The 72,089-nt window shown below is 38.1% G+C and overlaps 1 protein-coding gene across 3 annotated transcripts; it reads left to right on the top strand.

Annotated features, from left to right (window-relative positions):
- Window positions 1-23,590: 23,590 nt before the first annotated feature.
- Window positions 23,591-70,848, top strand: LOC121294291 (sodium bicarbonate transporter-like protein 11). Of its 3 annotated transcripts, XM_041217867.1 has the most exons (21): window positions 23,591-23,815; window positions 32,022-32,072; window positions 33,975-34,097; window positions 41,070-41,113; window positions 42,123-42,348; window positions 45,971-46,052; window positions 46,440-46,563; window positions 47,699-47,905; window positions 49,210-49,294; window positions 49,886-50,011; window positions 50,945-51,058; window positions 51,169-51,301; window positions 52,936-53,009; window positions 53,738-53,945; window positions 56,640-56,746; window positions 57,846-58,011; window positions 59,107-59,280; window positions 59,717-59,912; window positions 61,202-61,371; window positions 70,072-70,142; window positions 70,472-70,848. In XM_041217867.1, exons 1-21 carry the CDS (start codon window positions 23,779-23,781, stop codon window positions 70,516-70,518), a joined length of 2,565 nt encoding a protein of 854 aa, XP_041073801.1. In that variant the 5' UTR covers window positions 23,591-23,778; the 3' UTR covers window positions 70,519-70,848. The 3 variants fall into 3 exon arrangements, with proteins under 3 accessions (XP_041073801.1, XP_041073819.1, XP_041073810.1); XM_041217885.1 differs by lacking the exon at window positions 32,022-32,072; XM_041217876.1 differs by lacking the exon at window positions 70,072-70,142.
- Window positions 70,849-72,089: the final 1,241 nt, after the last annotated feature.

The following is a 72,089-nucleotide window of genomic DNA, read 5'->3' as shown; positions in this document are numbered from 1 at the left end:
CATCTCGTTCACATTTCACCACTGATACCCTCAAAACAAGCTCTTTTAATAATAAATGATACATCTACAGGAGATAATGCTGGTAGCTAGCTTCAAATGGCATTTTAACATTGCTGTTTCAGTAAATATTGACTTACCGATATTATGACATAGCCAGATCCATATTGCGTGCACCCTCTCCAGCTCACTCTGGGCTCCCTGAGTGACATAATGGATGATTTTAGACACAGAGTACACACCCTTGGCCTTCAGCTGTGAAAACAAACAAACAAATAAGTACATGAATAAAAATATAATGAAAGACCTTCCCATAGTATTTCCTCAGGCCAGAATAGCACCCTGATACTGTCTTCTCCCTACCTTTGACCTACCACCGTACTGACGCTCAGAACATGGCTGTCCACTCTCCCGAAGATCTTGGGCTCAGAAAACAGAAAATCCCTCCTGAGCTTCCTCTTCACAGGGATGGTTCTTGTGAAGACAATTCCTTTCTCTCCCTTCTGAGATTTCAACCCATGCACCTCTGAGTAGACCTCCTTCTGGACCAAAGAGCCCGACTCCTTCTTCTTCACGGTGGATTTCTTCATCACCCTAACAGTCCGCAGGCTCTCAGGGGACAGCTACCGCTTGGTGCTCCTGTTGTTGCTGCTTTTCTCCTGTTGCTCCACAGTCCCCCAGAACTGAAACACATTCTTCCAGGAGAAGACTCCTGGAGAGTGGGAGGCAACAGAGGTGATGGTGCTTCTCTGCTCTTTGGTACTCTGGATGGTCTTGCCATTCACTGCTCTCTCATCTTTACTGACAATGGTGGTGAGCAGTTCACCCTTGGAATCCTCAAGGAAGCCGTTTGTAAAAGCTGACTTTTTCAAGTTGCTGGTTTTGGAAGGTTTCTCTGGATTCTGGTTTTCTCAGTCATGCTGAGTCCTGTTGTAGGGCTCGCCTGTTATCCCTGTGTTGTTGTTGCTGCTGTTGTTGTTACCATTGAGAGGACATTTTTCTTTCAATTCCAGAATTGTCTTTTAAACCAAGGGTTGGCATTTCCTTATTCTTTTCTTACAGTTTGTGACAACTAGCGATGGGCAACACAACAGCTTCCAGGAGATTTCAGAGGATTCAGATTTAAAGTAAACTCACAAAAAAAATCCTAAAGAAGTAAAACAGCATTTTTTTTTTCTTTTTTGGGGGGGGTGGGGTGAGGGGGCTAGAAATTGAGAAAGACTTCTAGTCGGAACATTTGTCGCTTTACTTTTACCATCGTATTTCATAACATTTCCTAACGTTTCAAACCAGCTATGACTGCTGTCATATTTCAGACAAATAATGGCCCTCTCACAGAACTTTTCTACAGTTTTTTTTTAGAAAAGTACAAGAAAACTGATAATACTGCAGGAATAGAAAGAAAGGTTCCTGCAGAAGATCTTAAATAAACACAATACATTATTTTTAGAAGTTCTGTCACAGTGGTTTTGCTTGTATAAATATTAATTAGCTAGCTAACTAAGTCTGTCCATATGTCACACTTACATTTTTTCGTATGTGTACAGTGGATGTACACTAGGTCATGGTGCTCTATGTTTTTATGTTACTGATTGCTTTCATTTTGAAATTGCATCCATCATTAAAGAGAAACTTACAGATTCAGTAAAACATGCCTCTAAAATGGTAACAACCTCCAAGATGGTCAGGGTCACTTGAATTCCCCACTGGATTAAAACTTTCAGTGAGTAGCAGCAATAGTAATGGTTCCATTTCTGCTGCATCCAGTGGGTACAAACTTAATAACTAATAGTCATTATTCATTTTACCTTAATCATTATGTTTCATAGTTGCTGCCTGCTCCTGAGCATTTTATCTACTTGGTTGAATATAGGAAGTAGACAAGTGAGCTTCACTATTACATTACTTGAAGGAGGCTGCTGTAAACCAGCAGTTGGTTACTGTGTCAGAAGCAGCTCTATTACTCACTCAATAATGAGTGCTTTATTAAAACAGGAGTACACATGGATTTTCTCTTTTTGTTAACCTCTGTTTAAAGCAGCAGGGGATAACAAGAGATTACAGATTAGATCTGAAGGTAAATCATTCTGAATCTCTAAAGTAGAATTGCTGTCTACCCTTTGAAGTGCAGTACAATATCTGTGCTGAATACTTAAGAGCAGTCTACCCTTTGAAGTGCAGTACAATATCTGTGCTAAATACCTAAGGAGTGTCCTGAAACATGTTAGTGTAATAGAAAAAAGAACCTCCATTGTGGAAAAAATTATAGACAGACTTGCTATATTTCTGTAAACTAACATCCTATTTCAAAATTATGGTTAGTATCCTGGGTTTAGAGGGCATCTTATTTGAATATTTCCAGAACACAGTAGTTAACTGCAGATGTTTGTAGTCTGAGACGTCTGTAGTCTGTTTGGATGGTGTCATTTGCATGCATTATAGCAAAAATAAACCTCAAAGAAATATTTGACAAAGTAAATGATTTCACAACTATAAGCAATCCATATCAGAAACTCATGCATTTGATTTGTTTATCATAATGTGTTTTGAACAAAATGTAAGTTAAATTATTTTGTATTTATTGTTTGCTGCTTTTTATTTAGTAACTTTATAACAGCATAATGAGTACATAAAATTTATATCCAACAGACGGCATGTGTAGATGTTGCATCTCCCAAAATAAATAGTGCTGCTCAAACTGAAAGCAACCACAGAACAATAAGTAAAACATGCATACATTGATACTGTATGTGTGAGCTGTATGTATGCATTTCTGTATGTACTGTGTACTGTATGTATACATGCATGCATGTGTTGTTGCATTTACATATGCATAGGTGTATATTAATATACCTGCAAATTATATATACATATTTGGAATATTATTTTACAAAGTTATAGCTGCATTAACGTATCATAACAATTGCACTTCATTTGCTAATTCATTTATCAGATAATGCAATTTAGTGTAATGCATGTGTAATATTTAAGAACAGCTTACCCTGCCTGACCAGCCTGTATATCTGTCTCTCTATCGCTCCAGTTCTTGCTCTATTCCAGGACATTGTGAGTGCCTCTGCTCCCCAGACTTGTTTTATAGCCTGCTGGGAGTCCTGGGATTTACCCAGCCAATATCCAAACGAGCAACTTTCCACTGCTCTGTGGGGCCGGCATGTCAAAGCCTCCCTGAGCCCTGAACCCTGAGTGGCCGTTTTTTTGTAGAGGAGCTGGAAGGGGGAGTTGTGCCAAGGTCAGTGAGCTGGAAGGGTGAGATTGCAGGGAGGACAGCATCCTCTCCTCTCCGCTCCTCTCCTCCAAGGACCAGCGCAATGCATTCATACAGAAACTTCCAAACAAGATCATATTCCCCTTTATTATCCTTGACAGCAGTGCATCATGGTGAAAGCAGGTGAAACACAGTGACAGACAAGCATGGTCCTGCAAAAAGCAATATGGTAAAGCATGCTGATATGGGAATGCATAGTAATAAACTATCAAAATGCTCATCCTAAAAAGTGATTGTAACAATTAATTTTAACAATTCAATAACATACAGAACAGCCATAGTCTGCCATACAAATCGTCAAGCATAGAGTATTGTAATCTCATCTGTATTCAAAATCATGAACAAAACTACTTTATCTTATGTGGCAATCCATAAACTATTACCATACATTATCTTGTTTTCCCAGTTCACTAAAAGGATACAGCCTAAGTCCACAAACCCATTCATTTTCCACAAGGTCATTTTACTAACTGGAAAATGTTGTCGACTGCTACTCCACGTCACTTCACATCCATAATTATGCATGTGAGCCAGGGAGCAGTGACTCGCCCCAGGCTGTCTGAATGCACATTTGCTGCAGCCACAAAAAATGCTAAATTTGCAATCTCAAAACATGGCCTGTGGAAGTGTTTGTAAACATGATTCCTTTCATATGTAATGCTGAAGAAAGCTGGCAGCAGCACTGCACACTTACAGCTACAAAAAACAGTGGAAAGATGGGTGCTTCTTGTCTTTGTAGCTAACAAAACGCTACCATGAATCTTACCTGGTGCAAACTTCCATCCGTTATATATAAGTCTGAAATGTGTAGTTTTTAAATACATTATAGCAACTTCAAAACGTTAAAAAGAGAGAGAGAGAGAGAGAAAACACTACTAGAGCTGTGAAGAATTTTCTAAGGTTAAATTCCTATGCACTGGGACGCAAGACATTTGCTGGGAAATGGGGACTGTACCGGCCATATAAGGACTGTTGGCATGCATGTGTTTTCTATGACAACAAGGCAGAAGAGCACAGCCCAACAACAATATGGGTCATCAAGGGGCTGTTTGGATGATTGAGGTCTTACTGTAAATGAATTACATGTAGGCCATTAAGAACATACAACAGTTTGTGATCAGTTCCTTTTAATCATAAGAGTAAAACTAGAAATAATGAAGCGTTCTTACCTTTGTATAAGTTAGTGATTAGCAGATGTGTCAGCCCCACAAAGAGCACAGCATGTGGTTTTCACTAACTCTACTGTGCAGAATAAATGTTCTTTTTTCTATGAGAAAACATCGGGACTTTCTTCGGGACATTTGCTAGGAAACTGGTACTATCACGACCATATACAGACTGTTGGCATATATATATATATATATATATATATATATATATATATATATATATATATATATATATATATATATATATATATATATATATTTTTGACAAGACTCGACACTACTGATGATAGTTAAGCTATCACATAGTCCTCCAAAAGTGTTTCAGGAATATTGAACATTGTTTTATTCATAAACACTGACTTAGAGAAAATAAAGAATAAACAATACTTTAAACAACTCACAAGTTAAAGTTTTGTGAATAGGGCCAATACCAAAAAAAATATATATATTCTAGGATCAAGAAAGAGGTGCAAAATTATAGTTTAAAGGGTAACACTTTACATTAAGGTGCTGCTTATTAATGTTTTATAAATATTTTATAAATATATATTGGATGCTTAATAACTGTATTAGAGAGTATTAATGAAGCAGTATAGATGGTTTATAACCATGCAATAGCCATGGATGGAATTACGATTTAAACATCCCAAAGTAGAATAGGTGGCTAAAAACTGTTTCGTTCATAAAACTGTAATTCCGTCTATGGGTATTGCATGGTTATAAACCATCTATAATGCTTTATTAACACTCTATAACATAGTTATTACACATATATTATACATTTATAAAACATTGATAAGGAGTACCTTAATATAAAGTGTTACTATTTAAAGCAAGAACAATGCAAGTATAACACAAGCATAGGAAAGAATTTCATGCATACCTTGTACAAAACTTGCATGATCCCTGCAGTCAAGTTCAATTCTTGTAAAGTCTGACCCTCAGATGTATATCACCCATGCATAACTGGTATTTGCTGCGCAAGGTATGCATGAATTATAAAAAATATATAAGTAGCATATTGGTCATCTAGGAGCTGTGGCCTTAATCCGTGGAGTTAGGTTAACTAGGATCATTGGCATTCTGGAGCAAAAATGCAAAGAGCTAAATTTTATACAGGACTTTCAGTTTGTATAACACCAGCAGGATCTGTCTGTAGGATTGAAAGGCTGGTAGGTGATGCAATCACACACAGGGACATAAGCCTTATATATGCTCCTTGCAAAGGAGACCGATCTTTTGTACAGCAATATTGGCACTATGCTTTAATGTGAGAGGTCCCAGGAAAATATACAAATTTTTTTTGTATATTTTTTTAAGTAATAATATACCATGGTGCTGATGCAGTATTGTACTGTAGTGCTGTACCATGGTACTGATGGATCGTTGTATTGTGGTGCCGTACCATGGTGTTGATGATGATTTGTACTGTGGTGCTGTACCATGGAACTGATGCTGTATTGGACTGTGATACTGTACCATGGTACTGATGCAATATTGTACTGTGGTGCTGTACCATCGTACTGGCGGATCGTTGTACTGTGGTATTATACCATTGTGCCGTTTTTGTTTTGTACTATGGTACAGTGTAGCCTTGTAGTTTACTTTTGTACTGTAATACCTTACCATTGCGTAGTGGTGCAGTGCAGTAATGTAGAAATTAATTAATTATGTTTATGAAGAGGCTTTAGTTAAATTTATTTTGCCATATCTTCCTATAAGGGGGTATTTTATGCTCCTTCGATTTCACATTTGAATCAGATGTTGTGTTTTTACAAACATTGAGTATTTTATTTTCTTGAGAAATGCATTTGATTTTCAAGGTTTCATTCTGTTAGATGGCATTGAGGAACATACATATTTTAGGTTTTGAAGTAATTCAAGCTACATAAATGTTGAACTGTTACTTATACCGTAAAGCTAAGAGTTTTAATAATTCACATAGGTTCTATGTTTTCTCTGTTCAGCCAATGTTAAGAAGCTATATCAAGTCTAAACATGTTTTGTATTTTACTGGTTAATAGCTCTTCTTTGTATAGCCTCTGAATTGAAGCTGTATGGAGTTGTCATGTTTGTATCCATATTAACTTGGGAAGTCATTCATCAAATTAAAGATACTCTACAGCCCAAACATTACTTGCTTATTTGTATTAATATATCTGGTTTATTAATGGAATTTTTAATCTCCTTTTGAGATGAAGTGCATAAGATTATGCAAAATCTGAAATAAAAATAAATAAGTGTGGCCTAAGAAATATATATCATTTGGTATACATGCAGGATTTAAAATTATAGTATAGCTTAGGACAGTGGTGCACAACTCAGGTCAGGGAGGTCCGGTGTCCCTCCTGGTTTTTATACAATTAATTGGTTAATTGTACCAATAAAGCTTCTAATAAGGTTTAATAAAGTACTTTAGAGTGCAGTTGGAATAAAAACCTGCAGGGACACTGGCCCTCCATGACCTGAGTTGTGCACCACTGGCTTAGAAGTACTACTAAATACCACTTTCGCTATGATTATAGTATTTAAGGTATGCTACAATACCTACATTGTACCATAGTACTCCACGCTGTACCATGCCATGTCTTGGAAATGTTCCATGTGTACCATGGTACTACATGGTACCAAAACTTGTACCGAAGCATATGCTATAGCATGTCCCATGGTAGCACCACAGTATACCAGGTTTACCGTAGTACATACTATGATATAACATGGTAAACTTTCATATGAGGAGTTACAGGCACCCAATGACACTCACTGTTAAGCATATTTTTTTTACAACAAATCAAACTACAGCAGGTGACTGTGTGCGTGTAAATAAGCCAGCTGTACTGTGCCCTATCTATCGGCATGCCTTTTAGATTTTTTTTATGCAAGATGGTAAAATATAATATTGTGTATAGCATAAGCTTTTATGTATTTATTTTTGCTTTATTTTATAATTACAGTACAGAAGTTGAGGATGTAACCCCAAACTCCAACATATCTGCACTCAAAAAAAGAATATCCTACTCTCCCACAGCAGCGCTCTCACATTAGAAGTGGAACACTGAAGCAGAGCCTGACAAACAAGCAGCTCAACCTAAATTTGCTCCTGCAAGATCCCTTGTCATCCAGCAGAATGCACAGAGCCGTTATACACAGCTAGTTCCAGTGTTCCAGTTTTTCTTTACAAAAGAAGCTATAAACATCCTCAGCAACAACACACACAAGCAAGGTGAAAAACAAAAGGCCAGGGGAAAGAAAGCTACCTGGAACCCTTTGGGAGTGCACTCTGGGGTCTCTCCAGAACCAATAAAGCACCTGAACAGTCCCAACAGCCACTGCTGGTACAAAACACTGTGACCTGTGCAAGCAAGCTGCAAACTCCCTGGCACTGTAAAGTGACTGATGAGCAAATATAGTGGGGCTGGGTTTATAAAACTGTCTTGGGGCTAGTTTAAAGATGGTCATTTGTTACATATGTTTTTTCTCGGTTTTTGCTACTTTTGTAAATATGTTAAAAATGTCTTTGTTTTTAGCTCAATATTTTCAAAATATTTACCCAATGTTTGATTTCATGTTGAAGTTTCATTCAGCAGTGTTTGGTTCTTTTTTTAATAACTAATAAATAACAAAATATTTTAAAAAACATTTTTTTTAAAAAAAATTTTGGTGTACCTTTTCTTTTGTTACCTATACCAAAGAGGGGGAGTCACAGATTTGTGCCCTTTCATTTGATATAAGACACTTGCATGTCATCCCTACAGTTAGGGAGTTGTATGCACAAATCTAAAAACAGTGAAAACAAGCAAAAATTGACCAGGACCTTAAAGAATTACTGTAATTGTTTGCTTCAGGCTGCAGAAAGTCACCAAGGAAGCATTTTCTTGTGGCTAAAATCTGATTGGCTGTTGGGGAGGTGCCTTTCTGTTTTGAAGTGTCTGGACCCCCTTGTTGTCACCAACACCTGTTGGAGATTCTGAGCACATCTCCACAGTAGAGTCAGGACTACAGCTGGGATTAGTGTGTGTGTGTGTGTGTCTGTGTGTGTGTGTGTGTGTGTGTGTGTGTGTGTGTGTGTGTGTGTGTGTGTGTGTGTGTGTGTGTCTGTGTGTGTGTGTGCGTGCGTGCCTCACACCTCTTGATCACAATTCTATTGTTTGTTGCCCTCTCCAAAGTAAGCAGGCTGTTTTGGCAGGTATGAAGAAGGGCATGGATGCCTCGGACAAGGCTGAAGTGACTGTTAACTGCTTTGTGGAAGGTAAGCGTGGATGATATAAAAGGGGAATGTAGTAAAAACGTAGCAAAATGTAATAAAGCGCAGTGAATGCATGATAAAGCATAGAGAATTACGGTAAAGCATATCAAAAAAAAAAAAAAAAAAACACGGCAAACTATAGTAAACTAAGGTAAATGCACTGTATAATCAGGGAACATTTACAATGACAAACTTTTATAAGGGGTAAGCTGGCTCCAGATTTCTTACTTTTTTTTGCTTTTTGGTTGGATGCCATTACGTTAGTTGTTATAGGCCACTTCTACAGATATCGGTTTCTTGGGATCCTGGGCATATAGTAGTGCAGCTGGATCAAAATGATTTGGGGAACATATTAAAACAAGCAATAACACTTCACTGCTCTCTGAAAGGACATTGCACAAAACCTTTGAAAAGGTAATAAGATTTACCTAATGAACTATGAACATGGAACAATATTTTATTGGATTGAATCCCACATCCTCTCCATGTACTGCATATTTATGTTTATTCACAGTATGTCTTTCCTCAGCTAAAAGTGTATTGAATTTGACCTTCTGCTGCCAGTGTACTGTATGCCCTGCACGCACATTACAGGTAATCACTACATAACTGCAAAAACTAGCTTCCATACTGTTTAAAATTAGCAGTGGAATAAGAATGTTTATTGTAATGTTTAGTTTTGTTATATGCAGTGTTAAGCTGCTTCTAAGGACACTTGTAAATTAAATGTAGAGAAATGAGTTATCATACTAGGTAACTATAAAGAATAACATAGAGTTTTACTTCATGTCTTCATGTTTATAAATACAGTTTTATGGCTTGGAATGTTTTATGTAATTTGTCCCAAAACACATTGACATTTAATTAATATAACTTTTGTAGTGTGCTTTTTAAAATTGTATTTAACCCTTAATCAGTGGAAATAGGTGGCAATGCACCAAAGAGTGTTTAAAATGAACATACCTCATAATTCTTTGAATATCCCGGGGTATCCTCATATGTGACTGTATCTGTATCAGTTTCATTAACATTGTGCTGGTTCCCTTGCAAACAATAAAACACTTGGCTAAAATATCTGAACTACTGTATGCAAACAACAGAGGCCCATAGTTATGGATAATGCTACTCTTAAAAAACAGCAACTTGTGCAACTGTGTTTACCTCATTCTTGCAAAGTTTAGCCTGTGTACTCAGAAAGCAGGGCATGTCGACAGGCAAGTTTCTGTACAATGTCAAAGGCAATGTTGGTCACAAGCGGCCTCTCTCTCTTTCCGAAGCCTACTTATCACTACGTCAATTTGTCAGCCAAACTGGCAAGCTCCAACTGCTTTCAGCATGGGGGGTTAAAACAACCTCGTCGAGCTGTGCAGCATTTCATACGCCACTGATTCTAGAGGTATTTTAAATATTTAACAATACATTGAACTGTTATATCCATTTATAACAGAACAGTGAGGTGATGTCATGTTTGTCTGATACAGTGGCTTGCGAAAGTATTGACCCCACCCTTGGCATTTTTTCTATTTTGTTGCCTTACAACCTGGAATTAAAATTGATTTTTGGGGGGTTTGTATCATTTGATTTACACAACATGCCTACCACTTTGAAGATGCAAAATATTTTTTATTGTGAAACAAACAAGAAATAAGACAAAAAAACAGAAAACTTGTGCGTGCATAAGTATTCACCCCCCCAAAGTCAATACTTTGTAGAGCCATCTTTTGCAGCAATTACAGCTGCAAGTCTCTTGGGGTATGTATCTATAAGCTTGGCACATCTAGCCACTGGGATTTTTGCAGATTCTTCAATGCAAAACAGCTCCAGCTCCTTCAAGTTTGAAGGAGTGTCGTGGTGTATAGCAATCTTTAAGTCATACCACAGATTCTCAATTGGATTGAGATCTGGGCTTTGACTAGGCCATTCCAAGACATTTAAATGTTTCCCTTTAAACCACTCGACTGTTGCTTTAGCAGTATGCTTAGGGTCATTGTCCTGCTGGAAGGTGAACCGCCGTCCCAGTCTCAAATCTCTGGAAGACTGAAACAGGTTTCCCTCAAGAATTTCCCTGTATTTAGTGCCATCCTTCATTCCTTCAATTCTGACCAGTTTCCCAGTCCCTGCCGATGAAAAACATCCCCATAGCATGATACTGCCACCACCATGCTTAACTGTGGGGATGGTGTTCTAGGGGTGATGAGAGGTGTTGGATTTGTGCCAGACATAGCGTTTTCCTTGATGGCCAAAAAGCTCAATTTTAGTCTCATCTGACTAGAGTACCTTCTTCCATATGTTTGGGGAGTCTCCCACATGCCTTTTGGCAAACACCAAATGTATTTGCTTATTTTTTTCTTTAAGCAATGGCTTTTTTCTGGCCACTCTTCCGTAAAGCCCAGCTCTGTGGAGTGTACGGCTTAAAGTGGTCCTATGGACAGATACTCCAATCTCCGCTGTGGAGCTTTGCAGCTCCTTCAGGGTTATCTTTGGTCTCTTTGTTGCCTCTCTGATTAATGGCCTCCTTGCCTGGTCCGTGAGTTTTGGTGGACGGCCCTCTCTTGCCGGGTTTGTTGTGGTGCCATATTCTTTCCATTTTTTAATAATGGCTTTAATGGTGCTCCGTGGGATGTTCAAAGTTTCGGATATATTTATAACCCAACCCTGATCTGTACTTCTCCACAACTTTGTCCCTGACCTGTTTGGAGAGCTCCTTGGTCTTCATGGTGCCCCTTGCTTAGTGGTGTTGCAGACTCTGGGGCCTTTCAGAACAGGTGTATATATACTGAGATCATGTGACAGATCATGTGACACTTAGATTGCACACAGGTGGACTTTATTTAACTAATTATGTGACTTCTGAAGGTAATTGGTTGCACCATATCTTATTTAGAGGCTTAATAGCAAAGGGGGTGAATACATATGCATGCACCACTTTTCCGTTATTTATTTTTTAGAATTTTTTTAAACAAGTTATTTTTTTCATTTCACTTCACCAATTTGGACTATTTTGTGTATGTCCATTACATGAAATCCAAATAAAAATCAATTTTAATTCCAGGTTGTAAGGCAACAAAATAGGAAAAATGCCAAGGGGGGGTCAATACTTTCACAAGCCACTGTATCTAGTCTAATGCAACAGTGTTACTCTATTCTTGTTTATGAGAGGCATCTTCCTGCTGTTGGCTGCTCAGTCGTCTATAGTTAGGAAAGAGGAGAGCAAATTAAAAGCAAGGAATGAGCTGCCAAGCACTGAAATGGAGGGTCATATTCACCAAGCAGTTTCAATTTTTCGCTTTCCAACAAAATGTTGCAAACTAGGCAGAGCAGTGCTGTAAATTAATTGGATTTTTTTCTTTTCACTGTACAGGTAAAACACTGACATGAGGCCGTCCTGTATAAGGGTTTACCATAGTAAATAGCACATGCTAATTTTACAGTTTTCCCATGTTTTTTCCCCAATAATTTACCATTGCTTGTCATGTTTTTTTATTGTGCTTTACCATACCTCTCTGTGCTTTACAGTACTTATCTATGGCTTATGCTTTCACTGTACTTTATTACACTTTGTCATGCTTTCACTATGTGGTGTGTGATACACTGCTGTTATGGCTTCTCCCATATTTTGCGAGATCAGATCAGGTTTAAAACTCTACGACCACAAATGTAGAGGAGTCTGGTTCCTTTGTAGAGCGGTTAAGATGCTTGTTTATGGCACGTGGGGTTGCCAGTTCGTGCCCAGCTATGAGGGCTGTTTTGAAGCAAAGGCAAAGATAAGTTATAAAACAGAGGTAACTAGAAATAAAATAGTCTTTCAGTTATTGTTTATTGATTCTTACTGTTGATATTATTGTTTTCTACAACTTTGCCATTGCTCTACAGTACTTCTAAATTGGGCCCTTGGCATCCTGTTTTTAGTCTGGCTATTTTCTACAGTAGACTCACCAGCTTGTAAATGCATTTGAAATGTGAGATTGTAGTTTTAAAAGAAGGAAACTTAAACAAAGATGGAAATTAAAAGGAGAGTGATGTTGCTTTTTTATTTGTAAACTACCCGTTACATAAAACAACGACAGTGCATATCAGATCATATCAACATGAGTTTACAGTATATTTATATAATAATATTATTACATACAGTGGCTCCAGAATTCATTTAGTAATCTGAAGTTTTTATATCAATAGTTTAAGGATGTTTTTAGGGTCTTCAATGTAACTACTGGTCTACTAACATGTTAACAAATAATTTACTAACATGATTACTGATTAGTTAATATATAGTAACCTATTTATGATCATAATACAAAAGTACACTGGATGCAGTTGGTTACGTCAACCACTTCACTTAAAATTACAGTGTTTTAATGTCTGACAGTCAGTAATATATATATATATATATATATATATATATATATCTATATATATATATATATTAATATATATTGACCGACAGGCCGTAATTTGGTTTTTGTGCCACTTAGGTTTTTTTACCTCTAGGTGCAACAACCATTACAAATGTTTTTAACCCGTGCACCTGCCTTTTAAAAATGTGACCTAGAAATAAAAACTTTTAATTTTTAATTTTTATACAAATAACTGAAACAAAAACCTAGCCCTCATTGAGCACTCCCTAAACACTAGCAGGTCCCTAATTAACAAGCAGGACATATGCTGTTTACCTGCCAAACAAAACATAACACACTTTAAACACTTTAAAAAGTTTTAAACCAAACTTAGGTTTTACCTCTATTTGCACACCATAACAATCAAGCTCTTCACCCTACAGCCACACTCTACTGAACAAACTGGCTGCACTCTTTAAATACCCTGCACCTGGTTCTAATTTACAATTACCTCCAGGTGCAGGGGATAATTAACAATGAACAAATAATACAATTAAACAAGCAAATTAAACAAAAGCAATTCAATGAAACAAAACATGCATTTTCACATATTTTTAGGCAGGGAGGAATCTGACCCTCCCCCTGCCGCCTTACAATATATACATGTAACTGTCATGGCAATCCTACTGAGTCTGGTACTTCATATTACAACCTACACACTTTATTCTAGCTCGGATACCATGCCTCTCAATGTGCAGTACTAACTCTGTGTGGTCCCCTCATTAGCTGTGTCCTTCTCATCCCTGCGTGTCTGCTCTGATCTGCTTTGTTACTGTCTGTTTTCTTCAGGTTGCTTCAGTGTTTGGTTGTTGTTTTTGCTTTAGTGGGGTAGTTATTGAAAATGTAAATTCAATTTAATGTTCTCGGATCAATGGTGATTGGTTGAACTTGTGTCTCAGACTCTGGTGCCTGTGTATTGAAACTGTTATACAGATTTTTGGAACAAAAAGTGGTTCTGTTTGGTTTTTAAATAGTTACTGCACTGCATTACGTGGCTTTAAGCTTTTCTTTTTTCTTTTGTATTTCGATACTCGTGATGGTGCTTGTAGAGCCGAGGCACAGTGTCACTGGCTAAGTAGATCACCAAAATCCTTTGAGATGGATTCTGTGCTTGATTTGGATTGTCCTGAGAGGCACTATCACCTTTGGTTTACTTCATGTTTAAACAATTTTAATTGATATAACTACTGTCAGGGCTGGGGTCAATTCCTGTTTTTCAATTCCATTTCAGATTTATTTTTAAAATCAATTCCAATTCCCTTTCAATTCCAGCACACCATTGACCAAAATTGCAATTAGCAATATTCTGTTAAAATTAGCCACTCTGGTAGCAACAAATTACTTAACCAATAAAACCAAATATGTAAAATAAGTGATCTTGAGGCAGTAAATGTCCTAGTCCTATCCTTCAGTAAACAATATGCTTTAAGTCTGAACATAGTGCTGCAGCCTGGTTACACACATAGACTGAGATACAGTACAATTACATTTTAATACAATGCAATAGTAAATGCACCTAGCAACAACTGCTGTCCCCTTACAGCAGCCATAGATGTGGGTTATTTTGGCCAGAGATTGCATTGTGTCTTGTTTGCTGTTTGACAGCAACAAGTTAGTATAGATTACTTACATAACGAGAAGATAAACGTGTTGTGATTTTTTACCCACTCATTTATGCTTTTAAACGGTTTGCTTGCGTTATGCTGTATGCTTTGATAATTAATTGAGACAATCAAAACTGTACATTCGTATGCCATACACCTAAGTATGGGGCAGTACAGTTTGGAAGAATCCTTACAGATGTGAATTGCATTATAACCTGTTAAGAATGTATATTTAATGTTTATTCAAAGAAACATGCAGTCTCATACACATTAATGTTGCAGTGCATCACGAGAAAAATAACAGACCTCTAATCAAGGGCTTCTTTGGGTACAAGATATGCTTAAACGTTTAAATCTAACATGCCTAATTCAACAATATTTTGTGAAAGTAAAATAAAACTATGAATGTTACTGTAACAGGGATAACGTACCGTTACTGGATTCTCAGGTGCATGTGTGCATCTGCAGGAGAAAGGCGCTGCTGCCTGTGTTTGTTTACTGAGAGCATCTCGCTATAAAAGGGCGCCACTGACACACCCTTGAGGCTGATGAGCCAGTGAATGTTGGCCTGTGCGACGGGAACTCCCCTAAACAGGACTGTGAGAAATACAATGAACCACCAGATCACCATGTGTGGAGCTGGGATCTTCTTGGTTTTAGGGACAAAGGATAGGAATAGTCTATGAAACTGTGGGATTTTAAATACCAGGGAAAGTACAGCAAGGGTGTGTCAGTGCAGATGTACCTGTAGCGGGACCGCCTGTCTTAGTGGGCTCAGTGCATGGGTACTGATAGGCAACTTTTGTTTCATTACTACGTTTTATTTAGCATTTTGGTGTTTATTTTAGTTTACACTCGACCTGTGTATACGTGCCTTTGCACTATACATGATATAGTGCTGATAAAGTACCATGGTTGCGAGTGACCTCTTTGACCCTGTCCTGGGAGTTACTTCTTTTCCTGTAGCTGTGGCTCCTGCATTGAGAAGTTAACCTTTGTGATGTTACTGCCTTCTGATTTGTATAAGATAGAAATGATGTTACATAAATATTAGCAATACAGATTAACTATTATTATTTCATTATATATATTATACAAATTATATGGTGCTGTGTAAGGCAAGCTGATTTTCACCCAGGCAAGGTTGGTGACTAGTAAGCCTGCTGGTAGGTATTATACACACTGCCCGCTTGCGTGTAGAACCTTTTATTTTATTTATATATTTTTTTCTATTAAAATAAAGATTTTTTTTGCATGCAAATGTTCAATTTTAAAACAGAAACAAATCATTTAATATAAATGATCATATAGACGTTACAGGAAGTGCGTTCCCTAGTACATTTCCATGTTGAAAAAACAAGTTAATTGATATTAAAATCAGATGTCCTGTAACATAAATATGGGTGGATAAAGGTGCCCAGGGTCTTCAATTATTTGTTTATTTATTTATAGTGATGCGTGCGACTTGTCCATTTAAAATTAAAATATCAATACGTCATTTGATATACATGATTCAACCCTGGTGAAGTTAGGTTGATATGGGATATTTGGGTGGATATTCGATATTCGAGCAAAACAGTAATATTTCACCCAGTGAAAGATGTCATGCTAAGGAGTAATTAATCCATGCCTCGTTAATTATTTTTTAAAGTTCCCCACAGATCTCATCTTATGCCTTAGTCTTAACACAGACCAAGACCAAACATTTTGACCTGCTTTATATACATGCCTGTCTAATTACCAGGTAGGTGTCCCTCATTAAATTATTGCCAGGTGATTCCACTGGCTCACCTCCCATCCTATGACATTCTGGAGGATGTAGTCCTGTAGGAAACTCCTGGACTACATATCCCTACTCTGCAACAGCAGTTTTGTCGTCATTATCTCATGGTTATACTTTCCAATTACCATAGTTTACTAATATGCTTTACTATGCTTTGCTGGTCTTTACAATGCTTACCTATGCTGTACAATGTTTTTGCTATGATTTTACTATTGTGAACTTCTAAGGGAAACAGTACTGTAGATTACAGATAAACACATTTTATGGACGATGTTTTACTTTGAAAATCATCCTCATATAAAACCTTAGTTAAAGGTTTCATTGTCAACCATTCATGATAGGCTATGTTTACAACAAAAAGAGAGGTAGCACGCAATGATTGTAGTGCTTCCATTCCTGACGAAAATCCACTTAACTGTGGCCTTTATTATTATAAGGTGAGTTTAAAACAAACTTCTAAGGTCTTTAAAATGACGTTCAATTGTGGGTGGAAAAGGTGGATGCAAAGATGTTTAACGGAGTTGATTACAATATAACTACAATATGTATTTCTTGAGCAAGATAATGAAACTGTTACTAATTGGGTCTCATCTCTCAGCTCTCTTAACTGGGTCTCATCTCTCAACATTGTAAACACAATCTAAAAAAGATGTCACAATAGAACCTCTGTAATTGACATTGTTGCAGAGGTAAAATCAATGTATACAGGTAATGGATACTTGACTTTCTGCCCACAGTACTTTTCTCAGTGGAGTTTGAAAAGAGTTGTAACTGAATTTGAACTGCCATGAATGCAACATTGCATAATTGCTGTTTCCGGTTCCCTCGGCATTGCTGACCTGCCTGTACACCAACAGGGGGCAGTGCAACACATCACAAGACATCACTTGACTGCTGATGGTGTTTAATTAAGATATATACATACCTTTTTTATTATTATTGTTTCCCCTTAGAGCAAGCGAGACAGCGAGCAAGTGGGGGATTGTAGCTCTAAAAATAAACAGCTTCTTTTTTTTTTTTTTTTTACTAGTAAGGGTTATCATTCAAATAATGAGTTGGTCTGTCACACTTTACATAGCCCAATCTTAACCAAACGTCAACAGCCTCTATTATACACTCCTGAACTCCGGTGTATGCTTTGGGTTGCATTTGGCTATAATCTGATAAAATCGTGATTTTTATACTAATATGTTAAACCCTGCAATAAGTCAGGGCACTTGCTCAACTTGCTTTGAAGTGCATTATTCTAAAAGCAGTACCCTATAATCAAGACTGCTGTACTTCCTTTGGGTGGTGTGGGATTTGGACGGACTCAAGGTGTTGGGGTCTTAGACAGCTTGGGGAGAGAATTATAAAGAAGGGGCACTGTATTTTCTGTAGTGGGAATAACAAGTGGATGGTTGTTTCAAGGGCTGAGTAATGAAACAAAAGCTCTGGGTTGGTTGTTCTCCTGATAAATTGCCCTTACAGAGACTGTAATAAAAGATTAGGCCCATGTCAACAACATGTTATAGAGATGCACCATGCAAATATTTTGCTTAATTTTCTATTTCCAGTAGTCTCAAGGTTAGGTTCAGAGCTCACTGTCTCCTTCACAACCAAATATTTACCTAAGAGTTTTGCATAAAAAGACAGATTGGAGCTTTTGTTTTTTTTAACATATCTCACTTGTGTTTTCCAAAAGTGTATGCATGGCCAGGATTACCTTTGTCTAACAATGGAGGGTCAAAGGTTGCTCTTCACTCCCTTGCAGTAAACAATAGGACCCTGACAGTGCGTTTCTCTTTGAGAACTCCTAACAGTTTCCTGCCGCAGCCCACCTTCCTTACCCCCTCCTCCTGGCAGAGAGACCCATCTCCAGTTTGGACTTGTGAAACACTCTCACTCTGGCTTAGATAAGGGTGCAGATGAGTGATATTAATATCTATATATATATTATATATATATATATATATATATATATATATATATATATATATATATATATATATATATATATATATATATATATATATAAGAAAGTTTACAAACGAGAGGAAGCCATTCAGCCCATCTTGGTTGTTAGTAGCTTATTGATCCCAAAATCCCATCAAGCAGCTTCTTGAAGGATTCCAGGGTGTCAGCTTCAACAACATTACTGGGGAGTTGGTTCCAAACCCTCACTATTCCCTGTAAAAAAGTGCCACCTATTTTCTTTTCTGAATGCCCCTTTGTCTAATATATTTGTCTAATATATATTGTAAGGTGGTAGGGGGAGGGTCAGATTCCTCCCTGCCTGCAAACATGTGAAAATGCATGTTTTGTTTAATTTAATTGCTTTGATTAATTTAATTGTACTATTTGTTCATTGTTAATTATCCCCCTGCACCTGGAGGTAATTGTAAATTAGAACCAGGTGCAGGGTATTTAAAGAGTGCAGCCAGGCTGTTCTGTGCTGTGGCTGTAGGGTGAAGAGCTCAATTGTTGGTGTGTTGGTAAAACCTATGTTTGGTTTAAAAGCTTTCTGTTAAAAGTGTAGTATGTTTTGTTTGGCAGGTAAACAGTATAGCTGTCCTGCGTGTTAGTCAGGGACTTGCCAGTGTTTAGTGGGTGCTCAATGAGAGCTAGGTTTTTGCTTGATTTATTTGTATTGTGAATAAAAGTGCGCGTAAGAGCTAAAAATCAAAGTTTTTATTTCTGGGTCACATTTTTAAAGGGGCACGAACCCAAATTATGGCAAGCCTGGTCACATTTGGTATCAGAACCCTGGAACTCCCCTGTTGACCCTGTTGAAAGAAAAAAAAATGCATTGCAAACCTGCATTGCAAAATAATTGCCTGGCCGCTAGGCAATTTGAATTTTGCCTATCCTTACATCAGCCCCATAAAGTGTACAGTTTTTGCATGATATAACCCTAACTCTAAACCTAATTCTAAACTAAATCCCCTAATCCTAACTCTAAACCTAACCCTAAGCCCAGCCATTTTCTGATACAATTGTGTACTTACATATATCATGCAAAAAGATATATACACTGTATATTAAGTACAGTACATTATAACTATGCATAACATAATTTTATGTATGTACACATGCATTTTCTAAGTATTACACATATTAATTAGAGACATTTAATGTAAAGTGTTACCCAAAAATATATACAGAAGAAATTCACAAGATGTAGTGATTGATCATCCACATTAACAAACAGTATAAACCCATTCATGCATATGGTGTACAGTATGTGGAACAGTATGTGCACAATAGGAGAAAACAAGTCCAGTTCAGTTTAAATCAGGGATGCAGGAACTATAAGTCATACAGGGGTTAAACAGGTAACTGAACTCAGAAATTGAAACTGAAATTAAAAAGGGGATATCCTTTCTAGTTCTGAAAAACTGACAATAAATGAAACTGTTCCAAATATTTTCAACATGGGCCTATCAGACCCTATACAAACCGCAGAAGAGCAGAAGAGCAGAACCTAAGGCTCACACACACATAGAAGCCCACCCTTCAGGGTGCTTAATTAAGTAATGCTAGGAACATGTTACATTTGTGTTTTAAATAATAAAGGAGTCAAATCAGGTTATAAATAAACAGCTTGAGAAGGTTCTCAAAAATCAAAACAAAAAGTTATTGTCAAAACCCAAGAACAAACCTTTAAAAGTTGTGAATATAGGGGTGGCACAAGTGGCTAATAGGCTAACTCAGGTGGCTCACCCCTCTTCTAAAATACTATATGTAAAAAATAAACACCCCCTTTATACCTTTTTTAAAAACCTCTTTACTAGGGGCACCCCTCAGAAAGTCAGCACCTCTAGTTCTATTGTGCCCTACCAGTTACAAAATAGAGTTGGCCAACACTTGTTTTGAATCTTTTTGAGATTTTTGTGCTAGACAAAATATCTTCTATTAACTGGTGCCAGTGCAAGCCATAATGTCTCAAGACCAGACTGTCAGTAGTGTAGCACATTCTGGAAAGTATTTGTACTTTAGACAAAATGTGTGATAAGCCAGAATGCTGGAATTCAGGAGTCGGTACTGGAAAGAAATCTTTACCCTGACTACCTTTGACTTTGTTGCACACCTGTGGTACCAACGAATAATTAAGACTCAGCTGTGGCCATTAACTATATGCTGTCTAAGAAACTGATGAAATCAGACCAATGCACCACAATCCAAATTTGAACCACACCCCCTTGAGCGTTTATCCCATGGCATGCCACTCTTAATGTTATGATGGTTTGCTGTAAGGGTGTACAGTAGGATTTGTGTAATCTATATTTTTAAAACTGCTGCAGTAGCTGGTATGAAGATAATGTTTTCAGTTTTTTTTTCTGTTTTTTACTGGAATAAATCTGTCTGTAGGGTTTGTTTCTAAAATTGCAATATAAATCAGGGAAAAAACAAAACAGGTATACAATATTTGGGTGGTAGCTTAGTTTAGTTCAGTTTATTCACTTAGTGCCCACAGGGCCAGAACAGGTATATCTCAATAGTGAAAGTACTAATGAAAAGGGTGACCTAAATAGTCCGTACTCAATACATTAAAATAACAATGCAACAATAAAATAATTATATGGATATTGAGGTGGTAGCATGTACAACAATGAGCTTGAAAACAGATACAATCCTTAACTCTTGTCATCATGAGGAACCAGAAACTGGATCTGCTACTCCATCACAGCACAAAGAGACATATATAGAGAGAATACACAGCATACAAAAAAGAAGCTTTTATGACTGTATTGACTTTAAAGTGTAAATAATATTCACAGGTTAAAACAGGAAACACATCAACCAATAGAACCTTATATTAATTTATTTGGCAGATGCTTTACTCCAATTTCATGTGGGTATATCCAGTGATATACAAGTTATTAAAGTATACATGTATACTGCACATGTCAGAACCCATAATAACAATAACATCCCCTTGAATTACTGTAGCATGATTGCTTAAATGTCAGTCAGTTCCCTTCATAAAATGTATCATGTTTTTTTTTTATGGTTATACTATGCCATACTATTTACTATAGTTTACTATGGTCTGGCATGTTTCACTGATGCTTTAGTATACTTTGTTATGATTTTACTATGGTAACGGGTACACGGTAAAGGGTATTGCCTAACTATAAATGTTGGCAGCCTAACAAGCTTATTATAGGCAAGAATTCAAGCATTTCTCTGGGGGAGAATGACCTTTGTTTCAGCTGATACAGTAACTTTACTGTAAAAAGCTCCTAGAGGGGTGATTATTATTTTTTTTTTTGTAATTTAAAACTCTTCAAGGAGTTTCTTATAGGAGGGGATTAATAATGAAAACTAGAGGCCTTGTGGAGGCCACAGCGGATGAGTATTGTTCTCAAAGCAAGTGTTAGTTGACCTCAGTTGAGTTATTATTTAGTGGAGATTGCCACACATTATACTTGTTGAAACATTAATAGATGGCCTCTTAGACACTATTCAGTCTGATAAAATTCAGCTTGTCCTTGAGGTGTCAGCAGTGCTTCCTGGAGAGTTATTAAATTTGTTATTAGATGAATAGAAGTACTGTAGCTATTATCAAAGTCGACTGTTTGTGTTCATCAGTACACAATCCACACAGCAGTGGAACTTGCCTGGGCCTCTGTACTGTAGTACTCTTGTGTTCATCAGTACACCGTGTGTACAGCAGTGGAACCTGCCTGGACCTCTGTACTGTAATACTCTTGTGTTCATCAGTACATCAATTTTACACAAACGCACATAAACCAAACATTGATTTAACCTTCACACAGTATCTTTTTCAAGGAATACGACACCCAGTCAGGCTCTTCACACAGCAGCAGCCTTGAGAAGACTGCTGCTCTCCTTTTATACCTGCTATACCGTTATTTGCAAAACTAGGACAACTGCCAAAACAACAACAATTAACAAATAATTAAATAAAATAATAATACATTAAATCAATTAAACAATTAAATTAAATTAAACAAGCAGGGATGCTTTTCACCCTGTCCTGCCACAAAACAAACATTTTTACACTTGCAAGGCCCCTGCCCTGCTACAACCTGTTTCAGAGAGGTAAAAAAGCTTCTGAAAGCCATTAGATCTTTAGGGTTATACTGCTGTCAGTTGATGGCAGTTTAATATTTTCTAGGCAGGTGCGCAGCCAAACTTTTATCATGGGCTGCATATCCAGAAAACTCATTTAACCCAATGTTTATATTATGCCACACATTACTATAGAATAATCAGAATGTATTGCCTTAACTTGCAATAAACACAGGCTTGTTTCAAAATGTCTGCTCTAGTGCACTGGGATTTGAGATATGTCTTCTAAATCACTGCAGGAAGAACGATTAAAAAAAAAACGAACCAAACATGACAAGTTATTTTCTGTTCTGTACCACATCATGGATCATTATTGCTGTGTTACCTGTTTGACAATGTGAGCAATAATCCTTAGACTGTCAAAAATGCTTTGAAACAGCCTTTAAAGTTATAAGTGTAAACAGTTGTCAGGATGTTAACAATGAAAAGAAAAATTACAGAGGCACTATTTAAACAGTTGTAGCAACACGTGGGGGCATGTAACACTATGTTTTTTGGCACCCCGATACTTTTTAATGTCTTTAATAAAGCATATGTCATTGAAAGGTTTTATTGCTATTGTTCATTTTGTAGCATGCTGCACTGCATGCTTTAATAATATGGGGGAAAGCTGTTTCAGGGTACTGTAAGACACAATGCACAGTAAGAGTGCTTGGGAAACCCTCTATAACTTCTGGGCAAGAATTTAAAAAAAAATAAAACTATGGAAATTATCCTCTATTCTCGAAAGTCATCACCTTGTCATAGTAATTTCAGATGTTCCCAAATTTAGAACAAAACTTATTTTGTGTCCCATGCATTCTCTAATAGAAATAGCTTCAATTAGAAATGCTGTATAATAAACAATAATTGAGATTCCATATGGGCAGAAGGGAAACAACAGCAACAACAATTGAAAGCAGACTTGCCTAGCTTCTGCTTACCCAGATCTGAAGCTGTGCAGGCACTGGGACCCAGAGGAGCATCTTCTCTACCCCTCCCTCCCCTGCTCCTTCCCTGCCTGACTGGCTCACTTTGCATTGAGTTACAAAGGCAGACAGTTTCATTTTGGCACTTAGAGAGATCTTACAGTGACAGGGAGTGATGGAAGTGCAGGTGGCAACGTTGCTTTGAATGAGGAAGATAAGAATGATGATGATGATGATGATGATAATGATGATAATGATGATGATGATGATGATGATGATGATGGGTTGACTGAGAGGTCCCCACATCTGCACCATGGAATCCACTACAGTTCTTCACTTTGAGCCTTCTGGTAAGAATATGACATTGTATTGTAAAACGTCAGAGCTCTATCACAATACAGCCTGTAAAATGTGTGCCAGTGGATCTCCTACTTAACCCGAGCCACATGCACAGCACACACTTAGCTTTTGACATACGCCTCATGTTAAAAAGAGGGGAAGTAGACCAGATGTATCACTTGCCTATGAAAATAGTTCTCGTCTTCAGTGGCAGAAAGCAGATGTGGGATATTTGTTTGCTGCCAAATGATTTTAAATGATTTGAACAAAATTGTAGGAATACTTATTGTAAAGCATTTATTTATCATTCTGCATTGGGACTTTGGTTCAGGCTGTCTTGTTTCACCTACTGTAGTTTATTTTGGTAGCATCATTTTCCGCCAACCAACAACAAAGTCCATCGGATTAATAATAGGAAGCGTAACTGCTCATCTCTTTTAATATTGCTTTTAATAGCTGGTAAATGCAAGCTGTTCTGAAAAGGTTTCATGCTTCGCAAAAAGTGGGTCATCACAGATCCTCTAGAGCCATCATGCTGTTGATCAACCAACCCATACAAAGACAACAGAGAGGCACAGAGGTTTCTTTTTATACTGGGTTATTAAAGACAACCAACTCTTTATTCAATTATTACATGCTTTGGGATTTAGGGTATTACTAATTTGAAACTAATGTATATGCTGTATAAGTACAGATAGAAACTAAAGTATTTTTATTATGCACATAACTTAACGAGATCCCTGGGTTGAATCTTTGCTACCAGTTCATAAAGCAGTGTTGTCATTTTGTGCATTGATAGTTGCTGAAGTCAAAGTTCCCATTTCTTTTGTTTAAAAAGGTTATTTTTTTCACATTGTGAATGTTTTGTAGATAAATGATGGTTTAAGAGTAGTATGACAAAAACTGGGGCTTTGAATACATTCTCATTGATTGTTCCAGATTGTTTAGTAAGATTTTAAAAACAAAAGGGAATTAAATGATCTGGGTGTTATCTTTGTGTGGAGGTGTGTGTGTGTGTGTGTGTGTGTGTGTGTGTGTGTGTGTGTGTGTGTGTGTGTGTGTGTGTGTGTGTGTGTGTCAAGAAATTAGAAAGTCCAAAATTAAAAATGGATTTAGGACTATAACATATAAGTATCATTTTCGCAGAGAGAAAAAAGAGGAAGTTACACTGGAGGCATAATCCTCTGATTTAAACTAGAAGACACAGGGGTGCCTAAAATACCCTGTATACTGCAATGCACATGCTTTTATAGCTTGCTTCTAGTGCCACATACAGTACCTTAATGTAGGATATATTTTTAAACCATATTTTTCAGAAATATAAGAGACTACTTTGTCCTCAGAGATTGCTACTTGTTAACCTACAGTATCATTCTCACTTCTCTTCTGCTTATCCACAAAAATCCGTAATATCTCTTCAAGAGGCTTTCATTTCACATCCTGCTTCTTGCTTCTATGTTTTTCAGTACTACAGTGCCTTATAGCTCATCTCTACACTTATCTACAATGCAATGATCAGTTACACTGTAGATCTGTGACACAAAGTCCTTTTATGAATTTGCTTTTCTGTAAAAGAACTGAGGAAAATGTGCTCACATTTGATTTACAGTAGAAAATCTCTGGGTTATAACAAAATGCCCTCTGTTTTTATGCATAATCTGTTGTTACACTAAACGTTTGCACACAATATGAAACAGTAATTGCTAAAGAAAGTTCACATAGGAAATGGCTGAAAATGATCAAAGCACTGTGCGTCATATAGCATGCTAAGCTGAAATTTAGCATCTCATGTTGCAAAGCATCTTTGCTACAATTGCTAAACAATGCTTCAAACTCCATTTTCTAATTAGCTTTAATTATGGTGAGAATCTTTTATTTCTTCTCTTTTTTTTCTACATTTTTTTGTCCATAGTAAAAGCATAGTAAAGTGTAATGAAGAGCAGCGAAAGCATGGTGTGCATAGATTTGCATTGTAAGGCACAGAGAGGTAAGGTAAAGCAAATTAATAACATGGCAAACCAGGATAAATGCATAGTATAACCACGGGAAAACACGGTAAAGGCATAAAAATACCATCGTAAACTTTTATATGGATAGGTATAACACATGATGTGACTAGGTTAGTTTAAGTGATTAAGCAGCAACACTTTTTTTTTAATCTAACGGATTGACTTTGAAATATGTGCATGTTCTAAATTAATGCAAACAAAGGAACGAAAGATCTTCAGCAGAAGAAAGGGATCCAGTGATAATATGTGTAGTGTTAATAAGAGGAATGTAAAGGGGCTAGGACCCCTTTAAAATGTATTGGCAAAGTGGTTTCTTACTCGGTTACAGTAAGCAGCTTATAAAGTACTGGTAAGGTGTCCCGATTTCAGTGCTCATCATCAGAGAGAACTTGAATTCCATTTCAGCTGCGGCCGGCAGCTGACCTTGTGTACATACTGTACAATACTAAACATTTCCTGAAAAACTGATAAGGCTTGATAACAAAACAGGGCTGCATCTGCAGTTTATTATTACAGTGAGAAACAAAATATGCAGGGTTAGCTTAACTTTTAGTTGCAATATTGTTTTTCTATAAATAGCTACAATGCTGGTGGCAGATGTTTTGATTACTACCATAGACTTTGATAAGCGAATAAGCAATAAATGGTGTAAATACTAAAATAGGTACAACTAATTTACTGCTTATTTACTGAATGTACACTACTGCCACTCAATCAAAGAAAGAGAGTAAAAGTATACAGTGCATAGTACTGTAGTTCCCAGCAGTGGACTACAGCATATTTTATATACTGTAAATACATCATCCGTAGCTTCAAGTTTACCTCTGTAATTCCACATCTAAAACTCTCTTTACATTCTTTGTAAGTTCCCTTCCTTTACCACCTCTCCTCACCCTTTCACACCTGGACCTGCAGCTAGTGATACTGAGGTGGGGCGTTTAACCTAATTCTCACAGGGAGGGGCCAGGAAAGAGACTACAGGATTATTTCTGAATTCTGAAGCTGTTTTTTGTTGAAATACAATTCGCCAATATTAAATCATAACTCCATTTAATTCCATGCAATTGCAACTTCACTGGAGCAAGTCATTCAAGAAAACTTTTTTAAATCAAATTATTGTTCTATATTAGACTGGAACATACTTTCCAGATCTCTTAAGTGAACATTATGTCATTCCCCCATTGGAGCCAATTAGCAGCAATTACTGTACACTTAATACAGCAGAAAGTACAGTATGCATAAGAATCTAAAATTCAAAACATTCCAAATTATTTAAAACCACAGCAGGTGCTATAAACATGTAATATGTTAATATCATCTTTTTATATATTTGTTTTATGTAGATTTAAAGACTTGTAATATGGTTATAAGTGTTTGGTGGCTACCTTTAATTACGTTGAGTGATCGTTTTCTCTTGCACTGTTTGCAAAGAGTGCACAAGAAATACACAGTTAACTTGATTAGAGTAGCCACCACACATTTATAAACAGACACTCAGTTGTTTATTGTATTTGGAACACCAGGGGGAAAAAATACATCTCCTGGAGGTGACATCATTGACTTGTTCATTATTTCAATTCTTTAAAAATCTATATTGCCAAGCAACTGGTAGGCTTTCAGACCAAACCAAAACATTACAGAAAAACAACTGGGCATATTTTACAAACATTTATTCCAGTCTATAATTCACCCCGATTTCATTTTCAGAGAGTGGTTAACCCTTTAAGATAAACAGACATTTGTGTTCCACAAATTAATTGATGATTTCTTATTTTTGCATTGAGGTCCACGAAACAGGGTTTAAAGCTTACTGACAGGTTGGTCTTCCAAATGGCTAGTTTCTTTGTGATACTTGAGTCACTTTTGTTTGATCCTGGGGTGTCATTTGGGGGAAGGCCCCCCCCCCACCCCCCCAAGCTTGCCCCCCCCCCCCCCCCCCCCCCCCCCCCCCCCCCAAATGGCAGTTTCTGTGAGAAGTTAAAAGACTTAAGGTGCTTCAGGGCATAGAGATTGCAGAGACTAGTAATGTAACATTTTTTGAAAGAAACATTCTCTTTTTTTTCTTGCCAAAAGCTGCAGTGCTGCAAACTGTTCTACCTAAAAAAACACCATAGCAACAACCTCTCCCAAGGTATTGTGATAATTTGCATCTGTTGAAATTCAAACTGTATGATAGCAGCTCTTGTGTACATTGCGTTAGAAAAAGCGAAAGAGAAAGGTACGTTTTACTAGTAATTCTGTTCAAGTTGTCAGTAAAAGTGCTTAGCTTATAACATCTATCACGTCACAGCAACCAAGCAAATAGCAAAATACTAGCCAGGGCTGGCATCAGCACCCGGGCAACCCGGGCAAGCACCTGGGCCCCAATGACAGTGGGGGGCCCAAACATACACACATAAATAAAATTTGAAATACATTATGAGTAAATGTACTATTTTTGTATCAGCTATCCTACTCCAGCAGCCTGTAGGACTAGAAACGTTTTGTTTCACTCAACTAAACTGTATACGTGCAGTGCAGTGACGCGTTTCAGATCTCCACTTTTTCTTTTCTTTTTTTCAGCTTGCAGGAATGTGTAAACTGCAGCAGCATGATTTGTTTTGTGTTACTGGTAAGCTAAAGTAAAAAGAGAGTGCGCTACAGATATTCATTCGCTTTGTGTGTAGGCCTACTGTACAGATTTATTATTATTATTATTATTATTATTATTATTATTATTATTATTATTATTATTTTAAATCAGACAAATCATGCCTCCAGACATGGTTTATATGGTCTGGTTTATATTTTTGATTTGGGGGTGAAACTGGAGACCCATTGCCCGGGGCCCACAAAAACCTAGCGTCAGCCTATAACGAATAAAGAAGTTAATGAGAGGGGAACGAAATCCTAAACTCGCATCACTCACCAGTAGTTTTTATTCTCTTTTTCAGCTGGTACAATTCTAAAAGTAGACTTGCTATTACTTATACATATATATTCAAAATCATCAAGGTAGTCATCACTCTTCCAGTAACCACTACAACAATGAGAGTCGATTTTCTGTTTTGAGTTTTGTTTAAACCTGTTTGCAAACTTCCATGACCAATCCTCGGTATCCGCTGCTTAATTAGGTTTATTCATGCAATGCCAGAGGCTTGTTTTATTTAAAAAGTTTGTTTGTTTGTTTGTTTTATTATTGTGGAAAAGGGGCCCCTAAATGCATTCCTTGCCCCGTCCGTTCGTCTTTTGTGAAGTGAGGCCCCTGGTTTGAAAAAATGCTCAATTCCTTGTGAAACATAAATGGTTACGACTGTGAAAAATAAAGCCCATTTTCAGAAGAATATAATTATTTTAGTGATTTTAAAATAAACAATGACTCTGAACAGTAATTGAACTGCTTGCTTCTTTCGTTACGAGATTTTCCATGCTAGTTTTATACTGTTACAAGTCTAAATAGGGCCTCTTGAATTTACTTAATTGTTTGGTTTTAATTTAGGTCAATTAACAGGTGTTTATTCTCTGTTAAAATAATTGCTTTAAATAACATAGTCACATGTTCCCTTACAATCATTGCAACTGTTTCTTATTGATTGCATAACAGTAGACCTAAGTAATACATTAGAGGTTGATTCTGTAAGCATAACCTGCTCTTTACACATTTGTTTACTCCAATTGATATATTTTTATGGATTTTATGGACTATTAATATAATATAATTTTATGAATAATAAACATGCAGGAGTCAGTATTAATGATCTAGTCAGAGCAGATCTAAACTTATCTGCTCTTTAACTCAATATGAATCCTGCTATTAGCTCTCCATGTGAGTGATGTAAATTAAGTAAACACAACACAAATAGACCCCTAACATACTTTAAAAGGTCTCTTGTAATAAATCAATTACTGTAACACAAAATGTGGATTGTAAAATTTCTATCCCTTTTTTAAGCTTATTTAGTCTTATTTCAAACTGGATCTGTCTTTGGGTCCTCAACATTCTGCATCAAATGCCCTGCTAAACGCAACAAAGAGTATTCTGTAAGCCATGGATTAAGGTTAATTGGAGCACTACACTGTGTATTGATTGACTAAACAAAATCCTTTGATTTATTTGATCACAAGATTTTCCAAGTGCTACGAAAGCTTCATAAAATATGGTACAGCCCCAATTCTCGCTCTAGTTAAAGAACAGTACATAATATTCACTCTCAGACTCTGCTGGGACCCCTTTGGAAATGAGATGTACAAGGCAAGGGTTCTATCCTATTTAAATAAATACATTTGTAATTTGTAACGGAGTACTGCAGCATTAAAACATTGATTTTATATAAGCTAAGTGCTAATGTTTCAAGGCTACTGTACATTTGTCTGCACAAGACACAACAGGCGTATTGTTTTGAGTAGATGTCCTGCCTTTATCTCCCAGCAGCCAGGCTGGTGAGGGGTGTGTATATGTCTATGTCTGTTACCAGAACCTTGGAGTACTCAGATAGAAGAGATTGCATGGTCTCTATGATCTTGATCCCATGGAAACAATAAGCGAAGTGGCTGGGGTGTCTGGTTTGTGTGGTTCAGCTGTTTCTGTCACCAGAGTAGTTTCAGGTTGGTCAGGTAGAGTAGAAGGGGGGACTCATCAATATGGCTTCAGGTAATACTGTTTTGATATTTAAAAGTTGTGATTAACCAATGCTACAAATTAATTACAATTTATAGCTTACAATGTATAGAAAACAAATCCAGTATCATGTGAATTGCTTGCTGCCTGGCAGGATTGTTATGGTAGACAGTTCAAAGTTCATATGAAAATGTACAACCCAGAGACTCATCAGTGATTGTCAGGTTCCTTGTAGCTGGTTATTCTTCAGCATTAAATTCAGCATCAACAACATGGCTAGATAAACCATTCCATACAGTCCCCTTGAACCCCAGACTAGAGCTATCATTTTGAAACCAGCTGCTGCAGTAGTACAAATAGTTGCAACTAATTTTGGAGTATGTGGTGCTAGCGTATATTATGTTGTGTACAGTGCAATTAAAGCATTGCGGTAACCTGGAATGAAGCAAATTGTAAGACCCTTTTGAAGTATTGTAAAGCTAGCTGGAATGGAAGGCTACTAGAATGGTGGCCACAGCAATCCAACAAACACTACCAGGAGAGCAAATCCAATCAGAGAACAGCCCTGATCATGAGAACATTCGGCCCACCCGGTTCCTAGTAGCCGTTTGATCTCAAAACTTTGTCAAGTTTGGTCTTAAATTATCGGTAGCCCATTCCATACCCTCACTGTACTTTGTGTGAAGAAGGGTCTCCTCCCCCCTGCCCTAAGTCTACATCCACTTCATTTCCCACTGTGCCCTCTGGTCCTGATCTTTGCTCTTTCTACTTCAACTACTTGACCTGGGAGTTCTGAAAAAAAAAATAAAAATAGGCACAAAAGACCATCATGTAACAAAGTGTACTATAGCCTCTGGAAATGTTTGAAAAACCTTTACAAACATGTTTGACATGTTTTAAAGAATGTGAATTAATTGTTAATTTTATTTTAATCCTAAGGTATTAACTAATGACATTGCATTTAAGGATCTTAAACTCGTTAGTAATCTGTTCCGAAATGGACTCATTGATATGACCACCCCCAGGGCGTGTCTCTTCATTCCGTAATAAATGCCTGCTAAATTCAAGTGTGAGTACTGTACAGAGTAACTAATCACTGGAGGGTATATAGCAGTTGGGTCCGCTAGCTGCAGTTTTGTGGTTTTAGAGATAAAACAGAACAAAACATTATTGCAGATTATTGTCTACAAGTCTTGGCATTACAACACTGGACAGAAAATCTTGGAATGTGCTGGATGGTGATTCAAGATATACAGAGGTATTTTTAAACTCGTTTACCTGGTAGCTGGTTGCCAGAGCTCTATTTTAGTCCCAGTAGCCACTTTGGTTTTGGCCAGAAATCTGACAAAACTAAAACAGTATTTCATTACGGTTTGGAACGGGGCGTGGGAGCCATGAGTGAAATCCCACAATAAACATCTTTTGTCCATTAGTGCCGGCAATTGTTTATTTAATGTATTTTCATTGTTCTATAAAATGAATGCGTGTGTCATTCAGTGAGCAGTGCACTGTAAATGTGCCAAGTTTATAAAGCAGATGCTATCTACTAAGTTGCTTGGTCAGATTTTTGTCTAATTTGTTTTCTTGTTTTATTTATTTATTTTATTTTAGAAGTTCCTCCTTCAGGTATGTCCAAGAATGGATACCTTTTCCAAGAGATGGGTCAGTAAACTTTTAATAAATTTAGTCTTTATAGCCTTCTACAGTATTGGCATTAACAATACACTGGGGCATTGAGATTCTTCAACATATTGATATTTTGAATTAGAAATATTCAGAAATCATTCTAAATCATAACAAATAGAAAGATCAGATTTCACAGTTTCAATTTATATTTAAAAAAAAAAAAAAAAAAAAAAAAAACATTCCTATCGGCCACAACTTTATGTGAGCCCTAAGGGTACGAAGATGTTCCCTGCCAAATATTTGAAAAAAAAACCAAACAAACATACTGGTATGTATAATAAAGTTTAGCTCAGATAGTCAACTTAACATGGTTATACATGTACTGTAAGGGACCACAGGGGATATTTTGGATGTGACAGGTGAATACACTTTAATATGATCATCTTGTGTTATGTACATTTTTAATACACAAATAATTTGGTGTCTCTTATTACATGTGTACTTACACATAATTACAATGTTATTATGCACAGCCACAACTTTTGCACGATATATGTAAGTACACGGTTGTACACAAGGGTTTGGGTGAGGGTTATAAAATGCAAAAGAAATTACACATTAAGTACGTTGTAACTTACTAACATTGTGGCGATGTGTAAGTACACATATATTTACTAAGTAACTACCATGTAAATACAGAGTAATTAGAGACTCAAAGTAAAGCGTTACTAATAATACTGCACAAATAAATAACACTATGTAACACAATTTTTGTTCCTGGGTAGTAAGTGTTATTTCCTAATTGCTTATGACTTATGACAAAAATGACTACAAAAGATTTAGAAGTGAGTAGTTTTTCGAGATTTACGATTATACTGTATTTACAGTATAATCGTAAATCTCGAAAAACTACTCACTTCTAAATCTTTTGTAGTCATTTTTGTATTACTTTAGTATAAATACATGTTGATTTGGATTCATATGTTGTTTTTTTGTGACTTTATGTGAATGAAAAGACACACATTTGCTCGTTTTCCCATTGGAAATAGTGATATTTTGAAATATCACTGTCCTGGTCACAAAAGCAAAGTTTGTGGGGAATAATAGCCATTTTCTATACTTTTGAGGCATAAGCAATTAGGAAATAGCACTTACTACCCAGGAACAAAAAAAAAAAAAAAAAAAAAAAATTTACACGGTGTAATCTCTGTTGCTTTTGTAGTTTTATAGAATTAATTCTATGTTGCATATGGTGCAACCAGCCATAGCGCTAAAAATGTGTAAAAATCTGTGCACAAAAAGAAGTAGAAGGATGTTTAGGGTTACAGCAGAGCAAGGCTGCTCCTCAATGAAACACCTGAGATAGATGGTGGTAATGGATGTCAGGTGTTGACATATTTGATTGTTTATAATCTTGTATTTTTTGCAGTTTACATAATTGTCAAGATCTGTATTGTTAAATGGCAGCCTTTAAACAAATCTGCTGGATATATGTAACTATTTGCAAAGCCTGTTTGCATTTCTTTTTTTATGAACCTATAAAAGAAGTTTGCAGGCTTTAAATGTGAAAAAACATGTATCTACAGATTACTATGTGTTAGAAGGCGTCAAGCAGACACACGTTACTGCTAGTGCCTTCTTCAGTTTGCAATAATGTTTTTGAAAAGTTTTCCCTGAAAAAAGCAAAAGCTGAAATATTTGTCTGCTTGACTTATGGCTGGTTTCACTCATCTTGGACTACCTTACCAAAGTTAACATTGTGCTAATCGGGGGCTATGAAACCAGCTGTTAGTTTGTAATAGTTGATTTCGCTTTTGAAGTTATGCATGATGTTCTGTGTGTTAATGTTGCATTCGAGGTTAAGGCCATATATGTAGCTGTTTGTGTGCCTTATGTCTGTGTCTCTCATCACTGCATGGTTACTGCGGTTCTTTACAGCGTTACAGGAGGGCGACCCAGACCACGTCTGTGAGAGCCGAGAGGAGGGTCCAGAAACACCCATTGCCACGGAGGACAACGTTCGCTTCTTCATCAACGTCGAAGCCAAACAAGGGGGCCCTGGTGAGTGAACAAGCATGTGTGTGTGTGCTTGTGGGTGTATATAGTATAGCTCTTACGTTGTACAAACCAATTGGTCCAAACAAAGATGGTACCTACTGAAAAATACATGCAGACCAGAGAAAATGATTAAATCAGAAATATTTAGTTCAGTTCCAACTTTCATGATACTGAGAGTCATTGAGGGAGTTTCCAAGTGTGTTCTAATTTTTCTCAAGACATTGTGCTCAAGCCAAATCAAAAATGACCCTATACATTTTGGGTTCCCATTAGCTCAGTTTATTTTACTGGAGAAGACCCTCTTATCACCTGAAAGGGAAAGGAGGAGATCAATATGCAAATTAGGCATGCGTAGGGTTCATGTGCTGTTTTCACAGACAGCTCTGGAAAATGTGGTTTCCATGCACAGAGAACAGGTACAGGAGAAAATCTCACCTGGAAATCCATGGTTGTCAGTTGACATCTTGTCTGAGTGAAGCTTTAAAGCACAATGTTAAGCTTGTGTAATAAAGCTGTGATTTGTAAATGCCTCGTCCCTGGTTGTTTAATAATGTGTTTTACTGCTCTTGCCCAAATGTCCTTTGGTGGGGTGGCATATTGTTAGTAATGAATAATATTTTATCTAATTTATCACAAGACTTATTAATAGAATAAAATAATTAACCCGAGGTATATAATGAAACTGTCTAACTCAGCTATTTCTGATCACCATGGCTGAAAACCAGTGGAGACATAGGATTATTGAGATCTGTGCAAGATGTCTTCCACATATGCTCCCAAGGCTGTCTGGATTGGGAGCAGTGGACTTTTCACATGAAATACGGGTTTCTCCAATGTTTCCATGTGAAAATGGATGTGGGTTTCCTGTGTTTTATATCATGCTCACCAGTAAATTAGATTTACCCTATCCCTCTCTGTGGCCATTATTTTCTCGAGCTGTTCTTCACATGTAAATAACCAAACTCCCCCAGTGTCAGAATACTTGAAAAAGCAGACTATGGATTCTATTCAGTTGATCTAAACAGTGACAGATCTGAATACCTCCACCTTTTCAATATTAAATTGAGAACCATAGTTTAACTTACTTTTAAAGACGGAATTACACAACTCTTTAAGGTACAAGGATCATATGTGTCCCACAAAAATAACATGATGCTAACTTTATTATTTTTGCAATGAGGTGCACGAAACAAGGTTTAAAATATATTGCCAGGTTAGATCTGGTCATCCAAATGGTCAGTTTCCTCGTGATATTTCAGACACTCTCAGATGTTTTAAAGAAGAAACCATTTGAACAACCGTTCTAACACACACTGTTTTAGATATGCTAGTTTCTCAAAGTCCTGTTCTTTAAATGATTTAAACAATGGCGCTATTTAGATCAGCCACTATTCAGATCAATTGAATATATTGATATATATATATATATATATATATATATATATATATATATATATATATATATATATATTTATATATATTATATATATAATATATCTATCTATATATTGATATTGAATTATATAAATATATTCTTGCCTATGTGTGAATGTGGGGTTGTTTAATAGTCAGAATTGGAAATACTGAGACATCTACTTTTTTTGGAAAGTAACGTTATAATTATAATTATGACTGCAGGTATTATGAAAACCCTTATGGACTGCCAGTTTCAGGATGTTGACATTCCAGTTACAGTTATGTGTGGGTGTACATGTACAGTAATTGATTAAATAAATAAATAAATAAGGTTCCAGATGATTAGTCCTTCCGTTTTGCTGACTACATTGAGCAAAGATAGAAAACAACTTCAAAAAAAGTGCCAAATCAGTATATAATCATGCTCCCTGCTCTATGCACTCTGGGAACTTTTTACAGATATACTGATATCTTTAGTTCATTTCCTTTATGTTGTTCCCTAGATCAGTGGTTCCCAACCTTTTTTGGGTACTGTACCCCCAAAACACTTTCAACTACCTAAAGTACCCCCTTAAGTGTGTGTGACCGGTGTGATTCCTAGATTAGGTGTAAATTTGACTAAATTAGGTTTAATATCAATATTATTTGTCTGTCTGTCATTTACCTGTGAATAATGATAATGTATTAATATAATAATACTCGTACTTTTATCAGTTTAATATTTGTATGACTTTTTCACATCTTCAAGAGTCCAGACCAGTTATAAAAAAACAAAGATCAAATTTTATACACATAGTAGCAGCCTACTCTCAGTATCACCCATATGTATAGACTTGCGTATGACACATGAGGACTCATCAATCAATGAGAAACTTGACTCTGTCTCTCACTCATAAGCTTCGTCAGTCTTGGGGACAGTGTGGCAACAGCAGTTATCAGGGTTTTCTCCAAGTTGAGTCTTTTCCTGTGCTTGGTCTTGATTATGGTCATAGATGAAAATGCCACTTCACATAAATATGTAGATTCAAATGGCAGCAGTTTCCCCAAATCAGGATATTCCTTCTCCACATCACACCAGAACTGTCACAGTGTTGTCTCTGAGTACCTCATCTTCAAGCCACGGTCTGAGAACACATCCAGCAGAGTTTCCTGCAGTCTGGTAGGAATGTTGTTGTTCGTACTTTCAGTCATGAAAGGATTATGCACCCAGTCAAGTTTGGCAGACTTGTTTTCAATGTCAGGGAAGTAGGAGTTGAACTCACTGTTGAGTATGGATAAATGTGTGCTTACTTGTTGCACCATAGGAGCTCTGTCAACAGCACCTGTAGAAAGGTAGGTGCCAAACTGCTGGAAACAACTTATGTCCCCATCTTCACATTTCCTCTCCCAGAGTTTGATCTTCTTCATGAATCCACACACTTTGTCATACATGTTTAGAATGTGTGTGTCTTTTCCTTGCAGAGTTAGATTCAGGTTGTTCAGTTTGCTGAACACATCAGCAAGATAGGCAAGGCGGGCTACCCAGTCTGTGTCCTCGAACACAGCCACAAGGGGGTGTGAGTGCTCTAACAGAAAAGCACTTACTTCGTCGCACAGCTCAAAAAGCCTCTGTAGTGTTTTCCCTCTCGATAGTCAATGTACGTCGGTGTGAAGCAGTAGCTGCTGGTGCTCAGTCCCACTGTCATGACAGAGCCTTTCAAACAAACAGTCTGTGATTCAGAGGCCTGGACTCGATAAAGTTAATCACTTTCACTGTGCCATTCAAAACATCATGTAACTCAGGACTCATTCTCTTGCTGGCCAGTGCCTCCCTGTGAATGACACAGTGATTCCACTCAACGTCGCGGTTGACCTTCTTTATTTGGGCAAGTAATCCTTTCACCCTCCCAGTCATTGATGCCCCACCATCCGTGCACAAATGAGTACAGAATTTCCAATCCAGATTGTGCTCTGAGAAAAAGCTGGCAATAATGTGAAACACATCCTCACCTGTAGTGCTCCCCGTTAGCTTCTTGCAGAACAGAATGTGCTCATTAATTTCCAAAATGTCTCTGTATCGCACAAACGCAATCAACTGGGCTTCCCCGCTGACATCGGTCGATTCAACCAACTGCAGAGCAAATGAACCGGAATGTTTTAACTTTTCCACCACTTGATCAACAATATCAATGCCATCGATCCTGCGGCACACTGTGTTATTTGACAATGGTACAGTCTTCAATGCATCAGCTGCTTTCTTATCAATCATTGTTTCTGCGAGAATAACAGCAGCAGGCAAAATTAGCTCCTCAGCTATAGTAAATGGCTTTTTGGACTTAGCCACAAGTAGCAACACAGCGTATGAGGCTTCCAATGCTTTGGTTGATACTGCAGTTGCTTTCTTTAGTTTCACTTGACTTCCCTTAAATTCCGACAGCTTTCTATGGAAAAACTCTACTGTCTTACCCACACAGGAAAGATGCTTGGTATTGAGGTGCCGTTGTAAATGGGCTGGTTTCATGCTATTATTTGAGAGCACATCGCTGCAGAGGAAACACAGTGGCTGAGGCAGCTCCATAGATGTGGATGTGAAACTGAAGAGGACATAGCTAGTGTCTTTCTTCTACTCAAAGCTAGCTGCCTGTTACCTGAAATCGTGAGTGACTCTGGCGCACGGCCGCGGAGGAGCGAGCCGAGGGTCAACTGGCGGGAAGTGGCCATGGTGAATAAAAAATGCACACTGAAACTAAAGTAAAAAATTGTCCTATAAATACAAAATAAACGAGGGATTTCACACCAGTGACCTCAGTAAATGTTTTCCTGCCTATCAAGATTGAAATAACTTGAACATATGAATTGTTTGGAAATATTTTTCCCAATATTTTTTTTTTGTTTGCACATTTTTGAAAATCTTCCCACGTTACCCCTGGGGACTGCCCACATACCCCTAGGGGTACGCATACCCCCGGTTGGGAAACACTGTCCTAGATCATTAATCTTGAAATAATATCACAATTATTACTGCTTACATAATATACCAATAATAATTACACTATACAAACTAGTAATGTAGTTATATATTTAATATACAGTATGCACATTCATCCTGCACGTATGCACATCACCTGCAAGTTAAAATGAGCACATAAATATTCCAGTTGAGCACTTGACTGAATACTTCATTTTCAGCTCTTCAGCACTGTCGTTACCCTGCACCTTAATAATAATGAGCAGTCTATACATTCCATTTTCTCAACATAGTGCTTTGAGTTTTAGTGAGAGAAATGGCATTAAGGGGCAAATGGGAGCCACCACTGTCAGAAAAGTAGTTGTCTTCTAAAGGAGAAACATTGTCATTGGTGTCATTCTCAATCAATACAATACAAGCATTCTCTGGGAGTGTCATCATACAATATTGCACCTTCATAATGAAAAACAAAAACACTCAATTTTATGGCTCTCCAGCACTTTCTCCTGCAGTATTTAAAAGCAAAAGGCACACTATTTTGGGCTGTCCGGCTGTGCTGTGCCAGAACTATGTGAGGGGGTTGAGCGTTGCTGGATCTGTGGGCTCCCAGTGTGAATCCAGCAACACGTGGTCCCAGGGGTGGAATGGGGATCAGTCGCCACACAATGGGGCTCGGCTTCCTCACGTCAACACTGCCTTTCTTCTAAATGTCTGCTGACTCAACACTGATCCTCACTCAACATCCGACAGCCACTGATTCTAGTGTTTTGGGTTTCAGCTCGCGGGACCATACTTTTCAAAGGGTTTCCTCTGCTGCAAGGACAAGCAGGCGGGCCGATTGTGTTCTAGAGAGTTAATAACAGGGAGGATTAGAGGTATAAGGGATTTCCTGGATACAGAGCTTTGGTAATAAATTTTTATATTGTTAGCAGTAGTATTTCAAGAATCCTTTCTCCCATATCAGTTTATCTAGGGTTATTAGCATTTACTTTCATGATAAAAGGGAAAGCGCAGTGAGTGTTAATTAAAAACAATGTATATTTTTCAGTGCTGTAACTGCTTTGCAGTGCTGTCCTTTAAAATACTATTTTCAGGAGCCATAGTTACCAGACCGTGCTATTTGTGTTCCACCTAATAAAGAGAATGAGAGAAGTGGAATGGCATTGTGGGGCAAAGGTGAGCCACTACCGGCCAGTTAAAGGGTTAAACTGTAATTTTGATAAATTACATTATAATCTCCTAATCTCCTAAACTTCAGTTGCATTTCCTGCAGCTGAATATGCGTGAGGTTTTCGAGGTGACTTGCAAACCACACAGTTTTTATAATCCCTTTCCATGTGCTGAGGTTCACTGCTTTGGACCCACCTATTACCAGGACCTTGAAAAAATTGTGAGTGAATGTCAATGTCACTGTGACGAAGTGCCCACCCCGTGTATATTTTCTGTTATGTTACATGTTGTGTGTTTAAAGTTGGTGTATAGTCATTGGTACACAGGATATAAATGGGTCTGTGTAACACAAGTGTTTAAAATGTATATTTGTATTTAGGCACAAGGATTGCACAGCACTTCACGTGCAAGTAAAAAGTAATAATATGTGAGCACGGGGAATTGCACTTTATTAATTCACGTGCAGTTGTACCGAGACTCCAATTGAATGATTGATTAGCAGTCGAGTCTTGGTACAGCTGCATAAAAGCAACATGTTTTCACCCACTCACGGTTCGGTGTTCGGTGAGTGGAGAACGGGAGAGAGAGGAGGAGAAACCAAATAGAGTTACAATTTCAATTGCTATTGCATGCTGGTGGGACCAGCACGATATTTGTTTATTTCTCACCGTGTTTGTTAGTCTGTCTATCTGCTCACCGTTTTTTGTTAAGTATTAGTCCGTTTTTGTTTGTCCGTTTTATTTTGGATACCAGTGCCGTGTCCTGTTTCTGTTTGTTTGTTCAACCCATTTATTTTACAATAAACCGGCGCAAGCAAGCGCCATCATCATTTCATTTGATTCGTCCCTTCTTTCTGTGTATTTCCTTCCTGGTTCCGACACTGCCCACTTTGGCCGTCTCTGTGACAGTCACTCACATTCAATACAACACAATCCTTCTCAATTCACGCATGCTGTGGGGATTGTCGGAAACCACAGAAGTTTTTTATGTGTGGCAGTTTTCTTGAAAGGCAGAATGAAATACTTCATGTAGTACTGTTATGTGATACACTGCCATTATGGATTCTTTCCAGACCTCTGTCGATGGGATGAGATGAGATTAAAAGCTCTAACCCACAAATGCAGATGAGCCCTGTTCTTTTGTATAGTGGTTAAGATGCTCGCTTGCTGTGCACAAAGTCTCTGGGTTACATTTGCATAGGTTGATGTGCTTATTTCTAACTTTTTTTTTATGTTTTTCAGTTCATCCCTTATCAGTTTAAAAAAAAAAGCGTACAGCTGACATTTATATTCTACTTACGTTTTTTAGCATTAGCAAAGTCAGGTCTAATCAGAGCTTGTATCCACCTTAGTGTAGAACTTGCTTAAAATCCCACAAACTGATTGTGTATAGCGTTAGTGAAACTGTATCATTGTGTCTCTGTTTTGTTTTTTTTCCAACAGATACTGATGATGCAGGTTGCGTGTTACTGCATACATCAAAAAAGGTAACTGCTTTATCATTTTGAAGATGTTCTCTAGCGCGTCAATAGTGCTTTCTTTTACAGCTTGCTGTTGTAGATATTACATAAACTGGAAGAAAATCTTTACAATTTGACAGCAAGTCTTTCCACCCTCCCTCTATTCTCATCCATCAGTTCACAGCATCCTTGTAATGAACTACTTGAAAGGTACACAGGTAGCGACTAAGGCCATTCTCAATGTACTGTTCCTAAAGTTTCATCTCTAGTTTAATTCCTGTTTATCTGTTCTACAGACCAGTACCAACACTTTTCATCTCAGTATATATGGCATCTAACTTATAATTACAATATTTCCAGATATTCAATTTGTGGATATTGTACTCCTTATAAAGTACATGCAAAATCCATTGCTAATTATGTTATAAAAGCAGACACCAATTCAATTCAATTTGTGCTTTCACAACTTTATAAGCCATCAGTTTCGATAACTCAGTTAAGTCGTGTGACTTTATATTCTACATGCAAAATCAATCTTAAAGCTCAAGCAGACACACGTTTTGGATACTGCCTTTAAACATGGAATTATTGACTTTAAGGGAAATCTCAGAAGAAACAAGTAAAGCAGACTATTGTTTGAGTTGAAACAATAAGACACTCGCTGATATGTTTCTTTAAGATGATCTGTTAGTGAATGTTTTTGAAGTAATGAAGAAAATCTCCATGCCACATGCTTGGGTTATTCTGTCAATCCACAGCCTTCCTGATCTTGACTCTGACAGTGCTATATATTCTATATGCTATATATAGGTCTTACAAAGTTCCACTACGCAAACTTGCATTCGTCAAGGTTGTCTTGTTCATTTTATAGTTTTCTAAATGCACACGTGTGCCTTTTCTGTGTTAATTGTAACTTGACTACTGTCAGAGCTTGTTACTTGGAATGATTGCAAACATCACAAAAAGGTAAGGAGAGAAAAAAAATAAGAAAATGTAATTTGAAGCTGATTTCCTGCCTCGTGTCTCCCCTGTACAGTATGTGAAGCTCATGAACTTCGAGGAGGAGATCCGTGCTCATCGCGACCTAGACGGCTTCCTGGCCCGCGCCAGTATCCTCCTGGATGAGACGGCCGCCTCGCTGGATGATATGCTCAGGGAGATGCTGCAGCACGTGGCCCAGGACAGCAACGAACCCGACTGTAACTTCGACAGCGTCATGAGCATGCTGTTCACAGACTCAGGGAGGCCACAGGAGGGCAATGGTGAGCCTTCAGGAATTGTGGGCAATTCCATCTTCTGTGTGAAAAGTTGCCCTGACAATAAAAAGCATAGATGCATTATAAAGTATAACAGAGATAGAACATATTTTAGTTATTAATGCAGTGACCAAAGGCGGCATTATCCAGATGATTTCATTTTTTTAAAGCAACTCCCTAATAATAATCTTTCTAAAGAGAAGTGAAGCAGTTGTACAGTTTTTTTCATTAATTGCAGTAGCTACTGCATGCCATTTTAAGGATAGTTAGGTTTGTGAATAATATATATTGGAACAGGAACACACAGAAGCACAGCAAATATTGAGTATGGAGTTAGTTTGTTGATTCAGAAACTGAATGCCTATGTAATGTTTTACCTTGACTGACTTTTTCATACTGTATGACAAAATGCCTTAAAACAGCCCTAATTTCAGCTATTTTATGGAAGTAGTCCAGACTAAGCAAAGTATCACAAAGTACATTGCCAAATCATATGCAAAAACTTTTAACCTTAAAATATATGAATAAATACAAGTAAAAAATGCAGTTCTTTTTATTAAATTATGCAATAATTTTTCATTATGAAGAGAAAAATCATATTTATATATAAACATTATAGAATTCAATATATGAATAGCAAATTAAAAAAAAGAAAAAAAAAGTCTATAGAAAAACTAACTATAACAACAACAAAAATGTACATGTATATATAGAAAAACGAACCATAAATGGCGACAAATCAATAAACCTAACCTTATTGGGATACTGCAATAAATGTGGCCACCACTGTAAAGCAAATAAATGGTTTTCATTTTGGCAGTATATTTCCTGGCTTTCAATAATTTAATAATTTTAATATAACCACAAATACCAACTCAAAAATAAAAAAAAGGTCTATAGAAAACAAGCTATTAATCATAATCGTAAAGATAATGGGGTGATGCAATAAATGTGGCCATCACTGTAAGCAAGCAAACAAACAAACAAATGAATAACAATGATGTGTACGTACTGTCCAGTACAAGCCTTCTCTCCATCTTGTCCTCTCCACTTTAAAATATGCGCTGGTAGATGAGTTTCCTGGGTTTACCCTTTTTAAGTGCTTGTTTTACAGCATGAATGGGGTTAAAATTCCCCATCCAGCTAAACCCGTGCAGAATGTGACCGTCTCCAGATTGATTACTTTATTACTAATCTGGAGATGGTAACATGTAAAAAAACCTGCAGCTTTGGCTGAACAAGGTTGGGTGTGTTTATAGTGTCAGAACATTGGATAACAGCGCCACCCATAGACTTAGGTCAGGAGAAGAGCTGTGAGTGTGTTTAATGAAATGGAGAAAATGAAGGTTGTGGAGTACATAGAGCGGTGGCATGACTACTAGTGGCAGCTGAAAGCCGAAGGGGCTCTGTGGTGCCTTGCTTGTTTGGAGTATGGGCACCTCCCAGATGTGTGCCCCTATGAGGACCCCCTTTTCATAAAGGTCTTTGACCGAGGTCAGGTGGAGACCATGGAGGAGTGGATCCACCTGAAGCCTCCCTATCGCCGCAGTTGGACCAGGACACCTGCCTCACCTGCCAAAGAGGGGAAGAGCCGTGCTTCGCCTGTGCCGAATCCTGCCAATCCACCATGTGCAGCATTGTGCATGTGTCCCTTATGCCACTGGAACCGAAGAAGGAAGCGAGGAGTGGGCATCCCCAGAAGCAGGGGAAAAAGCCGGTGCAAGGTCTTGTGTTCATGGGGGGGCTGTGGATATGGAAGGGGCCTCGCCATCTCCAGTCCCATCGGGAGGAGCCACGCATACTCCAGTGATACACTAGGGTGGCAGCTGGGACACCCATGTTCAAGCTGTCTGGGCAAATGGGGGCCTCGTCGATGAGCTTCCAAGAAGGGAGAACCACACCAGTCCCCAGCCGAAAAGGGAGCGCCGCACCAGTTCACCACCGCCTGTGGAGGCCAGTACACCATCACCCATGGATGTCAGTTCGCCATCGCCTGGGGATGACTGTTCGCCATCGTCTGGAGATTCCTGTTCACCATAACCTGGGGATGCCTGCACGTCACTGCCTGGGGATGCCTGCACAACACTGCCTGGGGATACCTGCTTAACACTGTCTGGAGATGCATGCTTGTCATCACCCAGGGCTTTCTTGTGTCCGGCAGCAGTAGTTGCACTGCCGGAAATTCTGGGGTGAAGCGCACGAGAAGGGAGCCTCTGGCTACAAAGAAGGGAAGAGAGATGAGGAGAGAGAGGAGGAGTGTGCAGCGACACTGCCACTGCCAGAGTGTCCTTCACTGAGGGCATCATTACCGCTGCCAGCACCACCGCCACGTCTAGAGTGGCCAGCACCTATGCCACTGCCGGAGAGTCCAGAACTGTCTTTACTGGGAGATACAGTCTTGGCACTGTCAGCATTGCAGCTGCTAACATTGTCACTGGCAGCATTTCCGCTGCCAGAAATGCCTATGCTGTAGGAGCCAGCCTTGGTGTTGTCAGCATTTCCGCTGACAGCATTGCACCAGCTGGAGGAGCCAGTCTGTGCTTTACACTAGCATGCTACATGGTGTTTATTTTACCTTTGTTTTGGCCATCATGCCTTTTATTTTGTGAGAAGTATTTTGTTTTGTTTACTCTTTTAATTGACAATAAATCTGCGCAGCAGCGCTTCTTACAGTACTGTGTCCTGTCTCTTCCTGGTCTGACGTCACCCATCAGCCATCTTTACTACAAGGGATAAAAATGTTTTTGTTCCTAGTGTCTAGCTTTATTCAATGACAAGGTTCAGAAGGACTGATTTAATTGCCCCACGGCTTGTTATCGCTGTGAGACATCCCAGAAGAGATTGTGTCATCGACCCTAGGCACCTAAATTGGTGATCCGGCATGTGGGGGTTAAGGGGATATTTTCAGTGGTTTGATTTCATTCAGGGATTTCATCCAGAAAACAGCAACCTTTTGAAAAGGCATAAGCTTTTATGGGTTTTCATACTGCAATTCATACATTAACCTAAGGACGGTGACAAATCAAGGTCTCACTTTTCCACTTTTTTTACATTGTTAAAAATCATACATGAGATTGAGCTACAGGTACTTCTAATAAGTAATTATTGATGACCATTGGATTGACCAAATACAGCATTGACAGATTTGTGTAATAAAGGCGCCAGTTATAGCTGAGGGAGACATGGGTGAAAAAACTGGAACTGGATACCCCGGCTACTCTTTTGGGTAATTCCAAGCTCCCATCTGGTAGCCAAGCATTTAAATAATACCCATGGATACTTGTTATTCATTTTGATACTTTTTCAGCCCTGCTTGGAAATTTTAATCAGTGCTATAGAAGACATTTACTACATTTCCATTGATCAAATTGACAACCCCAGGTTAATTACTGTGTGATAATGGTACTGAAAATGGCCCATTATTACAGACAGGCTCAATGCGCTGCCTATGGACTAATTTCTGCTATTTTTGCCTCTGGTTTATTTTTTTGTTGTATGCTTAAAAGCCAGATTTGGTTATTAAAATACATTCTGAAACATCTCCCAATCTACAGGTTGCTGACCCCTGGTTTACCCTAACAGTGAGCTGACTTGACTTTATTTCTGAATCTGTTTCTTTTTCCAATAGTTCACCTCCTGTCGGAAACCATTCAAGGCGTGACAGCTACAGCCACAGGGATTCAGTACCAGCAGTCCTGGCTCTGCATCATGTAAGTAAAATCTCAGCTGAGTAGAGTGTCGATTGCCCAACTGGGGATGTATCTTCAGAAACACTTATTTTTTATCACTGCACTGAAACCGGAGCTATTTATCAAGGTATTTTTCTTTCACAAAAACGGGTGCAAATTGCATTTTGGTAAAATAAAGACAGAGATAACAGGGATCATGATAATTCAGGCCCATGGTGTTCAATCCACTAATCTTGATGTGTTTCCAATATATGCAAGCTATTTTATTTTGTTGAACAGCTTTAAAACCTGAGTTGGGTCAGCAATCTATCAATTTGAATGTTTGCTGAATATAGCAGACTCAGCTCATTGGCCAGTTTAGTCCTGTCCACTGTAGTGACTACTGCTTTCTATCGCTCCACTCCACAGCTGCAACGCCAAGAACCTTGCGAGGCGACACGTCTGCATCTCCCGGCTTGAGAGGCCTCAGAACTGGGGGGAGAACTGCTGTGAAGTTAGATACGTCATACTGGTCCTGGCGCCACACAAAATGGTAACAGTATGCCCACACTCATAAGAGGCTTTACAACAGACAGGGCCATTGAACACCTGTGATATGTGCAATAATAATGTAATGTATAGGCATGTTAAATGAATATTTGTACAATAACTGCATTAGTTAGGTTCAGATAACGAGACAGATACGGGATGCAAAGATTTCAGGTTAGTTGGTTGAGAGAAATCATAGGCAGTTGTATTGATGAAGTTGGCAAATAATAAATGGTGTATTCTTTTGTATTCTGATACAGAAACAAGGCAGCATTTTGTTACAGTGCTAGTCTTTGTGTGAAAATGATTAAGTCCCAGTGATATACAGATAAGTGCCAGCTTTATCTAAGGTATGGATACACTTTTTGTCAAAACATTTGTTTTACAAATCTTGTTTATTTTATGATTGAGTTATGATCTGGTAAATTGGCAGGCAATGTCCACCATTGCCTGCTGCTATGTCTGCCAATGGCTCAGGTGTCTCTGATTGAAATATAACTAGAAAATTGAAGCATTAGACAGACAAGGAGAAGGCTAATACAAACACCCTAGACAAGATAGAACATTTTCATGTAAAAAATCACTTAAATAAACTCCAACTCATGATACAGTCATCACTTTATTAATTCTTTATCTTCACTTAATGTAAAGTGTGAACAGAAATGAAGAATACTGTAATCTCTTCTGTGATTAAAGTGTAATTCAACTTAGAAGTACTTGATGCTTTCAAACAAGGGAACAGACTCAAAACCAGAAAAGATTAAATAAGACATGTCTGACTAGTTTTTAGAGCATAGCTCTGTTATGGCATTTTAAATATCTTAAATAGAATGGGCAAACAAACTTCAACTGATTTTGATGTAGCTTTAAATATAATAGTATGAACCTGGAGGCTTCATGTTATTACTGTTACAGGGTATTACATTATAAGGGAAATGTTATGTCCATAGACCTGTATTTACATACAAAGGAAACGTCTTTTTGCTGTTTTTTTTTTTTTTTTTATCCTAAAAATAACCTTTAGAAGCTCTATATGTGAGATAAAGTCCATTGAAAAGTTTCGTTAAGGGTATCATGAGGCCACATTGTAACTTCTGTTCTCTTGTTTAACCGCACCCTCAAACCTCTCTCTATTTCAGAAAAGCACCAAGACTGCCATAGAGCTCGCCCGCACGTTCGCCACCATGTTCTCTGACATCACCTTCCGGCAGAAACTGCTGGAGACCAAAACTGATGAGGAATTCAAAGAGGCTCTGGTCAACAAGAGGCACCAGCTCACAGCCACTCACCAGGATCCTGCCACCAAGACCGAGGGCACAGACCCACACAGTGACAAGCCCCTCAGGGTAGAAGCTTAGGCACAGATCACACAGCTGCTAGCACTCATAGGGCACAAAACCACAGTAGGGTCATCTTTTTTGGAAAGCCCTTGAAATGTGTGTTAAAAAGTGAAACTAACGTTATATGACTACAGACCAACATGGATGAGACCAAATGTCAATAGAATGACATTCGTGCAAATTTCAGACACAATCTTATGAGCATGAGTTACACAGTCCCTCTTTTAAATGCACACAACACCTACCTTACTGTGGAACACTTTTCTCCAACACTTGTGGTAAATGTATCAATATCATCCACAGGTGGAGCTGGAGTGACCTAATTTACTTTATATACTAGGGTTGAACATGATATGTTGCTATTTCATTTATAACAGCTGGATAGCACAGTGGACCTATTGTAGGATATTGGTCTTGACTTTTAGAACTGGGTTAGAATCTATCCAGGGGACCAAGTAAATTGATTTCAGGTGACATGAGTGAAAAAAACTAAAATTGTGATAAAACAAGTGCAGTTTTTCATTGCACCAGACCACCATCTGTGCTGTAGGAATTGGTACTGGCTAGTGGGTTTCCAACAAATACAGCGTTACACATTCCCACGTGTTGCTACAACTGTTTAAATAATGTGCCTGGAATTTTGTTAACATCCTGACTCATAAGTCTGTTTCAAAGCTCTTTTCAAAATGTCTGCTCTAGTGCACTGATAGTGTAAGGATTATGGCCCCCATTGTCAAACAGGTAACACAGCAATAATGATCCATGAATGTGGTACGGAACAAAAAGACCAGAGCACTAGAGAGGACATTTTGAAAAGAGCTTTGAAACAGATTTTAAAGTTATAAGTGTAAAATATTGTCAATATGTTAACAATGAAAAGAAAAATTACAAGTACATTATTTAAACAGTTGCAGCAACATGTGGGGATGTATAACGTTACATTTTTCGGAACCCTGCTACTTACTCTTTAAGACAAAGCATTATACAGCAGTTGCACCACTTTGGTGTTTTGGATTAGTCCAGCTACCCTGTCAAATGAAACATAAGCAATCTCTTCACAAATCCCTACTGATTGGCACATATCAGCCTCGGAAACAAGATCTGTGAACCTGTGCGAACGTTGCTATTCAGTGGAAATTAAAAGATTCGCGTAAGTTATTGGTATGCAAAAGAAAGCTTGGCATCAATATTTTGAAATACTAGCAATTTATTGTGAGACACACATTCTCCCCCCATTTCAGGATCTTGCAAGTAGAATGCAAAGGAAGTATTGTCTAATTTTTTTATGGATTGATAAAATCTTTTTTTAGTGCCAAGACTTCCTAAGGGCTGGGAGAGGGATTTACGATGATCTTTGTCGCCGACTGCCTCTTTACCCTTCAGATTTCACAGACGGTGGGTGAAACCAGTTTCCTTAATCCTTAAAACTGAACATGGACACTTTACTAGGAACAAGAAAGTATTTATCATAGTTTAAAGGGCCACTGAACTTCAGCAAGCTTCCATTATGTTTCCTTCTGGGATAAAGAAGGGAGATGGATTCTGTTAAACGTTTCACATAGTAAAAGCATAGCGACGTGTAATAAAATGCAGTGAAAGTATGGTAAAGTATAGGTAAGTATTGTAAAGCCCAGAGAGGAATAGCAAAACATATAAAAAAGTGGCAAACTATGGAAAATTTAAATTATAACCATAAGAATGGGAAAACTTACACTGCTAATGCTGGGTGCTAGATTGCACCAATATCAGCCTGTTGTCAAGCCTAAGACTTTAAGATAATTAATCAAACCTCTGTTTAATAGGATAGCCCAACCACCACAAAAACCATGGGCTTGTATTGTATTGATTGTTACTGATTATCAGTGTGGCAAACGTACCATTCATGGAATGGCCCATCTACAGGAAAAGCAAGACATTTTGCTTCATTTAAAGTGTCCAGTAATGGAGTTCCATCTTATCAGTGATCTTGAATGTTGTGTCCATTAGGAATTATTGGGAACAACAAGACAATCGTGAAGTACATCACAACAGCCATCTTCCTCTACATTGCCATCCTTCTTCCAGCAATAGCCTTCGGTTCACTGAACGACGAGAGCACACGGGGAGAAATTGGTGAGCATCTCCTGCTGCACCTCCCTCTACTCTGCATTAAATTGCATTTCACTCACAAAACAAACTGTGGAGCTGTTAACTCTGTAACTCTGTTCACTCACAAAACAAACTGTGGAACTGTTAACTCTGTGAACATTCTGTACAAACCTCGATTTAATTCTAACTTCCTTTTCAGAAGGACCTGAATGAATATAAAAACAAACTTTAACAACAATGTTGCTGTGTGGTTTTTATAACTAAAAATGTTGAACTAATTGCCTTATATAGCACCCCTTGTACCTCCTTTCTTTATTCATGCAATGCTTTTCATTATCCAGTATTTTTTAAAGTGGAGAGAATCTAGTGTTATATAATTTTGGCAGGAGAACAAAAGTGCACATTGTATAAAGTTTATTAATTAAAGTGATCGTGTTTATTTTTATAGTTTTACAAATATGTAACACACACACATCTCTCTCTCTCTCTCTCTCTCTCTCTCTCTCTCTATATATATATATATATATAAAATCGTCATTAGGAATCATTAACAACAATTATGTTAAACCTCATACAACTCATATAATTCTGCAGTATGTGGCCTTTGACTTGGGGCAGTGAGATCAGAAGGCAATCAGAATGTCTGCAGCTCAGTTATTAAAACTACATTTTAAAGCCAGTGAGAAGCTGTTTCTTTGATCTGTTTTTAAAGTTTGGGTGATTTATTTGCTAATTCAGCAATCTAATTAATTTGTGATGCCTTGTGATGTAACAACATAGTGGTGCAAATATTTAATGGGTTTGATCACATATTATTGAATGACTTCGTTTTGGCTCAAAAAGCCTTTAGCATTACTGTAGCTTTACTATCCCCATTCCCCCCACCCCACCCCTCATGCCGTTTAAAAATCATGTGAGGGTTCACTAAATGATGTTTTGTTTTTATTTTCTTTACAGACGTGCAGAAGACAATCATTGGGCAAGGCATTGGTGGAATTATCTACTCCCTATTTGCTGGCTCACCATTGGTTATTCCCTTAACGACAGCTCCTCTAGCTCTGTTTATCACTGGTAATTTTCATTTGTGTGTGTGTGTGCATGTGTGCGGCTTTTACACAGGCACATGATCAGGAAACAAGCAATGGTCAATGGAGACTGTAAACCACTGTGTTCCCTTTCAGTGATCCGAGGAATCTGTGATGACTACGATATAAACTTCCCAGCTTTCTATGCTTGCATCGGTCTGTGGAACAGTTTCTTTCTTATTCTTGGGGCTGTTTTCAATGTGAGCCTGGTGATGAAGCTCTTCAAACGGTCAGTCATGCTACATATAAACTGTACTTACACAGCAAGCGTTGAGCTCTACCTGCATTTTTTTTAACCAGATCTCATTTTGAAATCTATTGTATCTTGAAATTATTCAAATCCAAGAACAGTGACCCTGTGAATCTCACTGTTCCAAATCATACCACGTTGCTAAGCAGATGCAGAGCTTGATTAGGAAAGTCATTCTACAAATTCAGCCGTTAATTTAGGCTTTAAACACACTAACCTGATTCAGGATCTAGGAAAGTGTTGAATCTCTGTGACGTACCTGTTGCTTCCCTATTAGATCATTTGGTTCTGAATTACAGCATTCATCTGGCTTTAAAGTACACATAATTTAGAAAGTTTGGCTATCGGCTTTTATTTGTTTACATTGGTTGTGACACAGTCATGAATGGGCTATGACACAGTAAAGAAAGCACACACTTTGACTGGATTAGTGTTAAGCATAGAGCATATAAAGGTATATGTCAGCTCTGTATGAAACTTTGTGTGCAGCACCTAACCACTATGAATGACTGGGCTTCAGCACCCTAGACAGCACCCAATTGAATTGCTGCAAAGACTGATTAAACTTGTTGCATGGCTGCCAGAAACAGGACACTTTCTACAGACCTCACAAAACTTGGTCAGCTTTGCTCTGATGAGATATTAATAAATACACCACATGTGCTTTAGCACTGGCCTTGAATGGTAAGGTTAATGCAGACATTCGATAGATGCAACCAGAGTCTTCTAGTCCCAGAAACTAACCATGGTCAGCACCATTCAAATTCCTGTTTGCCTTTGGAAAGTAAGGAAGCATTTTGGTCTTTGTGTCCATCCAAGGCTGGTGCAACATGTGCCCAGTTGTAGAGACTATAGCTAAGATATAACACCTAGAGCAGATTTGAACCCACCCCTTTACCCTTCACAGTTGGTCCACCAACTATAATCTTTCAAGTTTACAAACCCCTGCAAATGAGATATGCAGCTTGCTGCTTTAAATAACTCTTTATAGAGACAAGCGAGAAATAGGTCTGGACTTTCCACATCTCCTTATTAAGTTGTGTTGTAAATGCTCCTTCATTTAAGTTATATAACCCAGTTTAACGAACATGCAATATGAAAACAATCATAATTTAAAGCAGTAAAAGAAAAATAGTTGTAGTTACATACAGTGTGATTGTAGCATCATGTTTAACCGTGAGGTCCAAATAATTTATGCCCCTTTATTACAGCACAGTGAAAAATAGAACCTGTTGTCATACCAAACTCACCTCATGCCTGTGTTTACCTCTATAGGTCCCTACACTATATATGCTTTGTAATAACATATCGAAAACCTACAGTCAGTGGATCATAATAGCATACATATATATATATATATATATATATATATATATATATATATATATATATATATATATATATATATATATATATATATATATATATATATATATATATATCTAATATATAATATGTGATATATAATATTCTTACTATCCTGTCTGTAAAGAACTCCACCACTGAGCTATTTGTTAGAAACCCAAAAGACAGACACTTGAAGCTTGTGTTGGAACTGCTGCTTTTTTATCTCCTTTTTTATTTACAGATTGCTATTTTTTTTTTCTTTTCAGGTCCACAGAAGAAGTAATTGCACTTTTTATTTCCATTGCATTCGTGAGGGATGCAGTCAAAGGGACTGTTAAAAGTAAGACTGCTTTCTGCTTTTTAATTATAGGTTCCAGATGGGGAGAGAACATGATTAGCTAAATACAATCAAACAGCAAAATTCTGTCAAAACTTCAGCCCAGACACAGTTGCATGTCTCATGTTCATGGTTCATGCTTGAACGTGGTTGTATTAAACTGAACTTTTTATCTTCCATGTAGTGGTTAAAAACAAACCAAACAGTTCAATTTACTTAACTTTTTGGGACATCACCATAAATGAGTTAGAACATATGGATCATATTTGAAATTTAGAAATGAGACACCCACTAAAGAAAATTGGTTTAGGCATAATTTGCATACAACAGTTCTTATAACATTTGCATTTTATGCTGGCCTGTTCAAAACAGAAGAACATATAAAACAGCCTTCTGGTTTCATAAATTCTGATAATTACTAATCTTGGATAACCTCACCTAAAATAACATCTCCTAGTTCATGGTTAGTGCTAATCTAGATCTGTGACACCAGTCATAAAATAAATTAAGCAAACAAATAGGCCTCGATGCAGGCTGGAAAAGCAACTAACCTGGTGGGAGGCAGGGGAGATGGAGGTCTGATCTGAAAACAATGGCATCTAAGACAAATTGGGGGTATTTAAAAGTTCATTCCACAACCTTAATTTCCTAAGAACATTTAACAACAAAAACATACCTATATTCTGATATTCGTGCATTTGTAATATTTTTCAATGGTTTTTTTTTTTCAGTTTTCCACAAGTATTACCACAATCCGCAGTTTGAGAATGGCACCGGGGATCACATAACAAAAGTGACACGCTTCTCTGGGTACAGCGGTAATACCTCTTCTGGGATCCTGGACACAGCCCTGTGCGGACGGGAGAGCGCTGTCCTCAGTCTGCTGCTCATGCTGGGGACCTTGTGGCTTGGATACACACTCTACCAATTCAAGAGAAGGTGAAGCAACACTAACACGTAATACTAGAGAGCATTTTAGCTCTAGGCTAGTCAGAAGAGGGGCTGTGCATTTCAAGTTAAGATCAATTCTACGGTAACCTAATATCATAAGTTAATTTGTACAGGTGACTCTTATGTGCCATTAAAAGCGTGTCTTCTTGCGAGAACTTTGGCCCACTTTTCCACAATCGGAGAAAGGGTCAGCTGAACATATTAACTTAAATCATGTTTTAAACCTTTATGGTACAAAGGACAAATGTATTCCACAAAAAAAGCTAACTTTCTTATTTTTTAAAATGTACTGACAGGTTGGCCCTGGTCATCCAAATAGCCAGTTCCCTCACGATACTCTCATGATACTTGAATCAGAAGAAACATTTGAATAACCGCCCTTGTGTACCTTAAGGAGATAACACAATATGTGTCAATGGCATTATCCGTGTCTTCTGAATTTTAGAGAAAGGTGACACCATGGCCATTCCATTCCAGAGTCTGTTGAATTCCAACACAGGCACACCTCATTCTACTGAATGAGGTACTGATTAGGGGATCACCTGAAGCAAATCTTATTTAACGAGGAAAAGTATGAAAACCACTCCTGTGGTCATCACTATCTTCTTGCAATAGGACTAGCTGGATGGCAAAACAGTGCTAGTAGTACCTCAAAAGTAATTAGAATCAAAAAAATAACTATTGACCATCCCAAAGAATTGAGAAGGAAAGTTTTGAGTGAGAAAAAGAAGGGTTCAATTCTGGCTTTACTGGCAGAGGGATACAGTGAGCGTCGGGTTGCTTCCATCCTTAAAATTTCAAAGACGGCAGTTCATAAGAACAAGGTCAAGCAGCACACATTGGGGACAACAAAGCTACAGACCGGCAGAGGGCGAAAACGACTCTCCACTGACCGGGCTGAGGTTTGCAAAAGACCATCAGGATTGGACCGTAGAGGACTGGAGTAAGGTCATCTTCTCTGATGAGTCCAATTTTCAGCTTTGCCCAACACCTGGTCGTCTAATGGTAAGACGGAGACCTGGAGAGGCCTACAAGCCACAGTGTCTTGCACCCACTGTGAAATGTGGTGGAGAATCGGTGACGATCTGGGGGTGCCTCAGCAAGGCTGGAATCGGGCAGATTTGTCTTTGTGAAGGACGCATGAATCAAGCCAAGTACAAGGTTGTCCTGGAAGAAAACTTGCTTCCTTCTGCTCTGACAATGTTCCAATGGTTGGTTTTTCCAGCAGGACAATGCTCCATGGCACACAGCCAGGTCAATCAAGGTGTGGATGGAGGACCACCAGATCAAGACCCTGTCATGGCCAGCCCAATCTCCAGACCTGAACCCCATTGAAAACCTCTGGAATGTGATCAAGAGGAAGATGGATGGTCACAAGCCATCAAACAAAGCCGAGCTGCTTGAATTTTTTGCGCCAGGAGTGGCATAAAGTCACCCAACATCAATGTGAAAGACTGGTGGAGAGCATGCCAAGACGCATGAAAGTTGTGATTGAAAATATGGGTTATTCCACTAAATATTGATTTCTGAACTCTTCCTAAGTTAAAACATTAGTATTGTGTTGTTTAAAAATGAATGCTCTAAATGACAATATTTTTATTTGGAATTTGGGAGAAATGTTGTCAGTAGTTTATAGAATAAAACAAAACTGTTCATTTTACCCAAACACATACCTACAAATAGTAAAACCAGAGAAACTGATAATTTTGCAGTGGTCTCTTAATTTTTTCCAGAGCTGTATATATATATATATATATATATATATTTTAATATATATATACTACACATCCCCATGCGTTGCTGCCAATTTTTTTACACATCCCCATGCGTTGCTGCAACTGTTTAAATAACGTGCCTATAATTAATCCTTACACTATTACTGCATTAGAGAGCACATTTTGAAAAGCTTTGAATCAGACTTTAAAATTCTAAGTTTAAAAAAATGACAGGATGTTAACAATGAAAAGCACACATTGTCAAACAGGTAGCACAACAATCCATAATGTTGCACGAACAGAAAAGCCAGAGCACTTGTTATGTTTTTTTTTTTTTTTTTTTTTTTTTTTTTTTTTTTTTTTAAACGCTCGGATTCCGCAGTGATTTAGAGATTTTAGAGGACAAATCTCAAACCCCAGTCCACTAGAGCTGACATAACGTCTGTAACGTCCAGTGGGAAGAAAAAGGAGTCGGACGTCTGCAGCAAGATCACACTCTTTATTCATGAGGTCAGGACACCACAACAAAGCCTGCAAGCTGTGAATTTATACCCCAACCCCCCCCACCTCCACCTCCACCTCCACCTCCACATCTGCACTAGCTCACATGCTGGACAGACAAGGCATGGAACAGCTACACAAAATGATACAACACATAAAAAGAAAAGACAGATCGCTACAATACTTGCAGGTTATAAGTGATGTTAACAATGAAAAGAAAAATTACAGGTACATTATTTAAACAGTTGTAGTCACACCTGGGGACATATAACGCTATATTTTTCAGAATCCGTTACTTAATCTTTAACATCTTATGGCAGCAGTTTCGAAAATCCTTCTGGCAACCGCTCAGCCTGAAAGAGTTTAATTTGTGATTACATTCCATGTGTGACGGACCTGCATTGTTTAATGGTTCAGTCTCAGTGGAATGTATTGAATAAGAACTTCCCTTGCCCTTGCATTTCAGCCCCTTCCTCCACGCCAAAGTGCGAGAAATCCTGTCAGACTGTGCTCTGCCCATCTCCGTCCTGATGTGCTCTTTCGTGGGATCCTACCTGTTCTTAGATATACACCGTGAGTATGGCACCTTGAGCTCAAGCAAATACCAGCCTCTCTTCTAGTATGGAGTGCTTCACCTTGCATAGTGGAGTCGCTTGTATGAATGTGCATACATGTGCTTTAAAGTACATGCATAGTCTTTGAAGTCCATGTAACATCTTGCAAATTTTTCTGGCAACTTTTCATGCAACTTGTTGTATAGGAAACATCCAAACGATGTTAAGTATCTAAAATCAAGATTGTTCAGGTATGTTAAAACAGGTGTTAAACTATTTAAATGGCAAAAACTGCTTAAAAATGTTACCTGCAACAAGTAGCTGGTGTTACACAGAATCTGTATGTTGAAACTGCTCATATATTTGTGATAGAATTGGGTTTGGGCATTGCTTAGCACAATCTCTTGAAGAAATCATAATCTAAGTCAAATGTGGGAATGGTTGGGCTAATTTAAGCTTGGGAGATGCTTGAAGGAATTTAATTTTGCATTTTGCATCATGGACATTTTTGAATGTGATAAAGGTTTGACTAATTTTAACACACCACCTTAAAATGCCTTACTGATCCTCAAGAACACTGATAAAAACAAAGAGGGGCAGTGCCTACCTGTACAATCCTGCTCTTATATCAAGTGAACCAGCTCTTAGCACTGTTTGTGGACTAGTCCGTACATTGATGTCTGCTGTACTTGTGCCAGAGATTTACTGACCATTGACTGTGTATTACGATGGTTTTATAACCCCAGTCCCGGGCTCCCCGTGTTCCAACTGAGCTCTCGATTACTTAACTAGAGCCTTAATTGAACCACTTATTAGCTTAGTTATGTCTTTTAATAGTTTTCAGTTCTTAAACAGTTGGGGATTTCAACTTAACTATAAAGTGTTATAAATACTTTGAAATCTAGTTGAGAACTATTAAAAATTATTAGTTCAATTAAGGGCTTAGTTAAGTAGTTGAGAGCTCAGTTGGAATGAAATCCAGAAGACACAGGGGTCCCCGAGAAGCAGGGTCGAAAACCACTGTGGTACTATACCAAGTGTTGTCATGTTTTAGAAAACAATTTAAACCTAAATAAAAAAACAGCCCCTGAATAAAGCTTGCCTGCCTCGTCCTGCAGTTCCAATCTTCACTTTCCATACGGGTAGTATGTTCAGCGTGGCTCCGTTCCGCCTGCTCTCCCCAATGAACGTTGTGAGTGCCATGGGACTGGGATTCCTGCTGGCGGTGCTCATCTTCATTGACCAGAACATCGTGATGTCACTCACCAATGCGCCAGAGAACAGGTATGGACCAACAGATTAGGGACACCGCTGAAGAGACTGCTACTGCACTACGCTACTCAGCCACAGAATCGTATCATGAATCTGCAATCTGTTTTGGTAGAAATTGAGGTGAAGAAATAGCTTTGAGAATCAATTTGGACCAATTGTGTCTTTGTTTATTATTTGCTATCCAAGAAATGTGAACTGAGCTTTCATTACGGCAAGTCAAAATTAAAAAGCCGGCATTTGCGCGTTTGATTTAAAATCGGATTCATAATTGCTGCTGTGATGGTCCAGCGGGTATCTGCTGTCTTATGGAAGCCCGCAAGAGCTGGAAGCTAATTGGCTGAAGGTACTGAATCAATTTCTTATTTTTGAGAGTGTTTAAAGTGCTGGATAAACGCTTATTTGCGATTGTAACGTCTTTGACTGGATTTTGAACTAATCACATGCCACCTGGTGGCTGAATGGTATTGATTATTTCACAAGGATTTTAATCCAACTAAAACAAAAGCTGTCATGACAAAGCACCTGCAGAAAATAATACTACAGTACATGAAAAAAATGGTTGAATCTGTCTGTGCATGCCTTATAAAAAAGTGAAAGCATGGCAAAGTGCAATAAACGCATGGCAAAATGTAATAAAAGCATAGTGAAAGCATGGCAAAGTGTAATAAAAGCATAGTGAAAGCATGGCAAAGTGCAATAAAAGCACAGTGAAAGCGTGGATAAAAGCACAATGAAAGCATGGTAAACCATAGGTGTGCATTTTAGTCTGGAGAGGCATGGTAAACTGTGATAAACACATTGTATAAACACATTGTATAACCACAGGAAAAGCATGGGAAAACTACAAAATTACTGTGGAAATTTGTGGTAAAACTTTAATGGATATGCTATCAACCTTTCTCAAATGCAGTTTGCTATCAACACTACCCAAACCAGATCACTGCTTTTATGTCAAACAACAGTATAAATACTTCTATTTTTTTGTGCCTCCATACTACCATACAGCAGTAGAAGTAGTAGGAGGAGGAGGCAGAGGAGTATTGGTTGTAGTACTACTGTAGAACATAACCCTATTTTGACTCGGTTTGAAATGGTTCTCTACTGCAGGCTGCTGAAGGGCACGGCCTATCACTGGGATCTGATGTTGTCAGGGCTCATCAATGTTCTGATGTCAGTCTTGGGGTTGCCATGGATGCACGCCGCCTTCCCACACTCCACTCTGCACGTGCGCCAGCTGGCTTTCGTGGAACAGCGAGTGGAGAATGGACACCTGTATGAGACGTAAGTGTTCCTCTGCATTTATTAAAGTGTACTTTATTCAAAGATTAGCATTCAAAGAGTGTTAGAAATACAGAAATAAAGTTATTGCAATTATACCTCTAGATGTGGCATAGTGGTCATCTATCTTACAGCACAGTTACAGTGTAGGTGAACGATAGCTTTGAAATAGAACTTAAAACACCCATGTGCTATTAATATAATATATATGTGAAGCATGAAAATGGAATATTAATAGTTAACACACTACACTCCATTCTGTAAAATTCCTTTATTTGACCCTGTCAGTTCTGAAATCAAGCCTCTTTTCTGTGCTGCCCGTGTCGAACAACACAATCCTAGCAATCGTCCTGGATAAGTTCTCAATTCTTTGTATGAGAGCAGCACTTCTAACCTCAGCCTAACCTCTGCTCTGCTCCCCTCACCATCACACTGCCAGGATCGTCAGTGTGAAGGAGACCCGACTGACCTCACTGGCTGCCAACATCCTGCTGGGCGTGTCTGTGTTCCTGCTCCCTGTGCCCCTGCAGTGGATTCCCAAACCTGTCCTGTATGGCCTCTTTCTCTACATCGCCCTCACCTCCATCGACGGCAACCAGCTTTGCGACCGGATGGCGCTTCTCCTCAAAGAGCAGGTGAGGACACGTCTATAAAGTTTGATACTCATGAAACTTTCCTAGACTGTTGTCACCAACATGAACCATGAAAGATACAATATTGGATGCATAGATAGGGTTTTTCACTGTTTTGCCCCCAATGCTCTGGAGTAGAGGTCTGTTTGGGCCTAAATTTACAACCTGATCCAAACCCGACCCAAGCCTGAGATCTTTGAAATGTTTGCATACCCTACCCGACCCAACCAGACCAGACCATCTCCACAAATATAATCCAACCATACACTATTGAAACTAAGTACCTTTCATGTAGATTATTCCTGATTTCCAGTTAAAACTTAAATAAAGAAAAAAAAATACTCTTAATTAATCATATCTCGTTTACTTCCTTTCCTGACAATCCAATACTGCATGATTAAAAAAAAAAAAAAAAAAAACGACAACAGGCTTCTTCAAAACTTTGTTACCATAAATTGCCAGATATTAAAATTCTCTTGCAAATTTGCATAATCATTTTGGACAAAGGAAGTTATGTAAGACTGACTTGGCCCAGGTACAGGATGAATACATCCCTTTTCAGTGTGCCACCGCAGAGATGAATTTCCCATCTTTTTGATGTTGTATTTTAGTAATATTTTGCAAGATTTGCATTATACAAAGCCACACGAACTTCTGTTATTGCTGAATACCACAATGTTGTAATTTTTCCTAACAGTGGATTTAGACTTACCATTTCCAGCAACTGAATATTCCACTACTACACATTCTCCTGTTTATAGTTTTTCTTTATTCCATCAGCCTCAGTATTTTTTATGTAAAAAACCTCTCCTTCGTAAACATTTTTGGTTAACTGAACTGAACTAAAAGTCTTTACCACTCACGGCAGGCTTCACTTTCATGAGATATTTTTAGACAGACAAAAAGGGAAGCAGAAGTGAGTTTTAGGAAGCTCTTGCACAAAGAAAAAAATGCTCACTTAAAATTAAAAACACCATAATCCACTCACTGATAACACACTGACCTGACCCTACCTGAGCCAGAACTAGTAAGTCCACAGCCAGAAACAGTCAACTTTAGTCAACAAACTCATTTTGGGCAATTTGGGTTAAAAAGAAAATAGTCATGTAAAACCATGGACTAAATATGGTGGTGGTCCTAATACAGGCAGATTTTCTGATCAGATCTGAATTAAAAGGGGTTGAATGGTGAGCTGTTATTTCTAAAACTCTGGTCAAGGATGTGTACAGTACTGTAAACAAAATTAATTTGTTTCAACACAAACTGATCTCTCTACCCTTCTTTCTCTCCAGACCTCCTACCCCCCTACCCACTATATTCGGAAAGTGCCCCAGAGAAAGATTCACTATTTCACCGGGCTTCAGATGCTGCAGCTGCTCGTCCTGTGCACCTTCGGGATGTACCCCCTGCCCTACATGAAGATGATTTTCCCTCTCACCATGATCATACTGATTCCAGTCAGGTAAGAAGGCACTGGCAGTGTGGGAGCATGGGAACAAGTGGTATCCTGCTCCAGTATATAGAGTAATTAGATTTCCTAGAATATATACACAGATATTTTAATCATTGGTAATATAATAATTTATATATATATATTTATATATATATATATATAGATATATCTATATATATATATTATATATATATATATATATTATATATATTATATATATTATATTTACCTTCTTTTCAAAGTGTTTGTTTACTAAATCTCACAAGAACCTTTGTATTCCCATTGTTGGATAACAACGTTAAAAACAAGAAATATAGTTATAAGGAGTATGACTTTCTCTATGTTTTGTTACAAAGTTTGAATTCTATTTTTCCAAGTGAAAGGATTTTCAAGCACTTTCCATGAGCACACACATTATAATTTCCAGGACAAAAAAGTAATGTGATGCTACAATGCACAAGCGTTTTACAGGCAAAACTGCAACTGCAGTTACCCAGCTATATCACAATAACTAAAACTATAATGGTGGTGACAAAAAATATATCATCCAAGAAACAACAACACATTGACACACAGGCAAATTTTTGAAAAATTTGTGTTATTGTGTCAAACTCGTGGTATAGTAATGAGAGCTTTAGTAGCAAACGATTTTCAAACGAAATGTGTTAATTAAATCCATCCGTTAATGCTGAAATTGAGTCAATGAGGTCTTGATGAACGCATTCCACGTTAAAAAGCCTAATTGTCGCAGGTCACATACATCACCTCTCTCAAAGACTAAATAATGGGAACTCGTTAATCAAAATGCATGTTATCGAGATCAAGAAAAATGAATGAGAGCACAATTCGCTGTTGTGGAAACCAGTACTCTCCCACCAGCAAGCAGCAGCCACATGGAAATAAAAAATAATGTGAATATCTATTTTGTGTATAATTTGTAAACTTAGTTTAATATTGTGAATTTTGTCAAGCAGAATGTACATTTATTTAGAACACTTCACATATAAAATGCCTGTTTATGATTTTCTGGTGCGTTGGTAAAAATTGGACAACATGGATTTAAAAAAAAAAAAAAAAAAAATGAAGCCCCATTAGTTATTTACCATCATTTTGGGGGGGGGTTAGAAAGAAAAAAATACTGTAAGCCAGCTATGTATCTCGGCTGGAATGTATTTTCTTATGATAACGTCTACTAGTGTATGTATTTTAGTATGTACCATTGTAGCCTATAAAACATGTTTCAAGTGTCATTGGTGTTTGGAGTTGTTATTTTTTATACATGTACATCATGTATGTAACACTTCATTATATATTTATTAAGCTTTTAAAATTACCATAGAACTCCCTAACCCAATACACAATTTGTTTATAATGAATTGTTTGGTGAATTACTATAATCATGCATTTTCTCTGTTACTCTTTGCTAGCCTCTGCGATAAATAAACTCAACATGATTAGAAGTAGCCACCGAACACTTGCAGTATTATATTCATACAGAAGTGTGAAGGTGAAAGTGTATATTGTACATAAAGTGTGTTGTGTGTGTGTGTGTGTGTGGGGGGGGGGGGGGGGGGGGGGTTGGGTCTGACCACCTTACAAATACGTTTTGGCAAAATCCACTTCAATGATCTCAATCACATTCCTAGTGTATCTCTGTGTGTCCTTAACACCTGTTCTTCATTCTCGTGTCAATAAGACACAGGTGTTAAAAGCCAAGGATTTATATATTGTAGTATCTAATATGCCGCCTTCTTTACCAGGATTTCAGTTGTAAAATTCAAATAAAATCTACAGTGGATGTTAGCTGTCATACAATGTACGAATGCAGAATTCAAATAGGCTACCATTGCATCAGTAATGTCTTGGTAGTAACATTACACTGGGTACAAATCACAGTAAATCATTTTAGCAATACAACAAACGTTCCATTAGGTTACAAATGGTTAAAACAAGTGAATACAACTCATTGATAACCACAAGTATGGAAAAGGCTAAAATATTTTCAAAACTACAAATAGTGAATTATTAGTCTATAAGAAATTAACTCTGGTCCTGTACATGCTCTCTCTGTATCTTCAGTGTCACAGACGTGGTCTGTTGAATATCTGTTTCTAAGGGAGTTATGCCTCTTTCTTTAATTAAAACCATCTTTTTCCAAGTGCAAATTAACTCCTGATAAATTATGACAATTAACACGGCTTTGCTTTTACATTCCCACGCAAACAAAATAAATAGTTGCAAGAAGCACTGCTCGTTTAGATATTCACATTATTTTGTAAATCAACAGAATCTCGTAAATCACATTAGGACGATGATTTAGTAACGAAATACCTACAATGACCACTTAAAAATGCCAAAACCAATGCTACATACTGATTTCTTGATTAACACTGGAGTTACTGTTTAGGAACTTTTGAAAATCCTACCCAAAAAGTAATCACAAAACTGCCAAAACAACCATTTCGGATCGTATTAAATTACTCATATCTATTCCTGAGTGTCCGTTTTTTAATTGTAGATGCGGTTAACAAATACAACAAAAATTCTTAAACTGGGGCAGGTATGCTAAAGGCCTCTCAGTATAAAATGATATTTTATTTTGTTTAACACCCTCTCTAATTTACAAAACATCTGAAAGTAGACATGATTTATGAATACAACTCCTATTCTATTATTTCAGTACTATAATTAAAAGCGCAGACTTGGTATATTCGATTAAAAACATATTAACTGACAATCTTACCTGGCTGTTTACTTGGCATTTTTTAATGTTTGGAGAAGTTCAATTTTATCTTGAAAGGAGCTGAGGTCGCACTTTTTCTTTAGCAGTTCTCCTCATGCTCTTGAATTTATTAATCCTCGTTAAGTGTCCTGCTGATTGTGCTTGTTCTGCAAATTCATCAGCCGATTTTATTAGACTGGCAATGTCTGTTTCCAGTCTCCTTTTCATTTTTCTGAGATCCTCTCCCGCATCCATTGCCGATTTTCCTTTCTGACATGGCTGCTCCTTTTTTTCTTTTCTTCTTCTTCGAAATGTGCTATACACTTTATTAGCACCTGACGCAAAGTGCAAACGCAGTTTTGTGATTTGCACATTTAGTATTGCACCGTCTGAATGTGATCAATGATAATACGTTGCAGTACTAATGATTCCTAGTGCAGGTTTTCAGCTTCAAGCTCCTTATTCACCGAAAACGCTCACTCGGCACTTGCCTGGCCGTACGAAAGAAGCAGCTTTTGAATTTTCCATAATTCTGTAAAAGATGAATGATTGGCCATGTGTTCATACAGAAGGACATTAACTCGGTCATTCATTTCATCTTTGCATCTTGCGGGTGAGTAGTGGTTTTTAAATTAAGTTTAATGCTCATATTATTATTTCAAACTTGAAGCAAATCGGTTTTGGGTATAAAAGACTTCACTGTACCAGAGGCATTCAAACTACTAGAAGGCCTACTACGACTACCTGAAGATGTAGCTACACGCGGCGATTTAACTGATGCGACAAAGTCATCGTTCATTTTCTTTGCACAACCTTCTTTGCTGAATTCTAAATCACAATGTTTTTACCCTCGCACGTGGCTTTTTGGCGCCGACTCGCCCGTGTTGCTGATGTCGGTGCTTCTCATTAAACGCGGACACCGTGCTTTATATCGATCGCTTTTGTCTTCCTACAGCGTCACTGTAGGTCTTATTTTCATATCGATTGCTTTCGTCTTCCTGCATTGTCACTGTAGGTCTTGCTTTCAACCCATCCGTCTTTGAAATGGCACTTGCCTGGCATTTTTGAGTGAATTTAAAGCGTTTTGACGACTGCACTCAAGAACTAAACACATAGCTAACTTAACCGTTATTAAGCAGCAACCACAATCTCTACCAGCTCTGGCAAGCACAGAACACGAGAATACACTTGACTGACAAGCACCGAACAGTGCGCCAAACCCAGTTAGGTCATATCCGAATGGTTGTTTGAAATATTTTTGTGGGGCTTAAATGTGGAATGCATCAAGTAAATTAAAAAAAAAAAAAAAAAAAAAAAATTAATTTCTTATGACCCTATAATGAAATGCCATTTTTCCAAATTTTTAAAAATTCCACGACTGGATTTTGTTAAAGCAATTTCCCAGGTTTTCAAGCACCCGTACCAACCCCGTGGTTATTGTTTTATAAGCTAGTTTAACTTTTAGTTCCCTTTCAAGTACGAAATGTAACCATTACTTAATGGGTGTTTCCTCCTTAAGACCCCAAAACCTGAATATTCTATACCAAAGCTGCTTGGACGAGCCTATGACTCAATCATGGCGCACCTCCGAGGACATAAGGGATTGCACACACAGATCTCATCACCTAGAACTGAACCTGACAGGAGAGCCTATCAGATAAGTACTTGTTGCTCATTACCGTATAAAAAACACACACATTTTTATGTATTGAACTTATTTAAGGCAATATTTAATTGATGTTGTATTAGTTTTATTAATTATGCGTGTATTGCGCACACAGCTTGTTGCTTGTTATGAAGTCAGCGGCTTGAGTCTCCCCTTCCCAGGGACCAAGCAAAATAGGTCAGCTGACTTGTGCTCTCCTCATAGGCTAGGTAGCTCCGGCTGGAGTTAAATAAAAAAAAATGTGTTTTAAGTAACGCTATTATTTTCTGAACTGTAATTGGTTGATTACTGTTTTTTCTGAGAAAATATTTTCCTTTTGTGTATTTTCTTTTTCATTTTTACAGAAATACGCACACAGCTTCTCGGTTCAGGAGCTTTGCATTGGACCGGGCTTCGGTTGAGATTGTTTACAGTTTCCACAGTATTTCGCTACTGTTTTGACTTCTTTTGCATCACCATTACAAAGGCTGTTAGTTTTTACAAACAAGCAGGCTTCCCTTAGTCTTGTGAGGGTACTGACTGGTTTTGCCAGTAGCTTGCACAGATGGGCATTTCTGTACATTGCTACCTACAGACCCGCTCTGTTCCCAACCTGGTACCATACCGTACCAAACCGGGCCTGAGGTTATCGCACTGGTACCGTACCGTACTGACCTAGTGTTGAGTTACCGAACTGATAACAAACTGAACCGACTGGTGCTTACATCCCTGGTCCGGTTCCAACCACTTTTGTTCGGATCTTGACCCGACCTGTTACCGTCTATAAGCAGACTGAAGCAGCACCTGTACATTTACTGTACACTGCATTGCTACTTGTTTTTGCAGAAGCAAAAACCTCAGGCAAAGCCACAAGCCCAGCAGCAGCCCTAGGTGCTTGCTGCCACAGACCCAGAGCTCCTTTTCAAGGAGCCATCTGGAGTATTGGCGTTGGTGCACCATGGATATCTGGGTGCTTACGACCCGGAAGATGTCGTGGTGGCATCTTAGGGAGTAGCAGCTCTGCAGCAGTAGCAGTGCTTCCTTGTGCCCAAGCTTGATGGTGGCCTCAGACCAATCCTGACCTCAGACAGGTCAGCCTGTATGTGAGCTGAAGGAGGTTCAAAATGTTAACCATGCAACAGCTGTTGCACTCAATCAGGCCAGGTGACTGGTTCACCACAGTGGACCTCAAAGACTCCTATTTCCACATCCCCATAAGACCAGCGCACAGGAGGTACCTGCTTTTGCCTTTCAGGGAACAGCGTACAGGTTTCGTGTCCTGTTATTTGGCCTCTCTCTAGCTCCCTTTGTCTTTTCCAAGTGCACAGAAGCTATCCTGGCTCTAGGTTTCCACATCTACATCTACAGATCTCCATCGTGTGGTCCCTCAAGCTTTTTCACTGGGCACACAAGAACCTCCTCTCACTACGGGCAGTACATCTGCCCAGGGTGACGAACTGGGCGGCAGACCTCATCTCAAGGGGAGTTCCCAGCACCTCAGAATGGAGGCTTCACCCTGAGGTGGTGAGCCTCATTTGGGAGAGATTTCAGGAGAGCAGAGAGATCTCTTTGCCTCCGAGAAATCGACCCATTGTCCCCTCTGGTTCTCCATCGAGCCTGCAGCTCTGGGTCTGGCTCCAGAACAGCTGCATTTGAGCTATCTGGTGCTTTCTAATAGTGTCACTGTCACCCTGCAGAATACCAGAGCACCGTCCATGTGTTCTCAGTACAGGTACAAGTGAGGTGTTTTTCAGTCGTAGTGTCTGCCTCCTGGGTTATACTGCAGTTTTTACAGGACCTCTTTGATGAGGGAAAATCCCCCTCTACATTAAAGGTCTATCTGGCAGCTATTTTAGCTTACCATGAGCTTGCCAGCTTACTTCCTGCTGGGGCAATTTTTGAAAGGAGCTTGGTGGCTTTGATCACCTATGAAAGATATTGTTCCTTGCAGGAGGTTAAACATGGTGCCCAATGCACTCATGAAGCTTCCATTTGAGCCCTTGCGTTCAGCTGAGCTGAAATTTTTATCGCTCAAAGGGGCTTTCTTGCTTGCAATCACCTCTGCAAAATGGGTGTGTGAGATGCAGGCATTCTTATTTGTGAAAGCCTGCTTAATTTTTGCAGAAGCCAGGACAACGCTTACACTCCATACTAATTCTGCTTTTTTTCCAAAAACTATTTCAAGTCAAACAGTCTGTGGAATTTGAGACTTTCCTTGTGCCTCCTTTCCAGTGTGACAGAGAGCGGCAGCTTCATATGCTCTGCCCTGTGCGGCCACAAGTGTATTATGTTGACAGGATGAAAAGTTGGACGCAGTCCAAACAGTTTTTTGTCTGCAATGGGGTAAATTCCCATGGTCAAGCCCTGTCTAAACAGAGGCTGTCCAAATTGATAGCAGATACAGTCAAGACTGCCTGTGAAAAGCTCATTGTTCATTCCACCAGGGGCATGGCAACTTCGTTGGCTTTATTCAAGGACACTTGAAATACAGTGGTGTGGGCTATTCCACATACCTTTTCTAGGCTCTACAGACTGAATGTTCTGGATCCTCAAAACCCTGGCTTTGAAACTGGAGTGTTAAGGGCAGCTTCCAAGTCAACCCTTACATATATATACCCTCAACCCTCAATTTTTTAGCCCTAGCTACATGTTACTGGGGTTCCTAATGGTACATGCAAGGCAGCCTCTTGGTTTAGCCTTGTAGCATTCTACTCGTTCTGCAATATTGCCCTTGCGACAGCTTTGGTACACTCACCCATTAGGTAATGGTTACATTTTGCACTTGAAAGGGAACGTTAAGTTATTATCATAACCCTGGTTCACTGAAATAAAAATGTAACCATTAATTAACCTTAAAGGTCCTGGTGTCCATGATTGCAGCAGGCTTGAAGAAAAAATTTGATCTGTGTGTGCAGTCCTTTATGTCCTCAGGGGCATGCCATGACTGCATCACAGGCTCATCCAAGCAGCTTTGGTATACAATATTCAGGTTTTGGGGTCTTAAGGATGAAACATCCAGTAGGTAATGGTTACATTTCTAGTTCAGGGAACCAGGGTTATGATGATAACCTAACGTTATGCCTCATTTCCAGTGCCTTTCTCCAGGTATAGCTGAGTGGGACAGTGTGGGCGAGGTGTAGTTAAAGATGTCTGTCTGAGTTCCAGTGTAATTGTCAGGTATAGCTGACCGAGGAAGTAGTAATGTGGCAGTAAAGATCATGTTGTATTGTGGGATTGATTGAATATATGAAAACAAGCAAAGATAGATAAAGTTAAACAAACAATTGTGGCTGTTTTTTTTTTTGTTTGTTTTTTTTTCTCGATTTTGCAAAGCTGTTAGTAGTCTTATTAATGAGGTTTTGTCACGCAATCCATAAAAAATGTAATGTTGTCAGGTGTTGCCAATTTATCGAATTTCTCACTAAATCTAGTGACTTTAAGGGTTGAGTTGGCAGATTTGTTGTCAAAAGCTAGCTACAATTCTACCGATTTCCAGGACATTCATCAGAGAATTTCAGAGATATACAATCGGTAAAATGTTTTGATTATCTCGTATTAGCAACGTCCTTTTATAAGAATCATTGTCAGGGTAATTAAATGAAATCCAATAATGCCCCGCCCCATTTGAATGCGCAAAGAACTTCAATGCATTCTTTACTTAGCAACAGGCTCAACAACCAGGAAACTGTTCCCAGGGGAGGCCAAATTTCGCGTGACATCGCACCAGCATGATAACCCTGATCGTTCCCGTACTTCCGCATTTAGCACGACATCACTGCTTGGTTCCGGTACATCAGCAATAAGTTTTGCAGAACAAAAAACAGTGATCGAAGATGTTCAACATTTTACGATTAAAGAAATGTGCAGTATAAAATGTAATTATGTACCTTTTTTGCCACCCCTTCAATTTGCCTGTTCTGCCTATATGGTTATGCCGGCCCTGCCAGTAGGTCCTCCAGCATGTATTCAGTATTTCTTTCAGTATTATTCTGTCTGTACGGATCAAGGCTTATTGGGTAGTAGCTGATGTCCAGCTGGGTATTAAAGGATCCCAATGATACATATAACAGAGTAATTTTAAATACGCTTATTATTTCACTTTATTTCTGGCTGTTATTATTTCCTTGCAGAACACTTGCTTTAATGGAGAGCTCTGATTTCTCACTCCCTTCGTTGTCGCTCAGACATGTTCACAAAAAACAGCATTCATTCATCGATCCTTTTGTGTCGCCTGGTGTGTGGAAGGTTCTGTTCAAACACAAGTGCTGTTGTTTTTGTTGCATTGCAGTAAATTGCAGCACAATTCTTTATATCCTCTTCAGTTGTGTTTTCTTATTTCAAGGTTGTGTGGACTCTATGGAGTTCATGAAGTTGCCCTGCCAAAACATATATGGATTATAAATAGGTACACAGGTAGGAATATTAACATGGTACAATTATACATGCAGTGACTGAAGGGGATATAGTAAGTAAAACCTTCACGTGAAATGATTCATTTTATATTTTCAGGATTTTAAATGGCCCTCTTTGTTCTTTTTTATGGAGCGGACAGTTTGCCTTCAAGTTTCCCAGAGTGCTAAAAATACTCTTGGCAACTTGAAGGCAAAATGCTTGGGGAACATGCCATATACAATTAAGATGCTTCTTGTTCTGTTCCCCCCAAGATTATTGAAGCCAAGTTCAGCCAAGATGTGGGACTAACTTCAGTTATATAACATAAATATCTTGTTTTATTCCTGAAGGAACTACCTGCTCCCCAAGATTATCGAAGCCAAGTACTTGGATATAATAGACGCACAACACATGTGAGGACTGCTGGACGATTACAGAAATTGGACTTCAGCTGAAACTCCAATAGAACACGACTTTTACAAGTGTAATAAAAAGAAGGGCTTTTACATAGAATGTTTTCTATTAGTAACGGATGGAATTCACTTTTGTAGTTTTCATGAAAATTAAGCTCTTGGACTGACGACCAGTCATTCCAATGACTGTGGATCAGGCTTCTGCAGTAATAGCCTGGGAAATGTTTTCTATGTCATTCCATTTTGTTTACTTTTAATCTCTGAAAGTCTATACACATATTTTTACGATTGCTATATTACACACCCCCCCCCCCCCCCCCCCCCCCCCCCCCCCCTTTTGGAGAACCATTTGGGTAATATGATGGATTAACTACTCGAATGCTTCATATTAGCTGCTCATTTACTTTTAGTTTACTTTGACTTTTTTGAAGATTCTGATCATATGAATTAAAGACTTGCTAAATGACTAGTTATTTTATTTCTCAACCAAACTAACTGTAATAATAACAGAAGAGTTGTTATAAGATTCGAAATTATTAGTGTCAGACTCAACAATATTCTCACCTTTGATAATCACCTCTGCATATATATACTTTAAATGATAATGCGCATATATATATATATATATATATATATATATATATATATATATATATATATATATATATATATATAACTTGATTTCTATTACATGAGAGTAGATGTTGAACTTCATGCTGATTTGAACTCGGCTCTAGCCAAGATAAGCACCAACTAAGACGTAGCTTTGCAGTAAACTAGTGTGATCCATCTACATCTCCATCCATTTGCATTGTTTTCCATCTGACAATGTAGATATCCTTCTGTCTGGTTTTGATTGCTGAAGTGTAATTGACTAGCTCACAACACCTCAAGAGGGCTCGACAGTGAAACTGGCATCCCAGCATCACCCCCTCCATCCCCAGCATCACCCTCCTCCATCCCGAATGTGTCTAAGACTTTTGCACAGTGTGTCTGTGTGTGTGTGTGTCTGTGTGTGTGTGTGTGTGTCTGTGTGTGTGTGTGTGTGTGTGTGTGTATATGTATATATATATGATATATATATATATTAATATATATATATATATATATATATATATATATATATATATGTTATTGCCAACGGTTGCAAATTTTATATTTATATAGCCTTAATCTCCCCAGCTAATGACCAGTAGCTTCAGTCTGTGTTGTGTTGTGGAATCTGTGTTGTAATAATAGATTGTATATATATATTAGTCGGTGTGTTAAGGGTGTAAGTGTACAAAATGCATGGTCTAAGAGCTATTGTATGTTTGGAATAGGCCTATCTATCCTGGGGTCCTATTCACTAAACTTTAATGACTTTAAAATTTTGAGGTGAATGTTTTAAAACATTATCTTTATTTAAACAAGGCTTTGAATGATGAAAATGAACATCTAACCCTCTGTAAAATAGGCTGGAAAAAAAAAAACTTATTGTGAACTTGAGCTCAAAAAATCATTAAATAATGCTAATGGGGAGTAGGGGCTAGTATAACATATTGTATATGTAGTG

Source organism: Polyodon spathula, chromosome 2 (assembly GCF_017654505.1).
Source record: "Polyodon spathula isolate WHYD16114869_AA chromosome 2, ASM1765450v1, whole genome shotgun sequence".
Taxonomy (NCBI): domain Eukaryota; kingdom Metazoa; phylum Chordata; class Actinopteri; order Acipenseriformes; family Polyodontidae; genus Polyodon; species Polyodon spathula.
This window is presented reverse-complemented; position numbering and strand designations above follow the sequence as displayed.

Bases quoted from the DNA above. Each gene is read 5' to 3' on its own strand.
- LOC121294291 (XM_041217867.1), top strand. From the start codon at position 23,779: ATGGAATCCACTACAGTTCTTCACTTTGAGCCTTCTG. The intron at 46,053-46,439 runs GTAAGTAAAATC...TCCACTCCACAG, and splicing joins CAGTCCTGGCTCTGCATCAT to CTGCAACGCCAAGAACCTTG. The intron at 47,906-49,209 runs GTAGAAGCTTAG...ATCTTTTTTTAG, and splicing joins ACAGTGACAAGCCCCTCAGG to TGCCAAGACTTCCTAAGGGC.